The sequence below is a fragment of the Erithacus rubecula genome, assembly GCF_903797595.1.
Source record: "Erithacus rubecula genome assembly, contig: scaffold_436_arrow_ctg1, whole genome shotgun sequence".
NCBI classification, from domain to species: Eukaryota; Metazoa; Chordata; class Aves; order Passeriformes; family Muscicapidae; genus Erithacus; species Erithacus rubecula.
In genome coordinates this window covers 40-70,864 of record NW_027635902.1, presented here as the reverse complement: position 1 = coordinate 70,864, position 70,825 = coordinate 40, and the positions used below count along the sequence as shown (strand labels likewise).

General features: G+C 49.6%; 1 protein-coding gene and 2 long non-coding RNA genes across 4 annotated transcripts; 1 reads left to right on the top strand and 2 right to left on the bottom strand.

The window, feature by feature from the left end:
• Nucleotides 1-32,157: 32,157 nt before the first annotated feature.
• Nucleotides 32,158-46,854, bottom strand: LOC306816199 (inositol 1,4,5-trisphosphate receptor-interacting protein-like 1; the record flags this gene model as incomplete). Its single annotated transcript, XM_079332676.1, has 6 exons — nucleotides 32,158-32,721; nucleotides 32,806-32,904; nucleotides 32,998-33,720; nucleotides 36,454-36,526; nucleotides 46,296-46,465; nucleotides 46,783-46,854. 6 exons carry the CDS (start codon nucleotides 46,852-46,854, stop codon nucleotides 32,158-32,160), a joined length of 1,701 nt encoding a protein of 566 aa, XP_079188802.1.
• A 5,764-nt stretch (nucleotides 46,855-52,618) lies between these two features.
• Nucleotides 52,619-55,863, bottom strand: LOC306816201. Of its 2 annotated transcripts, none has more exons than XR_013777599.1 (3): nucleotides 55,294-55,863; nucleotides 54,210-54,312; nucleotides 52,619-53,111 (listed from the first exon to the last, which is right to left on the bottom strand). It is a non-coding gene; the product is annotated as an uncharacterized lncRNA (long non-coding RNA). The 2 variants fall into 2 exon arrangements; XR_013777600.1 differs by having other exon boundaries at nucleotides 52,619-53,108.
• A 647-nt stretch (nucleotides 55,864-56,510) lies between these two features.
• On the top strand, nucleotides 56,511-68,693 carry LOC306816200. Its single transcript, XR_013777598.1, has 3 exons — nucleotides 56,511-57,054; nucleotides 65,562-65,695; nucleotides 68,486-68,693. It is a non-coding gene; the product is annotated as an uncharacterized lncRNA (long non-coding RNA).
• The last annotated feature ends 2,132 nt before the right edge of the window (nucleotides 68,694-70,825 follow it).

Below are 70,825 nucleotides of genomic sequence, written 5' to 3'. Positions count from 1 at the left end.
CAATGGACATATGTATTACTTATCGACTAACTCTGCAAATTATGCTAGCTGCATTGCTTTTGCAAAAGTCTCTTAAAAACAAACACTGCTGCTCAGCAAAATCTGCTTAAGAGCAAAGCCTAGCTACTACTTAGCAGGAGCTGCTCTCCTGCAACAAGGCCTCAGCCGAGCCATATCCACAGTTGTGTCCATGGCTTTCTAACCAATTCTCAACACAGGGTGACTGAGAATGGGACCAGGTGTAGGAAGGGGACTGGAAGGAGGACAGGGACCAGGAATTTGGCTGATATAATGGGGACAGGGAGCTGGAATACAGGACTGAGAGCGTGAAGGGAACAAGGAATAAGGGACAGGGTCCGGAATTACAGGATCAAGACCAAGACTGAGAATGGGAAGGGGAATGGGGACAGGGACTGGGAATAGGGACAGAGACAGGGACTGGGACCGGCTGTGGGGATTGGTTGTGGCTTTAGATCTTCCAAGAGCAGAGCAGCTGCTGGCTGCTGTAAAGTTGTTTCTTGTGAAGGCACGTCAGGCTCCAAAGGCAAAGAGCCCAAGGCTCTCCAGTCCCTGTTCAATCTCTCTGCCATAAAGTCCCGATGGAAGCAGGAGCAGCTCTCTGCTGCAAGAGGTCGAAGCTGCGGCTGGTGCAGAGTCTCCAGAGGCAGATGCTCCCTGGCCTTTCTTCTTGTTTTTTTCTTCTTCATCTTCCTCTTCTTCTCTCCCGTGCTGGTAGTGGTGATGATGATGGTGGTGGAGGAAGGGAGAGTGACGGGACAGGAGCAAGAGAGAGCTCTGGATCCAATACATGGATTTTTATTGACAAATTACCCAATGAGCCAAAAGCAAGAACCTGAAGCATTTCTCTTAAACCTATTATAATTCTGGTTTTTTAATATGAAAGTTTACATATAACTTGTGCACATGGCCTATCTGTTTTATCTGAAGTATATAAGAAATTTTATTACTATATTTTTATTCTGTCTAGAGCTGTGTGTTTGAGCTCTCATCGCAACTTCTTTTTCACATCAGATTCTAAGGCTTTTACATTTTAAGGAAAGTAAAATATATTTTTCCTTGCTTCAAACTAAGATATATACTTCTACTTCATATCTATGCAAACTCATCTTTGTACTTTCTTAAAACTAAACCACAGACATCTATTTCATGTCTGTGTGGATTAATGTACTTCAATTTCTAAAAAAGGTTTTTAATTTAATTCTTGTCTTCTGTTCACTCTCCGAGGGACTCAGAGAAGCTTCTGTGTTACACACTCCAGAGCTGAGAATGGGGACAGAAACTGGGAAAGGGACATGGGAATGGGAATGAACACCGGAACTGGGAATGGGAATAGGACAGGGAATGTGGAAATAGCAATTGGAGAGAGAATATGGGATGGGCATGAAGATGATGGGACTGGGATTGGAAATGGGAATATGGGAACAGGATTCGGAAAGGGAATATGGGAAATGGACAGGAAATATAGAAATGCAAATATGAGAATTGAAGTGGGACTAGGAATACAAGGAAAGTAAGAGGACTGGGATTATGAGACTGGTAATATGGGAACAGCAACCGGTCATAGAATAGGGGATGGGGAGAGGGAATGAGAGCAGGAATGGAATCTGGACTTGGATGGGAGCAGGAGTAGGGTGAGATACGAATGGGCTGGGGTCAAGGGGAGTGACAGGGAGGAGAGGGGGATCCTGGACATGGGACAGCAGGGCCTGGGACACAGGGACAGTGTCAGGGCAGGGGGTCTTTGATCAGCTGCCCCAGAACCTCCATGAGGGTCTCGCAGTGTAGCCGGAGCAGTTTGGCCTGGGGTGCACAAAGACAGGAGAATACCCATGTACCTCCCAGAAACCCTCAATTCCCTTGAAACCCAGTGTCCCTCACATCCCCTCAAACATCCCGCTATGTCTCCAATCATGTCTTAGTTGACCATCTTGATTTTTACCTGGATGTGGGTGTTTGGAAAGGACAAAGATAAATGTAAAGGAAACGCAGGTCATGAGGAGCCAGGAGGATGTGAAGCCCCCCGCCAGGTGTCTTCCCAACAGGGATCAGCAGCACCAGGGCTCAGGGGGGCTCTGCCCACCGGGGGTCCCTGGGGATCATCCAGCGTGGATCCTGCCATGGGGATGGAGCTGCAGCAGGGCACGAAGCTCTTCCCACCCTCGGGGCACTCGCAGGGCTTCCCTCAGTGGAGACTCCGTTGGTATCTGGTCAAGGCAGAGCTCTGTGAGAAGCTCTTCCCACCCTCAGGACACTTGTAGGGTCTCTCCCGCGTATGGATGCGCTGGTGGCTCATGAGATGTGAGTTGCGCTTGAAGCTCTTCCTGCAGTCAGGGCAGCAGAAGGGCCTCTCATCCTTGTGTATGCGAGAGTGCTTGAGAAGATTGGAGCTAGTGTGAAACCTCTTCCTGCATTTATCACACTCGTAGGGCCTCTCCCCAGTGTGGCTCCTCTAGTGCACAGTCAGGTTTGAGCTGTCACTGAATCTCTTCCCACACTCCCCACACTCGTAGGGCCGTTCCCCTGTGTGGATTCTCTGGTGTCTGATCATGTCCCATCTCCTCCTGAAGCCCTTCCCACATTCCGAGCACTTGTGGGGCTTCTCCCCATGGTGAAGCTGCTCACGCTGCCCCAGCTCCGAGCTCCGGCCGCCTCCCCGGCCCGGGCTGGCTCTTTCCTGCTGGGATCCCCGGGCTGTGCGTTTGCAGCCCCTCCTGCTGCGGGATCTGCAGGGCTTTTCCTCCCCGTTGCATTCCTGCGCCGTGGAGCCGCTGCAAACGGCCTCTTGCCCGAGGCTGTGCCGCGGGGATTTGTCCTCCCTGCTATCCATGCTCAGCTCCTTGTCTGGGGGACAAAAGAAAAGAAGAGGATGGGATTTGCCTCCGTGCCAGAGGCAAGGGCAAGGAGATCCCCCCAGGGCTGTGCTGTGGGAGATGGAGCAGGACACAGGAGGAAAGGGGCACTGACTTCATCCTCACCTGCCTGGGGTTCCCGGCCCATCATCCTCGTTCTCACGGCCTCCTTCTCCTGAAAGCAGCCAAAGGTTTGGGAAATCCTGGTCTGGGGGGAAAACAAGGGCTGAGCGCGTTGGGTTTGATGGTGGCGCTGCCCAAGGGCAGCTGGAGCAGTCAGCGCCCCTTTCAGCCTCGGGGGCCCGGAGCCCGCTCAGCACCAACCTCCCGCACCCCTCCAGGCTGCCGGGGGTCCCCCGGCTCCGGGATCGCCCCTCTGCGCTCTCCCCGCTCCGGGGCTCCCGCCTTCCCCCCCGGCTCTGCCGGGGATCCCCAGAGTCGATATCGCCCCCTCCCCGCCGATACCGGGCCATCGCCACGGGGGAGCCGCCAGCATCCCGCCAGGGCCATTTCCGGCTCGGCTTTGGGCTCCTACAACATCCAAACATCTCCTGAAACGAAAAATAAACCCTCCCGGAGCCCCCCATGATGGATTTGGGGCGAGCTCCCCCTCCCCGCCCACCTGCGGGATTTTGGGAGGTGATGCTGCCGGACCCGGGGGAGCTGCGACCTCAGCGACCCGACAGGAGAAGCGCGTGGTTCCAAAATAGCTCCTCCTCTTCCTGCCGCTCCTCCTGTGTCCCTCCTCTTCCTCCCGCTGCTTCTCTTCCGTCTCTTCCCGCTCCTCCTCTTCCTCCCGCTCCTCCACTCTCCCAGCGCAGCCAGAGCCGCTGGAACTGGGGTGCCCAACGCCCTGAGAAACACCCAGGTCCCTCCCAGGACCCCTCAAATCCCTGGAACCGAGCGTTCCCCGCATCCCCTGGAATATGCTCCCCTCGTGTCCCAAGCAGGTCGTTATTCACCATCTCTATTTTTACCCGGGTTTGGGGTGTTTGGGAAGGACAAAGAGAAATGCAAAGAAAATCCAGGCCACGGGGAGGGTGTGCAGCCCCCAGCCAGGTGTCTTCCCAACACGGATCAGCAGCACCAGGGCTCAGGGGGGCTCTGCCCACCGGGGGTCCCTGGGGATCATCCAGCACGGATCCTGCCATGGGGATGGAGCTGCAGCAGGGCACTGTCTTGGTTTGAAAGACACGTGTCTGCTGAGGAGCTCTGGAGCTTCTCTTGAAACGGAAAATGTAAACTCCCTCCCTCTAAATTAATATGGCTTGGAGATTAAGGAGCTCCCTGGCAAAGATGTGGGATTTAGAATAGCAGTTTTTCACTGGGAAAATGAAAATAGAAGTATAGTAATATAAAGACCCAAACACTGGCAAGGTCAGAATGCAACCTGTAACCCTGTTGCTCAGGTGTTGGTTACAGTCTGAATAATGGTACCTGTAGTTTTCTTGGAGTGACAGATGTGGTTTTGTTGAAGCAATGATTTTGGAGAAGGGTGTAGTTACTTTTTTAACATCTAGTGGTGATGAAGATAGGCTTGGTCTTCTGGGAATTTAGAGGGAAAATTGCTCTGATGTTTCAAATTTCAGATTTATTTAGTCTGGAATTACTTGGCTTTTCTCCTTGGCTGGGGCATCTCCCATAAGGAATAACTCCTTGTGGGGAGGAGTTCTGAGGGATGGATCATGGCAGAGATAAGGAGCCCTGCTCCACCTGGTTTCAGCAGATGCTGATAGAATGTATACTTCTGCTTGCATCTTGCATTGCAACTTAAGACATGATCTACTCCTTATTTTATTACCATCTGCATCCTACCTTAATTAATACCTTCTTTCAACTCTGCTATATATTTTCATCCACAGTGAAACTTGACACATAGTTCTCACTTAAGATTAGGTTTTTCTGTGGTACTCAATGGGTTTCTTTATCTTTCTGCATTACCTACTAAGTGTAACTGTGTTTTTTGAGCAAAAAAGTTGTACGGATTAGTTTGCCTTTGCTTGAAGTGTGCCTAATCTAAACAGTCTTAAAATTCCTTTTATGTGCACTACAGGGACTTTATCACCATGCACTGTGTGCAAGGCTTCAGACTAGGCAGGACTTGCTTGAGTGATGGACTCTCAGGTGTTGACTATTGAGGTGGCTTTTGCTGAGTTCATTTCTGAATTTTTGGATGTTTCCCTGCCAAGTGCCTTTAGGGTAATTTTAAGTAGTCTGTTGTACAGTTCAACTTTCCTGGCAGCTGGTGTGTGATAAGGGATATGATCTATTTTTCAGTATCCTGGTTTTTGGCTGAGGTGTTTGTAAGGCTGTTCTTGAAATGGGTCCTGTTGTCTGACGTTTCTCTCAGGGGTGCTGTGTCTTTATAGGACTTGCTTTTTTGGGCTTCAGACGGTGTTTCAAGTAGTAGTGTGAGGTACAGGGTGGGTTTCTAATGATCTAGTGGTGGCTTCTACCATTGTGATCACGTAGCACTTGGGGGGTTTGAGGCAGTGTGATGTAGTTCATTTGCTCGGCTTCTTTATACTTATATTTGGAATACTGCCCCCCCATAATAGAGAGGCTTTATCAGCTTGGCTTACTTGATTTTAGGACATGTCTTACAGTTATGGATAACTTGAGAAATGCAATTTATAGTTAAATCTGCTTTTCAGTTTTGTGTCTACTTATAGGTGGCATTTTTACCTTGATGACTTGAGGCAGTGTGGGCCTATTGAGCTTGGAACAACTCTCCCTTATGTTGCTACTTTTAATTTATTTGTGACATCTCTAATTTTGCAGCTTGATCTACTTGCTCCTTGTTTTAGTGTTCTTTATTAGCCTGACTTTTGTGGACGTGGCTTTCTACATGATGGACCTTTACAGAGAGTTTGTCTGAGTGGCAATGTTTTTCCACTCATCAGCAGCCTCAATTGCTTTTCCTTTATGTTGCTAACTGGCCTTTTTTCTCCTTTCTAGCTAACTTCACAGAACATTGGTTACTATTTATGATTCAGTATAAAGTTAGAGCTTTGGCCAGTTCTCTCTTTCAGCAGTGTCCAGGGCCAGCTGAATGGCTTTGAGTTCAGCAAGTGCACTTGATTCACCTTCTCCTTCAGTAGCTTGTGTGACTCGTCATGTGGGGCTCCCTGCAGCCACTTTCCACTTCTGGTTCATCTCAACCATGAGACAGAAACTGTCAGTGACAAGAGCATAGCGTGTTTCTTGTGCTGGTAATTGGCTGTATGGTGGAGCTTTTTAGCCTTGGTTACTTGTTTCTGCTTCTTTTTGTTAGTGAGGCTCAAGTTTTTATCTTGTGGCTGGATTGAATTATTTTTAAAATTTCAGGGTGATTTGTGTTTCTAATCCGGCCGTGCTGTGTGATGAGAGCAATCCATGGGCTCCATGTGGTGTGGGTGGCGTGGTGGGTAGAGGAGCCTTTTCTTTAAACACCCACCCCAGCACCAGGAGTCAGGGTGCCAGGAGGAGTTGTGCTTTTGTGATAATTTCTTTTGAGGTGGCTTGAACTTTATTAAAGGCGGCTAAGATTTTTTTTTCCTTGTTTTTTTGGTTTTTGTTTTGGTTTTTTTTTTTTTTGTTGGTGAGTGTAATTTGCTTCAGACTTTGTGTAACTTTTGCTCTAGAATTCTAGTGCTCGGCCTTGAGTCTCCCCAGGCACCTTCTGCTAAATGCTCCAGGACAAGCCATTGTTCTTGGCTGCAGAGTAAAGCACATTCCTCACCTCTGGTCCCGTCCTGACTGGGCCAAGGGCACTGCATGAGGCATTTTCTGCTTGGTCTGGGTGAAGGTTTGTTGCTGTTCAGGGCCACAGCTGGAATTGTTCTTCTTAGGGTGAGCAGGTAGAGAGGGCTCACAATGTGGCTGCACTCAGGAATGCATTCTCTAAAAACCTATGGCCCCTAGGAAAGCTTGTGTTTTTCTTTCTTGCTGGTGGGTGGAGACACTGTGATGATCTCATTGATCATTTCAGTGGGGATCTGGCTCTGTCCATCTTGCCACTCTACTCCCAGGAACTGGATCTCTCAGGCAGGTCCCTTGACTTTGCTCTTCTTGATGGGGAAACCTCCTTCCAGCAGAATCTGGATGATTCTCTCTCCTTTCTCAAATACTTTTATTGCTATGTTCCTGCACACAATGATGTTATTGATGTATTGCAGATGTTTTGGAGCTTTACCCTTTTCCAAGTGCAGCCTGGATCAGCCCGTGGCAGATGGTGGGGCTGTGTTTCCACCCCTGGGGCAGTCGGTTCCAGGTTTACTGCACGTCCTTCCAGGTGAAAGCAAACTGAGGCCTGCACTCTGCTGCCAAAGGAATGGATAAAAATGCATTGGCAATGTCAATGGAGCCACTTTGCTGCCTTGGGCTCCAGCTCCTCCTGGAGATCCAGCGTGTCCGGCACGGCAGCGCTCAGCACTGGAGAATCAGCAACTGGGAGAGAGAGGGGGTCTACTGACTGCTGATCAGAATCCATATTTACTCTCAGCTACATGTGCTTATATACCATTTTTAAGAAAGCTGGTAATTTTTTCCCACATTGGTTGGGGTAAACATCACACAAACAAGCTTACACATTTGCACCATTTGTATTTGCTTCATTCTTCTTTCCTGTCGCCAGTCTTGATGCAATCTTCATGGAGCCCTGAAAGCTCTGTTTGCTCTTGCCAGGGCATCTTCATTACTAAGCTGCTTATGCTAATTAAATCCACAGTACTCTGTCTTAGCTCCCACAGTGGAGTCCCTTCATTCAAGGCACAATAGCCTGCAGTCAATTTCTATTGTCTGTCAGACTTGCCCACAGGCAAACTGGGGCTTCTGAAGGGTGAGTGGGTTTTACTGAGCACCCTTTGACTTTCTAGCCAAAATTATATGGATGGGGATAGTGGCATCTTGATTCATCTGATAGTGCTGGCTGTGTGCTGTTGAGGTGTGTCATGATCCACCCAACCCGAGCGGGAGTCCTATCTGGTTCTTTTATGGATCTCAGAGCGCAAAAGACATAGCAGGGGAAAACACCAATTTGCTTCTGAAGAAATGCGCTTTATTTAGTGCCAACCAAAATGCGATATTGGGACACAGAAAGAGCGAGAGAGAGAGAGAGAGAGAGAGAGAGAGAGAAAGAAAGTCACTTTTATAGTCCTTTCCCAAAGCGAGTAGCTTCTGGCCAAAAGGTGGGAAGATTTATGGACTATTGTATGTGGAGATCGTTACCCTGAGGAACAGGTGGAAACAAGGACATTTCAAGGCACACCAAACCATCTTTGTTGTTATGAACACACGCAGGGCAGCCCATACTAGACCAGTCCATTGTTCTTCCATTAGTGGGAGCTTTTTTGAGTCAGCGCCCCGTGACTAGTTGTCATGAGAGACCAGTCCTTGTAGGCATCACCTGCGGAACAGTCACTTGGCGTTCCTCCCATCCCTGGCCAGCGCAGGCCTCAGGCGAGGGTCGTTGGGCAGAAACAGACGAGAGGCTCAGATGGACTCTCACAACAGGGAATATGGAAATAGAAACTGGAGAGAGAATATGGGATGGAGATACAGAAGATGGGAGAGGGAACAGAAGACAAAGGAACATAATTTCAAAATACATATGGGAAGAATAGTTATAAGACTTTAGGAATTCATAGAAGAGAAGTATAGGAATAGCAATGGGAATAGGAATTGGAATATAAATAGGAATAGGAATAAGAATTTAGAAACCCTTTGAGAAGAGAGGAATAGTTAGAATAGGAAAGATGAAAATGTAGAATAGCAAGAAAGACTAGTTAGAAACTAGGAGAATAAGAAGAAAACTTTAAGAATAAAGAAATTAAAATAAAATTGAATTTATCAAACAACTGTCTAATTTTTTTTTCTTACATATTGTGTATTTATATGGCAGCATATGTTATTAAAACATGAGTATATAATAAGTCATAATTATGATATATAATAGTGTCCCAGTCCCATGAATTCTCTCTGCACCCTGTGCCAGGGCCAGCCCACCCTCCAGGAGTTGCCAGGGCTGCCCAGAGTGGGATTTTTGGGAGCTCTGTGCTGGGACAGGGTTTCGTTAGGAAGGGTCCCTTCAAGCTGAGGATATTTTGTGATTTCATAGAATTTAAGGAGAGTAGGCAGCAGGTGCATGGCAGAGGGTCTGATTCACCATAGATCAAATACCCAAACATTGATAATTTTCTGAGAACGTTGGTCTCATCACTTCTGGATAGTTTAAGGACTGGCTGGAGAAATACCTCCCCAGAATAACAATTTTTTAAGGTAGTTGACATTTCTATTCACCTCCACCCCTATGTTTCCATCATTTGGGGTCTTTCCTTAAATAATACTTTTGAAAACTTGGTCCAGGACATAAATTTACTGGGTTACACTAAATGCAGCAGGAATGCAGAATCCAATGGGTTCTGCTATTGTGGGTAGGAATTCATCAGCAGGAATTCAGGTGTCCCTTCCACATCCACCTTTCCACCACTGAAAGTACTTCCTAAAAAGCTTTGAGCTGAAGGGAGAAGCCAGTTTGTCATTCTTTGTTTGCTACTTCCAGAGAGAGATGAGACATTAACAGCTGAATGAGAAAACCAGCAAAAATCCTGACTGCATCATACCATCCATAAATTGAATAAAACTTTTCTTTATTTCTTTATTTTCTCTCATCTTGATTTGTTTTCTCTTCACTGAACAAGTGGCTAAAATCAGGTATTCCCTTGACTCCACTCAAAAAAAACCCACCCCCAAACTCCTCTGGCAGTACAGGCAGGAAAAAGCCTGAAGAAGTGTCTCGCAGAGACCAGAAAAATTATTTTAAAAATTTAAACTGCAAACTGCAGCCTGCTGTTAATTGGCGCCATCCAAATGCCGATGTACACGGAGGGCAGGCAGTGGTGCAGTGTGTTAAGAGATGTCTGTATCTCTCTTGGTAAATAAATTGTTTAGAGCTCTCAGATTTCCAGCTAAATGGTGATGAAGTTTATCAGAGAGTGTTGGTTCAAAAGAGGAACTGGCAATTATCACTCAATTACAGCCCTTGGAAATCAGACAATGAGGCACCATTGGCACAGCCCCAGGAAAACACTGAGGACAGAGATACTCCTCGGGCTGCTGCTGCTCGCAGAGAACAAGAAATTCATTTTAATACCGTGTACACTGAGCACTTGCATGTTGTCAGATCAATTTGCCCCTTTGATTTTGCAGGGGCCCCGTGAAGAAAGAGCGAGGCTCCGATTCATCCCGGCTATTCCATTATTTATTTATTTATTTATTCAGCTTTCATTGGCGATTTAGAGCCTGGAAGGGGGAAGGAGGGAGGGCATGGAAAAAACTGAAAGGCAGGGACTCAACCCCCCCAGTCACCTCTGGCAGCTCCACAGAGATTTTCCCAGGTCTGAAAATCTTGATGGGATTTTGGAATGGAAAAATTCAGTTTTTTAACCTGGGGAGGGGGTTGAGGGCAAACAGAGCAGTAAAAATGGGAAGTGGGAGAAATGGGATGAGTTGAATAATCTGAGAGAGTGAAAAGTTCCCTGTCCTGGGACTGGATGAGCTTCAAGTTCCTCTCCAACCCAAACCATTCCAGGATTCCATTAGATGAAAGCACAGATGTACAAATCAGAGAAATTCCCTGTGGAGGAGATGCAGGTGCTTCACCCCAGACCAGGAGGGCAGTTGAAGCCATTTAAACAAGCTGTCATGTCAAACTTGATGGTATTTGCCTGATTAGTCCCAGTCAGAGAGGTGAGACATGAAAAATGACATCAACAAAAGATAAAAATAAATTATTTCCTAGAGGGAAGATGAAACAGTTGCCACTGGTTTTCTCAGAATCTTGCAGAGGAAGAAATCTTCCATGTCAAGATCAGATCAGTGGAAACTGTGAAGCAGAAGTGGAAAACTTTCTGCAGAACTTGAATGTGCTCATCTAGAAACAATGGGTATTGTTTCTTGGAAGGCCCCAAGAAATGTCACAGAAATATGAACAAGACCTAAATTAAAATGCACACATTGATGCTCAGATAGAGTTAATTTGTGTCTTTATAAGGAATGACAGGCTTTAGGGTTTTGTAATTCATTTACAAGGTGACACAAGTGGAACAAGAAAATGGTTTAAAGTGTTCTTATCAAAAGTGGTTGGTTTGGGAAAGTGCTTCCTAGATTCTTATCTGATAGATCAAAGCTTCTTGTTTTGTAGAAAATAATCATTTTAATTCATTTTCTAAGGGAATAAAAGAGAGAATTCTATTCAGAATGAGACTTGTTTACAAGTCCCAAGACCTAAAGAAGGCTGGGAAGGAACTTTTCCCAAGGGTCTGGAGTGACAGGAAAAGGGGGAATGGCCTTGAGCTGAAGGAGGGCAGGGCTGGATGGGATATTGGGAATTAGGAATTGTTCTCTGGGAGGGGCTGGGATGGAATTGCCAGAGCAGCTGTGGCTGCCCCTGGATCCCTGCAGTGCCCAAGGCCAGGCTGGACATTGGGAGGTGTCCCTGCCATGGCAGGGGTGGCACTGGATGAGATTTAAACTCTCTTCCAACCCAAAATGATTCTCTGAACCGAGATGAGTTTGTGATGACAGCTGGCAGGGAGCAAATTGCTGGCATTGCACAAAAACCTGGAATATTCCCCTGAAACTGTCATGGGATGCGAAGGCCAGGCCTTCTTTTTGATACTACAGGAGATAAATTTGGTGTTCAGGAAGAAAATCTTTCTAAATTCCCCAGAAGTCTTTCAGCATCCAGCTGGCCCTTCCAGCTATTCCTCACCTGTGAGTACAAATGTGATCCCTGCCATGAAATTGCTGTGGAATAATCCACTCCCAAAGGGATAATTCAGCTGTTTCTCAGTGTAGAACAGCAGGAGCAGAGCCTGGCAGGCAGCAGCAGAGTTTCCTCCCTGTCCCTGTCTTACAGAAGCCAGTTCCTCATGTTTTCTGTTTTCTCAGAACCCCACGATGATATCTGAGCTATTTGCAGCTACTTCTGCTCCGAGGCACAGATGTGTGAAATGCAAGATAAACAAAGGGTGGGAAATAAATCCTCAGTGCTCTGCTCAGGATTTCTTTCCCAAAATGAAGGAATCCTCATCCCTCTGCTCTCTCATCTCCCTGCACGCCCCTGGGCAGTGATAGAGGAACACTCTGATTTTCCTGCCTTGTGGTGTTGATGTCCTGCACCTCGGTTTTGGTTCAGCTCTGGAGAAGAAGTGAGAAAAATTATTTCATACAGGCCGAGTTGCTCAGATTTCATATCCTGGCTTGGTTTTGGGTCAGTTTTATAAAGCTGAGGTGTGGAACAAAGTTGATTTTCCAGCAGCAATTTCTCCTTTGCCAGCTGTGCAAGAGGCTTCTGCCTCTCCTTTCTTGTAAGTGCAAAAAACCCAAATACAATCTGGCTCCCTGAAGGGGAATTTTAGCCTCAATTCAGGAGGTTTCTCCATGGGCCAATTGCTCTCACGCATTGGCGTGAGAAAAGAAAAGAAAAGAAAAGAAAAGAAAAGAAAAGAAAAGAAAAGAAAAAAAAAGAAAAAAAGAGAAAAGAAAAGAGAAGAAAAGAAGTGAAAGAAGAAAAGAAAGAGAGAGAAGAAAAGAGAAGAAAAAAGAAAAGAAAAGAAAAGAAGAAAGAGAAGAGAAGAGAAGAGAAGAGAAGAGAAGAGAAGAGAAAAGAAAAGAAAAGAAAAGAAAAGAAAAGAAAAGAAAAGAAAAGAAAAGAAAAGAAAAGAAAAGAAAAGAAAAGAAAAGAAAAGAAAAGAAAAGAAAAGGAAAAGAAAAACAGGAGGGGTGATTAGCTATTTATATCCAATTAGAATTACATAAGAAGTTGCAGTACAAGGACAATCATGCCTTGATTTTACATTTTACTTTTTAATGTTATGTATTGTTCTCTGATATCAATTAAACCTCCTAAAAAGGTATTATCATTTACCTGATGACATTTAGGCAAGAGGAAAAATGAAAATAGAAAAGCAGTGTCAGAAGATGACATTTTTCCTTGCTGTTTCTAGAGCCCCACCATCCCTCCTTTGCATCAAACAGAATTCAGAAAATTTTCTGGTTTTCAGCAAACACCTTCACTGCAGTGAATTTATTTTACAAGTCAGCTGCCCCCTTGGAAAACATCTGTATTTAGCAGGGAGCCAGACTTCCAAAAACCATAGCTGTAAAATTTAGCTTCTGTTTTAAGTCCCAAAGCTTTATGTTACATGAGAAATTTCCACAGGAAAAGAGAAAAAAAAACCAAAAAAAACCTCTTGTCTTCAGATGGACACAAATTTATAGTGAGATGAATCATAAATGTCACTCTGCCCAGTGAGTTCCTTTTCCTGCTCATGTCGTGCTTCTGACTTTGTGGTTCAGTGCCTGCTCTGACTGACATCCCCCCCTGAAAGTTCAGGGACATTTCAGGGAGATTTCCCCCCACCCTCTGCATGTGGCTTGTGTTTTTATTGCACGTCCAGCTGCGTTTTTAACCTTGGTGGGTGGAAAAAAATCATCTCCTCACTTGTTGTTTTGGCCTGAAATATAAATGTGTGTGTGTGCACAGATGTGAAGCCTTGAATATAGAGGATGATGTTGGGGTGTGCCTAAATATATTTATTTTATGGAGCATATTTACAGGAGGAATATGCCTAAATATATATATATATAATTCAGCATATTTACAGGGGGAATATGTCTAAATATATATTTTTATATATATTATGGAGCATATTTACAGGGGGAATTGCCTAAATATATATATTTTATGGAGCATATTTACAGGAAGGATGTATGAGGGAGGATCTTTTTCTGGCAGAGCTCAGCAGAACCCACAAAGAGTTTTTCTGAGGGAGTTTCACCACCTGCTTTAATTTGCTTTTTTTGGGAGCAAGCCCAGCAGGAATTGCTGGAGGGAAAGTGCAGATCCTGCTGGGCCCTGGGGCTGAGGCTGCGTCAGTTCGGGTTCAGTGCCCCCCGTCAGGGCTGCTCCCCCAGGAGGGACAGCCAGCCTCAGCCCTGTCATCCTGTCTCCCTCTTGGGCTCATTTATTGGGATTGCTGGCAGGAAGCAGCCATGGGGAAAGGGGGATTTTGCAGTGACAACCCCCAGGAACACAAAGCTGGTTTTTGTCAGGGCTCTTCGCCAAATTCAGCTTCTCCTCGGCGGGGGCATCGCTGTTTCCTCAGGATTTATTGGGGTGCTGGCTCTTGGAAGCTGGCTATGGGGTTGGGTTATTTAGGTTCAACGAGTCTCTGGTGGTCAAGTACCCACAGCAAAGGGCAGACCACAGAAATCAGCGTGAGGGTTATTTACCATAACCATATACAAAACCACAGGCAGCAAAGGTTCCCTCAAATGCATCAGAGACGCTGTACATCTCTTTATTAAAGCCTGGCTGCTTCACTTCAATTTGCCTTTCAGCCCAAGCAGCAATCAAAGTCAAAAGCTCCAAATCAAAGCACAAACATATCAAAGAACAAAAAATAACCAAAGCAAAACAGAAAAAAATAATTTTCTCTCCCTCCATTTTTTTTGTTTTAACTTTGAATTGATCTTACTCCGTTGCAGCATTGCAGATGGGTGATAGGCAGCTATTAAATTCTTTTATTCACTCATAAATAAAATATCTGTGCTGCTTGAGAGTTATCCACTCACTTTGACAGTAATGAGCATGCCACACATTTTAGCAATCCATTATAAGCCATCTAAAGTCCTTCAGCCAGAGGAAGCAGATACCTGCTTAGAAATTATCTCTCTCTGCCTCTGTGTGAGTGGTGCTGCTCATCAAATTATTATTTGCTCTTCCAAATTATTATTTGTGTAATTCCTGTTTCTGTCCAGACACCAAAAACTTGTTTTGAGGTGTTTCTTCTTCCTAAAGGAATTTATTTTTTCAGTTTTATGAATAATTCCATATTTTTGCATCAGGAAATTCCTAAGCTATTAAAACCCTGAAGTCTCTTCTGGGTTTAGCTTTGTTTTTTTCAGACTTTCTCAACCACAATTTTCCCTTGATTTTTCCTAATCCTTCTCCCAGATTTCTGGCCCAGGACTTGTTGTTTCCCATAATATTTCCTCAGAGCCCAGAGAGCTGCCCCTGCCGCGAGCTCTGTCCAGCTGCTGGCTCCACATTCAGCACTGAGATGCTTTTCTCACTCCAAAGGAAAAGCAGGATGAAGCAGATTGGCATTTCCAAATTATGGGAAACTCAGCAATTACCAATTCTTGTAAATGGGAATGGTTTTGCAAAAGGAGCAGCAAGATTAAAAGCTGCCAGAAGTTGGGAAAAGCTCAGGATCTTGGGAAGATCTTTAAGGTTCATTTCAACCCAAACCATTCCATGACTCCATGATTTTAAATCCATCCTTTCCAAAGGTCACTTACCCACTTGAAATATTTTTTTCTCCATCCTCTTCACTCAGACACAGACAAAGTGATTTGACCTTCTGGGCAATTCTATTGAAGTGGGATTGATGGTTGTATTTACTGCTCTTTCTCCAAAAGTTTGGTCATTATTGATTCATATCAATAAAAGGATTTATAAAAAGTCAGCATTTGAAAAGCTCTGTCTATGGGACATGTGGAACATGGATAACTTTAGGCTTCAATATTCCATACAGACCAGATGGTATTTTCAGAAAAAAAACTCCTGAACATTCTCCCTGGATCTGAATTGGTTTGGAAGTTGGGGTCAAACTCAGCAGATCATGTCAAACAAATGAAAATAAAGGGAATATCGTTGCAAAGGTGAACTTTGTTATTTTGGAGACTTTGAAGGTAACATTCCCAAGCATTTTAGACATCAGTCATCCCTTCCTGGCTGCAGGGGGAGGGAATTAAATTTCATGCCCTTCTATGAATTAGGAGCAGGGATTTCAGCTCCAGTTTACTGCAGTGTCAGAACCAGAACTTTTCTCCTCTGTCAAGAGAGCACTGATTTTTAGGGAATTTATCAACTTTTGGCCTCAAATCCTAATTTTCCCATTTTTCTTTAGCTCAGGGTCCAAATGGAACTCAGACCAGCCTGGGACAGTGGAAGGTATCCCTGCTCATGGCAGGGGTGGAATGAGATGAGCTTTAAAGTCCATTCCACCCCAAAACAATCTGGGATTAAGATTAATTTCTGCAAACAGAAAAAATCCCCTAAATCACCTCAAACTTTTGATTCTCTCCAGAAGTGATGGATTTCCAGGACCACCATCCCCTCCTTCCCTGGAACAAACATCTCAGACCCAGCCAGGTGGAACCTCACCAGCACCACTTCCAGTCCCACCTTGTGGGAAATAAGAAAAGTATAAAACTCTTAAAAAGCTGTGTGAAAGCAAATTTTAGGATGGGGTGATGTAAGAATGCTGAAGATGCAAGGATCCAAACCAAATTAAATTTGTGATTTCTCCAGCCATCCCTCAAGTCTCCAGCTGAGACCCCAACTCTCCAGTCCAGCAGGGAGCCTGTGTTCAGGCTAGGTCAGGTTTCTTCTCCAATCTAATTTTAGGCCTCCTCTGTTATTATTTATTCAACAATGTGAATGAGATATAGATCTCCTTCATTGATTGCCTCCTTTGGAATTTGCCTGTTTTTTCTTGGATGTCTCACATCCACCTTATTCCTGTGCTGTGTCTAGCCTGGAAGAGGGGAAAAAAATAACCCAAAATGAATCAGACTGCTTTTAAAAAACTTGTTCTCACAACTGTATTTACCTTAAATCCCATCATTTAGTCAGAGGCTGGAATTTAGAGTTTCCTCTGCATAGACCCAGTTGCAGCTGAGCTGTTGCAATCTACATTAATTTTCGCAGGAATTCAAAAATGTGGCCTGGAATTCATCTTGGATTGTCCTCAGCAAATGCTGACATTCCAGAGTGGAGCATTTATTTTCATTTTTGTGCAAAACTTCTGTCCCCTTTGTATTTTTGGGGTTTGCAGGGTATCATGAACTTGGCAGAAAAAGAAATGGAAATTTATATCTTATAAATTCCAGGCAATTCATCCAGGTAGGGAATAATAATACAATATTAAAATATATAAAAACTTTAATAAAGTCAGGAAGAGAACTGAGAGCTCTTTTCCTTGACTGGGAGGGTTCTGGATTCAGGATCTCACAACCTCAGGGCCTCATTTTGCAACTTGCTAAAAGAAGGATCCTCCCAGCCCAAATTCCAGGATCCTGGAAATCTGTGGAGGGATAAAACAGTTCATAATTGCTTGTTGTAATTAGTTTATTGGGACAGAAAGGTTTGATCATCTCTATTGGGTTGTGAGTCTCACATTTTAGTAGGAAAATTTTCCATCACTTGGAAATTCACTCCAGCAAAACTCAGTGTCTTGGGTTGCAGTACAGGATGTGTCCAGCAATGTGTGTTCTGTCCCATCTGCTGACCCGGCTGGGGCAGTGCCCCTGATCTCCTGGCACATATTCTCTGCTCATGGGCCATCTTTAAACCAGCTGGGCAATCATCTTTATCTCCCCACAGCCCATCCTCCCTCCAGGAGATATCTCCTGTTCATGGCCACTGAGTCCCAGGGCATGGCTGATAAAATTCCATCATCCCACTGGGAGATGCTCCAGCCAGGGCAGGAGCCAAGCCTTTCCTACCCAGAGAAAAAATGACATTTTGGACACCAAGGCACCTTCTTCCCACTGGATTCCAGAGGAAAACCAGACCCTTCCACATCATCCCTGGAGCTTCAGAGGAAACTGCACCTTCTCCAGGAGCACTGCTCCAGCTGAGCCACATCTGCCCCTGCAGGAGGATGCAGCACCATGGAATGGGACTGTGCCACCACCCTGACTGACTGACTGTGCCAGCTTGGATTCTGACTCTGGCAGGGTTAGCATTTCTATTTTAATTTTCCTAGGAAAGAACTGTTATTCCTAATTCCCATCTCTTTGCTTGAGAGCCCCTTAATTTCAAAATGATAATAATAATTTGGATGGAGGGGGTTAATAATCTCCATTTTAAAGGGAAGTTTCTGCCTTTATTGGCAGACACCTATCCTTCAAACCAGGACAATTTACTCCTCACAAACTCCTTGGTCATATTTGGGCCTGTTCCAAGCAGCACAGAGCAAAGTTTGGACTTTTTGGGATAACAGAGTGTGAGGAAGGAGAGGTTTAAGCACAGGGATGCAGCGTGGGGTTCCACCTCCCTGTGGGCCAGGTCCTTGTCCCTGTTTTATGTGATCCCAAGCCAGGCAGGCAGGATCATCTCCTACTTTGGAAAGAATCCATCCAGGGAAGGATGAGCTGCTGATCTGCTTGCATGACTGAAAGCAATCACCCTCCTCAAACAAACAAACAAACAAACAAGCAAACAAACAAACTCTTGGTAATTAAAAGAACTTTATTAAGGTTGCAAAGTCAAGGCTCAGAAATTGGACATTTTCAGACACTTGTGCAACTTTTGTTTCTGGCCTTTTTGTGCTCCTCATGACAGCTTTAACAGTTGTTTCTTTAAATTTTTTTTTCTTTTTCTTTTTCTTTTTTTTTTTTTTTTAATTTTTTTTCCCCTGAGCTGCTGTTTCCAGCACAGGATGGGGCTGCACACAAATAGCGAGGAGTTCAGCTCTGTGCTCAGCTTTGCTTGTTGCACAACCCAGAGCCTGCCCTGCAGATATGGGATATCAGTTTCCTCATTGCCTTTCCTGTGGTAAGGTGGCCTCACAGGGGCTCCAAAAAATGGATTTTTAACTCTTTGTGGCCTGCTGGAAGGAGAGGGTGCAACACCCTTGTTTTAAAACACCCCCAAGAACATCATATCCAGCCTTTGGATGAACTCCACTGTCACAGAACATTCAGAAATTTGATTTTTCCATTTCTAAGAGCCTGAGAGTTTTGTTTTTCAGCCTTCTTATTGCTGATACCAACATCCAAGAACAGGCTGAAGTCTGATTGAAGTTCTGGATTTCAACATTGTGGCAACCATGATTGGTTTGGCCTGTGGAAAATGAGGAATTCAGGACTTGGGATGAATCCTCAGAGACATCAGCAGGGACCCAGTGGCACAGGCAGGAGCAGAATTGAACTTGCCCAAGGCAGCAGTGAGGCTTTTTTGCTCTTCTGCTCTTTTCTCCTCTTGTGCTTTTCTGCTCCTCTGCTCTCCTGACTCATTGGCTTCATATTTTTCAGATGTCTTCTGACTTTATCCTACCTTACCCCCTGCCTTGGTTCATTCCCAGATTTGTTGTTATGGGAAAGATCCAGGAATGAATTTGCCAGGTCGAGACCCCAAAATAAGCTCAAACTTCTTTGTAGACCTGGAATTCCAACCTCTTGGAATTGAGCAACTTGGATTTCTAATCCAATTTCAAGCCAATGTCCTTTTAAGACCCCAAATTTGCCTTTTCACAGCCCAAATCTTTTGTGCATCCCAAATCCATCTTCCCACCCCAAAATCTCCTTTTCCCACCCCAAATCCCCTTCTACCACCCAAGGTCCTTTCCTGTCTACCCCAAATCCTTTTTCCCACCCAAAAATCCTCAATCCCCTCCCCAAATCCCCCTTTCCTCCCTCCAAATCTGCTTTTTCATCCCAAAATCTCCTTTTCCCACCCCAAACTCCCTTTCTAGGTTTCCCCAGGTGTTTTTGGGATTCCACTGGGGTTTTGGGGCTTTTTCCCAGCATCTTACCCAGGGGCTCTGCAGATATTGCACAGGAGCTGCCCCCACGCCAAATGAATCCCAAATCAACCTTAAATCAACCCTAAATGAACCCAGCTGTGTCCCTCAGGGCCGGAGTGGTTTGGGTCTGGTGGGTTTGACCCCAAAGTTTGGGGAAGGGAGAGGTTTGATCCTAAAGTTTGGGGGGGGTTGACACACCAGGGTTTGGGATCAGAGGGTTTGACCCCAGAATTTGGGGATCAGGGGCATTTAACACAAATTTTGGGATCAGAGGGGTTGGACACCCCACATACTTCAAACCCCAAAGTTTGGGGATTGGGGGGTTTTGACCCCCTCAGTTTGGGGTGAAGGTTGAGATCAAAACAATTCCCTGGAAACAGCGGGAAACAACTGGGAACACACGGACTCGGATTGTACAAATTGGGACCATATGGACCGGGATTGTACAAACTGGGAACACATGGACTGGGATTGTACAAACTGGCACCATATGGACCGGGATTGTACAAACTGGGAACATACAGACTGGGATTGTACAAACTGGGAACACATGGACTGGGATTGTACAAACTGGCACCATATGGACCGTTCTGGCTGCACCAGGACGATGTGAACCGATGGGGCCCCACTCCACTCAGGGGTCCCTCCCAGTCCCGTTCAGGAGCGCAGCCAAAACTCCCCGGAGTGAACGCGGAGGTCCCAGAGCGCTCCCAGTGTCGGTCCCAGTCTTGGAGCAGTCCTGGAGTGCTCCTGGTGCTGAATCTGATCCTGGTGTTGATCTCAATCCCAGAGCAGAGCTGGTCTTGGTCTCAGTCTCAGTCCTATATGGGTACCAGTCTCGGTGCTGGTTCTGTTTTCAGTCTTGGTCTCAGTCAGAGTCTCGGACTGATTCTGGTCCCAGTGCTGGTTCTGGTGCCGGTGCTGGTCCCAGAGTGCTCATAGTGCCAATTTCAGTCTTGGTGCTGGTTCTGGTGCCGGTGCTGGTCCCAGAGTGCTCATAGTGCCAATCTCAGTCTCCGTGCTGGTTCTGGTTCTGGTGCTGGTGCTGGTCCCAGAGTGCTCATAGTGCCAATCTCAGTCTTGGTGCTGGTTCTGGTGCCAATGCTGGTCCCAGAGTGCTCATAGTGCCAATCTCAGTCTCGGTGCTGGTGCTGGTTCTGGTGCTGGTCCCAGAGTGCTCATAGTGCCAATCTCAGTCTTGGTGCTGGTTCTGGTGCTGGTCCCAGAGTGCTCATAGTGCCAATCTCAGTCTCGGTGCTGGTTCTGGTGCCGCTCTCAGTCTCAGTCCCGGAGTTGTGCCGCTCCCAGTCCCAGAATTCTCCCGGTGCTGGTCCCAGTGTTGGTGCTGGTTTCAGTCTTGGTCCCAGTGCCAGTTCTGGAGCCCATTTTGGTCTCGGTCTCCATACCAAAGATTTTAGGCCTGTTTGAGTGATTTTAGGATAAACTGGGCAGTTTTAGGTTGGATTTTAGGCGCCATTTGGACAATGTTAAGTATTTTAGACCCCTTTGGTGTGGATTAGAGGCCCCTCTGTCTGATTTTAGGCCAAACCTGGTGGATCTAGGCTGCATTTGAGGCTGTTTCGAGTGATTTTAGGCCAAACCAGGCTCGTTTAGGACTGTGTGGCCCTTTGGCTCCGCCCCTTTCTCCTCACAGTTACCGCCCTTCCCTTGACCATCCCCTCCCTGCTTGGAACGGGGGAGGAGGAGGAGGATGAGGGAGGAAGGGGCAGCAGAAGCAGGAGGAGAGAAGGAGCGAATCAGCCGCGCTATCCCGGAGCTCCGTGAACTCGCAGCCCCTCCGGGACCATCGCCCCACATCCCAGGTGCCCGGGGAGGGGGAGCTCGTCCTAAATATGCCGGGGGGGGTCCCTGGGTTTGGGGTGTTTTGGGGGATGTTTGGAGCTTGCAGCGCTCCAGAGTCGAACCGCAGATGCCCCTCGGGGAGACATCGGGGGGTCCCCGGGAGGTGTTTTTGGGGGTCCCGGTGGCGGCAGAGCCCCGGCGGGGGCGGGGGGATGCGGGTCTCCCCACAATGGGGGTTGGGCTTCCCGGGCCGGGCCCTGCGAGCTCTGCCGGGGCCCGTGGGGACCGCGCGGGGCCGGCGGCATCGGCGGGGGGACACCGGATTGGGGGAGCCCCGGGAGAGCCGCGGCTTCCCTGAGCGGGACCCCAGAGAGAGGAGAGCCCCAGAACCCCAAAGCGGGACCCCGAGAGGGGGGAGGGACCCCTGGGATTGCCGGGACCCCGGCGGGGGTGCTGGGGCTGGAGGGGCGCGATGGCCGCAAAGGGGTTTGGGGATCCCGGTGCCAGGAATGGCTGTATGAGCCCGGTCGCTCGCTCCCAGTATGATCCTGGTCACTTCCCCTCAGTGCTGGCGGGATCCCTGTTGCTCCCAGTATGAACCCAGTCATTCCCAGTAATTCCCCACGATGATACAATTTGCCCCCAGCAGGATCCCATTTGCTGCCAGTTCCTCCAGCTTTTGCCCAGTGTGTTCCCAGTTCTCCCAGTTGCCCCTAGTAGAGTCACAATCACTCCCGGTGTAACAGAGTATGTGTAAGGCTTTGCTAATCAAACATTGCTAAATTAGGGAACACGGCCAAAAGACCACTGAAACTTGCTTAAGGAAAACGTGTAGGCGAAGGAGGCAGAGACGTAAGGAAGGGGAGAATGCTGGAAAGCCCCAGGGGTCAGCATAAACACATCCTATGGACCTCGACCACAAAATCCCCCAGCCTTTCACCTAAGGGAGGCACAGAAACCGAGGTCAAAATTACAGCATTACGGGAACCAGCAAGGGGAATTTTAATTAAGAAAAGGAATCCGCCACTTTTCTTTTACTTTATGTATTTGATAATCATTTTAGGCTGCATATAGGAAAAGGGAGCGTGGGCAGAAGGTAACCTCCATCAACCATTTAAGAGGTGCTTAATTAGATAGGAAAATCAACATGTGATACAGACTAGTACAACTCCTGGAGCACCTAGTTTCATGATCACTCTGTGCCAAATAGTGCCCATAGGCCCTTGCTCAAATCTGAAAGGATTCTATTTCTGTCCTAGCTCCAACCCCAGACGAGGGTATTGTAATAGCCCTGGACAGTATTATTGTGCACACCGGGGATGTGAAACAATTGCATCACACTGGAATCCAGGAGCAGGAAGAAATAAAGCTCTTAGTGTAGAATGCAAACCAAAAACATGTATACCTCCCAAGAGAGAATGCAGCGGGGGAATAATCCTAACAGGACAAGTGATGATTATTCCCAGAATCACATACCACCCTGAAGAATTTGTGTATGATAATCAGAATTCTCCAAAGCATCATTTAAAAAAACGAGAACCATTTATCACTTTGACTATAGCCACCCTGATGGCTGTAGGAATTGCAGGTGCAGGGACAGGGATAACCTCACTTGTGCAGCAGAACCAAAAGTTTCAATCACTCGGAATAGCTGTAGATAAGGACGTAATTCCAATTGAAAAATCAATCAGTGCATTAGAAAAATGGTTAAGATCGCTGTCAGAAGTAGTATTGCAAAACCATAGGGGACTTGACCTTATGTTTTTAAAACAAGGAGGATTATGTGCTGCACTAGGAGAACAGTGTTGTGTTTATGCAGACCATACTGGAGTTGTTAGGGATACCATGACTAAACTCTGGGAGAGCCTAGAGAAACAAAAATGAGAAAGAGAACTGCAGCAGAGCTGGTATGAGTCCTGGTTTAACCATTCTCCATGGCTAACTACCCTACTGTCCACTTCTGCAGGACCCCTAATATTGGTGATTTTAGAGTTGACCTTTGGACCATGTATTTTTAACAAAATCATTACAATAATCAAAAGAAAGCTGGAAGCCCTGCACTTAATGTTGGTAAGAGCACAGTATGAGCCTATACAGGACGAAGGGTTAGAACTGAGCCACGCAGAATTGCCAAGATTTGATCAGCAAAAATGATAAAAAGGGGAAATTGTAACAGAGTACATGTAAGACTTTGCTAGTCAAACATTGCTAAATTAGGGAACACGGCCAAAAGACCACTGAAACTTGCTTAAGCTAGCTGAAAGATTATATCTCAAATAGACAAACATCCTGTATGTGCCCAGTTTGTGGATGCTTGCAAAACAGATATGAAAAAGTCAACCAATGGCTAAGAGAAGAAGACCACAGCCTTCCTCCCCTCTACCACCAGGAGCCAGAAGAGCCCCCAGCAACTGGCTGTGCAGACACAGAAAGAACGTGAGAAGATGCTGAAAGGCACAGACACGGGAGAAGATGAAAATAACAGAGGGACTGACACGGAGTGGGGTGCGCGCCGCTGGTGGAGCGGAGACTCCCCGGACCCCAGTGGTGATTTGCTTATTGCTGCTTGCTCAATAAATTCTTTATTGATTCCATTTATTGGAGTTGATCAATTTATTACAGATAAATTTGCAACAATGCAGGCCTAGAATGGGGCATGGACCGGGAATGGGGACAGGGAATGGGAATGCGGTCAGGGACTGGGAATTCTGCACTTGTCATGGGGACAGGGACCTCGACAAGGACCAAGACCTGGAATATAAGACAGGGATAGGGAACGGAATTGGGAATGGGACTAGGAAAAGGAACAGGGACAGTGAATGTGTTCAGGGACCGGGAATGACAATGGGAATAATGCAGTGGGACTGAAAATGGGACCAGGTGTGGAAATGGAACTGAAAAGAAGATGGGGACCAGGAATTTGGCTGATAGAATGGGGACAGGGAGCTGGAATACAAGACTGAGGACGTGAAGGGAACAAGGAATAAGGGACAGGGTCTGGAACTACAGGATCTAAACCAAGACTGAGAATGGGATGGGGAGTGGGGACAAGGACTGGGAATAGGAACAGAGACAGGGACTGGGTGTCAGGATTGTTTATGGCTTTAGATCTTCCCAGAGCAGAGCAGCTGCTGGCTGCTGTAAAGTTGTTTCTTGTCAAGGCACGTCAGGCTCCAAAGGCAAAGAGCCCAAGGCTCTCCAGTCCCTGTTCAATCTCTCTGCCATAAAGTCCCGATGGAAGCAGGAGCAGCTCTCTGCTGCAAGAGGTCGAAGCTGCGGCTGGTGCAGAGTCTCCAGAGGCAGATGCTCCCTGGCCTTTCTTCTTCTGTTCTTTTCTTCTTCATCTTCCTCCTCTTCTTCTCTCACATGCTGATAGTGGTGAGGATGATGGTGGTGGATGAAGAGAGAGCGACAAGAGAGGAGTGGGAGAGAGCTCTGGCTCCAATACACAGATTTTTATTGACAAATTTCCCAATGAGCCAAAACCAGGAACCTGAAGCATTTCTCCTAAACCTATTAGAATTCTGGTTTTCTAATACAAAAGCTTGTGTCTAACTTGTGCACATTGCCTATCTATTCTATCTGAAGAATATAAAATATATTTTTAATCTATTTTTATTCTGTCTAGAACTCTTTTTAAGCTCCCACTGCAGCTTGTTTTTTACATAAGATTCTATGGCTTTTACTTTCTAGGGCATTTAAAACATATTTCTACCTATTTCACACTATGATTTATACTTCTACTTCCTATCTATGCAACTTAATATTTCTATTTCTTAAACTAAACCTTAGAGATCTATTTCATGTTGGTGTGGCTTAGTATACTTCATTTCTGAAAATGTTTTTAATTTTATTCTTGCATTCTGTTCTCTCTCGGAGGGACTCAAAGAGGCTTCTGTGTTACACATTCCAACAACTGGAAATGAGGACAGACACAGAATGGAACTGGGAATGGGGACAGGGACATGGGAACAGGAGCGAAAAGAGGAACCAGGAATATGGAAATAGTAAATGGGGAGATGGTATGGGATGGGGATTAAAAACATGGGACAGGGAATGGAAATGGGAATATGGTAACAGGATTCGCAATGGGGATATGGGAATGGAACTGGAAATAAAAAAATTGAATTATGGGAATGGGAGTAGCACTGGGAATACAAAAAGGGAAACAGAACACAGAATATGGGACTGGGAATATGTGAATGGCAACCGGGCAAAGAATACGAGACATGGACAGGGAATGAAACTAGGAATGGGATTTGCACTGGGATGGGAGCAGGACAGGAGTGACAGTGGGGTGAGATGGGAACGGGCCAGGGGCGAAGGGACTGACAGCAAGGAGAGGGGGATCCTGGACAGGGGACAGCAGGAGCTGGGAGAGGGGGACATGGGGACAGTGCCAGGGCAGGGGGTTGTTCATCAGCTGCCCCAGAACCTCCGCCAGGGTCTCCCAGCACAGCCACAGCTGCTGGGGCTGGGGTTCCTAAAGCCCTGAGCAACCCCCAAGTCCCTCCCTGAAACCCTCAAGTCTCTGGAACCCAGCATCCCCCACATCCCCTGGAATATGCTCCCATGTGCCCAACCACGTCGTTATTCAACATCTTCATTTTTACCTGGATGTCAGTATTTGGGAAGGACAAAGAGAAATGCAAAAAAAATCCAGGCCAAAGGGAGCCAGGAGGATGTGGAGCCCCCAGCCAGGTGTCTTCCCAACACGGATCAGCAGCACCAGGGCTCAGGGGGACTCTGCCCACCGGGGGTCCCTGGGGATCATCCAGCGCGGATCCTGCCATGGGGATGGAGCTGCAGCAGGGAACGAAGCTCTTCCTGCACTCGGGGCACTCGCAGGGCTTCCCTCAGTGGAGACTCCGTTGGTGTCTGGTCAAGTGGGAGCTGTGCCAGAAGCTCTTCCCACACACAGGACACTCGTAGGGTCTCTCCCCAGTGTGGATGAGCCGGTGGGTGACAAGGGCAGAGCTGTGCTTGAATCCCTTCCCACAGTCGGAGCAGCAGAAGGGTCTCTCATCCCAGTGAGTGCAATAGTGCTCAAGGACATGAGAGCTGGTCTGAAACCTCTTCCTGCATTTATCACACTCGTAGGGTCTCTCCCCAGTGTGGATTCTCTGGTGCTCCATCAGGTTTGAGCTCTCCCTGAATCTCTTCCCACACTCCCCACACTCGTAGGGCTGTTCCCCCGTGTGGACTGGAGAGAGAAGCAGTGATTCAAGTCAGGCTGAGGGTTCAAGATCAGCACTCAAGAAGAGTGCCAAGACCTTTGGATTTGCATGTAGTTTGGGAATGGAGCACTAACCTTGGATTGGTACAGTCCTCAGGAGGAAGGGACAATTCCCACCCAATTCTCCCCTCATCTTCAAAGCTTTTGTATCCCAATGACATCCCCTTGTTGTCTCTGGGGTTTTATGGACTATCAGGAGCCAGGTCATAGAATCATGGGATGGTTTGAGTTGAAAGGGACTTTAAAAATCATCTCATTCCAACCCTCTGCCATGGGCAGGGATAGTTCCCACTAGCCCAGGTTGCTCCAGCCTGGCATTTAGCATTTTCAGGGATGGGGCAGCCACAGCTTCTCTGGGCACCCTGTACTAGGTGAAAAACCACCCCCACAGGGAAGAAATTTTTCCTAATCAGGTATCACACTGAGAGATCCATACTGTTTCTGTCCCAGTGCTTTCAGAGCATTGTCCATAACCATCAACTGCCATGGATGCAGATGAACTTCAGCTTCTGGAGGTGATTCACCTTTGCAACAGAATTCATTGGCTCTGTGTGTCTTGATGTGAGACTGGTTTTGCAGCTAGGAGTTGGAATACCACCTGATGTCCCATGCAGGAGAAGGAGGGAATTAAAAAATATGAAAGTGATTTCACAGATCACATCAGGGATTGTGAACTACAGAATCTGAAAGCCAGGAAAGCTTTGAAAATTTTAAAGGAAAGAATCATAGAATCATTTAAGTTTGAAAAGCCCTCTAAGATTGAGTCCCATGGTTCCCCCAGTACTGCCAAGGCCACCACTAACCCATGTCCCCAAATACCACATCTAGAAGAAACTGAAAGGATGCACTGAGAAAAGTTAACCAACATCATCTCTTGGTCATTGCAGAGGGCAGTGTCTGCCTCCAGCAGAGCTGTTTGCAGGCTCCAGTGATGTCACTGGGAATGCCTGGCTTGCTGAGGGATGGGACACTGGAAAGGGAACAGGTCTTTGTTGTACTAGAATATACAGATCAAGTGACACTTTGGGGTGTCCCTCAGCAGCTCCTAAGCCCCCCTCCCCTGCTCAGTACAAGGCAGACCTGTTCCATCACAGCAGTGCCTGCAGGTGAGAGCTCCCAGGTGCACAGGGAGCTCCCAGCACAGCAAAACTGCTCCAGTTCTGCTCCCCCAGGATGGATGCAGTGAGAGGATCAGTGGGAAGAGATGTGGGCTGTAACGTCCCAGTTATGCCGTCTGCTAGAGAAGATCCAGTGTGAGGCTGATGGAGTGCTTCACGGAAGTGGGGTTGGGACTTGGTGATCTTTAACATCTCTTCCCACCCAAACCATTCCGATTCTTCCTGCTTTCCTGTCCAGGCAGTGTGGACAAAAACTTGGAAGATATCCTGGCTCAAGACCAGGAGCATGAAAAGAGTAGCTCCATCATTCAACCTGCTCTCTTGAGGCAGCTGAGATCTCTTCAGACACAAGCATCCATCTCTTGCTGGGATGTTGCTTCTGCAGCCTGGCTCAGGGAAGCACTTGCACAACCTGTCAGCCCATCCCTTGGCCCAGCTCACAGAACTTGGACTGCTGTGGATCCTGTCTGACCAGGGGCAGGCTCACAGCTGTGCCCCAGTTGTGTGGAGAACTTGGGATGATAAAAAGAGCTGAAAACTGGGACACCCCTGAGGGTTTGTTTCCACAGTCATCCCCAGCCATAAATACAAGGGCTGTGATTTCTAAATCCCATCTTCCAGATTTCTTTCTGGCAGATGTCTGGATCCTTTTCTTTCAGTTTTGCAGTGCCTGCTCACAAATTCCTGTGCACGGCCTGGGATGAGTTTGGAGATCCAGGGTCTGCACTGAGCAGGATTCTGTCAACCAGAAACTGCACCAGGCAATTTCTTCTCTGAAGATGTGTCCATTGATGCCACTTCCTTATCTCTTTCCATGAGCAATAAACAGAAAGATAAATCAGTGCTTTGTCTGCAGTGCCCACAGCCAGAGTGAGATTCTCAGTGTGGAAATGTCACCATTGTGACAGTCCTTCAACCTCTGGAGGAGAGTGCACTCCTGCCATCTCATGGACACCTCATGAACAGGGAGGAATTCCTCAAAAGGAAGAGGGGATTATGATGATTTTTTTCTTCAAATCTCCTTCAAGAGTTGAGAATTTAGCTAAGTATTAAACAGATTATTTTTTTTTTCTTTTGGCCTTTTTTTCAGGCTTTTGATTATGCAGTTTTCACAATGAACTCAGTGTGGTTCTTTCCGATTTGGCCCCGTAGCATCTGGCAGGGAGCCTCTGTCTGAATGTGAGACTTGCTGCATCCAGATTTGATTCCTTTTCCTTGGCAAAGCTTTGCCTCCTGCTGATGGAAGCTTTAAAGAAAAAAAAATACCATGACATACGAAACACTGCCAAAAAACATCAGCATGCTTTCTGGCTGCCATTTATTGTGCAATGCAAACGTCTTGAGATTTAATATTTCTAAAACTGCGGTGCACTTGTTTGCAAGAGAAACTACCTTGTCACATGATTTTGCCAATCATTTTAATTTTTTTTTTATTTATTAGCTTTAGAGTGTGAGTTTCCTCCCTTTCCTCCCTCTTTTTCCTCTCCACCCCAAATTTCTCAATGCAAAAATCCTTGTTCCAAAGGTTTCTATCTGTAAATATGTGATGTATTTCTGCATTTCCCACTCTCTGGCTTTGATTGATCCTTGTCTTCTACCAACAGTGAAAACTGCAATGACTGGGTGCATTTGTCTGGAAGATCCTGGTGCCTGCTGCACCCAATTTATACCAGATAAACTCCAGTTTGGCCCAACTGGGAGCTTGCCAGTGTTTGCAAGGTCACATTGGTTCAACCAGCTCTTCACTACCCCTCACTGGACTGAAGAGGGCTCTGCTGTCTGGCCAAACCTCTCTGTCTGCCACAAAAGAAAGTTTCTTCTTCAGCTTGAGTTTATTTCAGTTGTTTTTCAAGGTAGATTTTAGCTCCACAGCTGCTTGGCTGGGATGGGAATCTGAGACAGAGCTGGATGTCACAGGTGGGCTGGGGTGAGCCAGGAGAGCTTGGAGTGAGGAAATCTCCTGAAAACAAGTGGCATCACTTCATTTTGCTCCCACCTGGTAGATCAAAGTATTGCTCAGTGATAACGCCTCCAGGTGTCACAGAAATAAAGTGCTTTGCTCAGGTTACACTTGCTTGTTGCTGGTGTCGCTGTCACAAACAGAGTGTGCTGACTTCAGGAACTGTTCCTGAAGGAGCTTCTTCTAGTTTTCAGAAGAGTGGCAGCATGGTCTCACTTCCACCTCCCTTTGCCCAATTGTTTCTCTGCTCTTCAGGGAGCAGAAGGGCTGGGTGTAAATTGGCTTAAGTTCGAACCAGAACCATTTCACCACAGTAGGGCTGGTTGAGTTCAACAAGAATTTTCACAGTCTAGATTCTGGAAGAGCACATGTTATAGAAAGAGCGAGAAAGATGGTTTCCTTCCTCTTTGTGGTCTTTTTCTTGATCATTTGCCTGAAGTTTGCTGCCTTCTTCCTAATTTCTGGCCTTTACCACCCCATTTACTCTGGCTAGTTAGTCATTATTTAGCAAAATTCCTTCTGCCTCTCTTTCCTACTTCCCCCTGCAAGTCGCTGCATGAGTTCTCATATCCTCTGCTTCAGCTCCCCTGGCCTCAACTCGAGCTCTCCTGGCCTTTGCTCTTTGCTTCATTGCTTCTGTTGTGTAGATACTCCACAGCCTGGAGAGCAGGAGCAGCACTTGAGTAGCAGTCCAGAAAGGACACCCATGTGCAGGAATACAGAACATTTTCCTTCAGAAGGAATCCGCTGTGGCAAGGACTCCTCTAGTTTTCTCCTCCATGGAGCAGTTTGGATGCAGAGTGTGGGCAGATGTAACCTTGGCATTGTCCTCCTCATCAATCCTTGGGTTCCCCTTGCACAGCCCCATCCCCTGTGTTCTGTCAGGGCCCCAGGGAAGGGGGGATATTCCCAGAGGAGAGGTGTCTACTGTGTCCCCATTCCCACTGTGCCTTATGTCCCTGTGTTCAGGTGGGCACAGTGAGGATGATGCCTCCTGCCAGCCCCGTGTTCCGTGTGTCTGCCAGGACTGTCCCAGGGCAGCCGGGCAGTGACTGCTGTCCTGCGCCCTGCTGTCCGTGCTGCCCTGCTGGCAGAGCCCTGTCCCTGGGCAGAGCCGTTCCCTCCCCGGGCACAGCCCCATGGCTGCTCCCTGCTGCGGCCTGGCCTGGCCCCAGAGCAGGGTCCCCGTGCGGGTGGCCCCGGGGTGGCCGCGTGTCCCCAGCCGGCCGTGCCTGGGCAGCTGCCTCAGCCGTGAGGGCTCAGAGCTGCGGGAGCCCACGGCTCTGTGCCGCCCGCGCTGCAGAGCTCCTGCTCCAGCTGCCAGGGCCCGGGCGCCCTGTGCCCTGTGGCCTTGCGCCCCGACGGCCGTGCCAGGCCCTGCGTGCTGCCCTCACGGTGGCACTGCTGGCCCAGGGCTGTGCCAGCCTTCTCCAGGGACACCTTCCCGCAGCCTGGCAGCCCCTGCACGGGCCCAGCACAGCCCTGCACAGGGGCTGTGTGCAAGGGCCTGCAGGGACAGCGCCAGGGCCGGCGGCTCCCCAGTGCCACAGGGAGGCCTTGGGCTGGAGGCGGGCAGGACATTCTGCCCTCTGGGGCTGCTGAGCCCTGGCCCACGCTGCCCACAGCAGCTGTGGCTGCCCCGTCCCTGGCTGTGCTCCAGCCCAGCCTGGGAGGCGCTTGCAGCATCCTGGCCCAGTGCAAGGTGTCCCTGTCCTCGGCAGCAGGGCTGGGACGAGGCAATTTCTGAGGAGCCTTCCAAGCCAAGCCATTCTGTGATTCTGTCATCACAGGGGCTGGGGGCAGCTGGGCTTAATTTCTGATTAGAACCCGTTCAGCAGTGTCACTTTGGTGGAGTTCAAGCAGGCAACTCCTGATTGACAGTGTGTGACTTTTACCAACACAATCGATCTGGCTGAGATCAATAACGTCTGGCACAATCCTGATTCTGATCAATTGTATTTTATTGAAACAAGATCAAAGCAGTTTCCATCTCTCCACTCAGAAATGCACTAACTATAGAACACTACTATGGGTCTCAATAGATAGTGACCCTAGATGTGGCATTACTTGTTTATGAAAATAATATGATCATACATAATACATTATATACATACGAGATATTATATAGGTTATGCATTTATAGTAATCTATAATGACTATAGTATATCTATGTCAATGTCATATATGTTATAAATATGTCTACTTTATGGAAATCTTTCTGGATATAAATGGACTAATAGCATTAGTACATTTCACAACAGATAATTACACTTAATATGCACTCTATTTTTAGTATCTAAACATAACAAAATATTAAACTTTCCAGAATTATTTTTATCAGGATATAAAAATGGATATTTGATATTTTCAATACTACTTATATTAGTATATTTTTTGTCTTCTTCTATATATACTACATATATGATAATTTATACTATACTGCTGAGGTGGCAGGAGAGGCTGTGGGCCTCCACCAGAGCCTTTGTTTGCATTATTTTCTTCTCAAAGCACCAAAATTGTACGATGAGGTGTCTCTGGTGTCAGCTGTGAGCAGCACAAGCACAGCTCTGTGCATTGGCAGCTTCACTCACTGCTCACCACGAAGGATTCTTTTGAACTTCTTTTGCAGAACCTGGTACTCGTTTATGGCCTGGGAGTAGGCAGCCGGATCCTCTGCCAGGCGATGGAACAGATTGTATGGCGGAGCTTGTTGAACATCTGGGGGTAAACAGATGACCTGAGGCAACATCTGGTTCCCCACAATGAAGTGGTCGAGGAGTTTTTCTCGCACAGACAAGTGCAGGCCATTGATGATATCCACCAGCCGCTGCAGGAAATCTCTCCTACGCCACTGGGACACGGGCACCACAGTGAGCAGGTGCATGACAATGGTCTTCATGGAGTAGGTGGAAAAGCTGAAGCCCAGCACAAGACAGGTGAAGAACTGCAGGCATTTGAGGTGCAAACTGTCATGGGGAGCCTGCTCGGCGATGTGCTCGAAGAATTTCATCTCTGCCACAGCATAGGTCTCAGGCCAGGCTGTGCTTTGGGTGTAGGCCTCTCTAGGCTGGCTGCTCACAAAGATGTCGGAGTCTCCTCTCCGTACCCCAAACAGCATCTCAATCCTGAAGATCTCTGTGCCATTGCTCACCTGGAATTGGCAGGAGCGACTGGAGGGCAGCAGCTTTAAATGCCAATTGTGTGACTGGGGCAGAGCTGGCCAGATGGCTCTCACCAGCTGGTAGAACCAGCGGGCAGTTTTCTGCACATCCAGGTAGGAGTCAGTGCACAGGGTGTCCAGGAGGCTGGCATCCTGATTGCTCCTCAGCTCCTCCTCGGGGTGGTGCAGGAAGCACAGCATGTTCTCAGCCTGCTGCTCCTTGCTGCAGGTGCACTCCAGCTGCACACGGACACGGAAGTTCCTCACGTGCCTCTGCTCTGCAGAGTCCAGCTCCAGGTGGAAGCTGTGGCCTCGGGGAGGAGTCATGGGTATGAACACCTGGAACACAACATCCTCCTCACGGGGACTCCAACCTTCGAAGGCACTGCCCACCCCGATGGCTCGTTGCAGGCCTGGGTAGAAGCTGTTGGACAAGACGTGTCCAGAGTAAACTGTATAATTGTCCATGAGGTTTTTTGTCCAATCGCAGCCTCTCTGTAAGTTCTGTACTGGCAACTGTATGCGTTCAATTATAATTCTTCCAATGTTATCCTCAAAATCATTATCTTCTTCATGGACTGCAGGTGCAACATCATTGTCTTCTCCATTTGCCGCCTCATTGACAACTTCATTTTCCACATTGCCTTCTCCATTTGCATCTCCATTTCTGATTTCCCCTTCATTTGCATGATTGTTTTCTCCTTCATACTCTTCTCTCCTCAGGCTCCTTATGCACCCCATTAACCATAGCACCAAGACAAGGACGCCGAGCACACCAAGAGCAAAGGGCTGAAAGACCCCCATGAGCTGCACCTTCGGCAGGCTGAGCTGCTCCACCTCCTGCTCCAGCCGAATCCTCTCCCATTCCAACTGCTTTGCTCGCACTTCCATGCGAAAACGTGTTTCCTCATCCCAACCATCACCCACGAGCTGTGGGTAGTGGATGACGCTTTTCAAGAGCACGAAAAGCACTGCTATGTAATTCATGGTCTGCAGGAGGATGGAGAGAAGGCCTTGAGTGGGGCTGTGAGGGAGGCAGCTGGCAGTGGGGGCAGCAGGGACAAGAATGCTCAGGGCTCCGAGAGCAGGAAGGACAGGGCCCCAGACAGCTGGCAGGCAGCAACGCCTGTCCCTCTGTCCCAGCAGCAGCAGCAGCAGCAGCAGCAGCAGCAGCAGCAGCAGCAGCAGGGTGCCCTGCCCAAGGCTCTCCCTTCAGGGGCTGTCCCTGCATGCAGGGGGAGAACCCAGCCCCAGGTGCAGCGTTTCTGCCCCGGCCCTTGTCCCCAGCCCAGCCTCCCCAGCACGTGTGCACTCACCGCTTGCCCAAGCAACACTGGGCCAGCGTGACCTGCTGGGCCCTTTTATAGCTGCCCCCATTGTGACATGTCCCCTGTGATGTCACAGGTGTTACTGCACATCACAAGCCAGCCAGCCCTGCCCTTTGTCCCCACCCTGGCTCAGCCTCTCAGAGTGGCCCTGGTGTACTGCTTAAGGCTGCCTTGGAGTGAATCTTTTTCAAAGAGCTCCCATTGCTCTTTCTTCAGTCCCTGAAGAACACATAGTCCAATGGCAAACTTAACACTGCCTACTTCAAAAATCAGCGAGGTGCCCAGGTACCATATCCACATGACTTTTAAACCTTTGCGTTGCCAAACGTAATATGGTTCTTTGGAAAGAGTAAACCCCCAATGGCTCAACTTGAGTTCTTTTTTTCTGTTTTTTGTTTTGTTCCCTGGGTTAATGTAAGAACCCAGACATAGGTAAAACCTTCCTCCAGGGATGATCTACATTGTGTCAGGCCCTTGGGCTGAGAATCCTGCTCCTCTCTGAGGAGAGAAATGTGCTGCTTTTGCACTGAAGTTCCCATAATCTAGTGGGACAAAATGGGTTGTTGGTGGACAGAAGACATGTCCCTGGTGATGTCACGGGTGTTACTGCACATCACAACCCAGCCAACCCCACCCTTTCTTCCCACGCTGACTCAGCATATCAGAGTGCCCCTGATGTGCTGCTTAAGGCTGCCTCGGAATGAATTATTTTCAAAGATTTCCCACTGCTGCTGACTGTGCTGTTGCCAGTGAGTGCAGCCACGTGTCCCCTGTGTCTGTGTGTGTCCCTGCTGTCCGTGCTGCCCTGCTGGCAGAGCCCTGTCCCTGTGCAGAGCTGTTCCCTCCCCGGGCACAGCCCCATGGCTGCTCCCTGCTGCGGCCTGGCCTGGCCCCAGAGCAGGGTCCCCGTGCGGGTGGCCCCGGGGTGGCCGCGTGTCCCCAGCCGGCTGTGCCTGGGCAGCTGCCTCAGCCGTGAGGGCTCAGAGCTGCGGGAGCCCACGGCTCTGTGCCGCCCGCGCTGCAGAGCTCCTGCTCCAGCTGCCAGGGCCCGGGCGCCCTGTGCCCTGTGGCCTCGCGCCCCGACGGCCGTGCCAGGCCCCGCGTGCTGCCCTCACGGTGGCACTGCTGGCCCAGGGCTGTGCCAGCCTTCTCCAGGGACACCTTCCCGCAGCCTGGCAGCCCCTGCACGGGCCCAGCACAGCCCTGCACAGGGGCTGTGTGCAAGGGCCTGCAGGGACAGCGCCAGGGCCGGCGGCTCCCCAGTGCCACAGGGCCGGCTGAGATGGACTTTTGGGAAGGACGTCTTTGCTTTGAGGGCTGTGAGGCCATGGCACAAGTTGATCAGAGAAGCTCTGGTTGTCCTGTCCATGCAAATGCTGCAATCCAGGCTGGCTGGGCCTTGGAGCAACCTGGCCTGGCCATAGGATTCCCAGACCGTGGCACAGGACTGGAACTGGATGGCCTTGGATGTCACTGGACACTCACAGACACAGCGTTTATTCAAGCCCAGCCTTTATTGGAACTTTGCACAGAGTACAGCTCCCAAAGTGAACACACTCTCCCAAGACAGGAGGGCAGTCAGTGTCTTTTTGAAAAAACAATCATGTGTTTTAGACATTTTCAGTAACAAGTAATAATGAGAATCATTCTTATATCTAAATTCTTTTCTCTACTGTAATGTTATATCTATTAAATGACATAAATAAGAAGTTTACGACTGAAGATTACATAAAGTTCCTTTGTTATGATCAAAAATATAACATATTGGGGATTATTATTATAATTCAGAGGAATTATTACTGAGAATCATAATTTATATATAATAGAACATATAACTGCTCTAATGAAATTAGTATTTGTGTTATAATTGGTATTGTATTTTACAGTAGTATTACTATACATTAAAGTGATTTTTAGATAAAATAACTTAAATATTTAAAATATTTCTAAGCTAATAAAGAAGTTAAATTAATCCAGCTCTCCTGCACAATACTCCTTCAAATGGCTCCATCCTCGAGGAGAGCAAGGCCTCTGCATGGGAAAGCATTGATAGATACAGTTAATGCAGACAGAGTTAAGAGATGCAGTGAAGAGGGGCAGGAGCCCTGAGCCTCTGCCCTGGCACAGCTCTGTGCTGGCTGCTCACAGAGATGTGTGGCTCGCCTCGGCCAGCCCAAAGAGCATCTCCAGCAGGAAGCTTTTCTTCACACAGGCCGCTGTCTGTGCTCCTCCAAAAGCCTGCCCAGCTCACCTGCACCCTCCTGCCCATATTCCTATTCATTTGAACAAGCCTGGCCATTTCCCTCCCTATCATTTTTGTGGTCCTCCACATTTCCTTCAGGTCTCTGAACGCCCTCTTTGACCGAAGCCTTCTCGCTCGATTTCCATCCTGCACCTTCAGCCTCTGCCTCAGCACCAGGATGCTGCTCTCTGCCTCATGGCTGCCCTTCTGTGCCTCATCCACAGCCCTAAAGGCAGGAGCAACAGTTCAGCAGCAGCCCAAAATGGCCCCTGCTGCAAGGCAGCCACAAGAAGGGGTCTCCAGCCAGGGTCACTTGGCTCTCGGGGAGCCTGGTCCAGCTCCTCTGTGCTCAGCTGCAGATCCTCGTCCAAATCATTCATCACGGGCTGTGGCAACTGGAAGAGGAGCAGTGCAACCAGGGCAAGGACAGATTTGTGCACCATGGTCTGCAGGTGGAGAGAGACAAGGGTTTCAGTGGGGCCACCAAGGCAGCTTGTGGTGGCTGAAGTGAGGCCCGGAGGCACAGGCATGTGAAGGCAGGAAGCAGAGGGTTCCAGACAGCTGGCAGGCAGCAGGGCCTGTCCCAATGGGCCAGCAGCAGCCCCCTGCCCTGCCCGAGGTGCTGGCACCAGGGGCTGGCCCTGGATGCAGGGGGACAATGCAGCCCTGGGTGCTGCACTTGTGCCCTGGCCCTGGCCCAGCTGACCAGGCTGGGCCAGGCTGCGGGGGCCTTTTATAGCTGTCCCCATTGGGACATGTTCCCCTGATGTCACACGGGCCAAAGGCATCACAGCCAGGCTAGTCCTGCCCTTTGTCCCCAGCCCAGCTCAGCGACTGAGAGTGGACTCAGCAATGAAAGCCCCGGCACCCACCAAGTGCAGCCCCTCTGGGAGGGCATGGGCCCCCAGGGGTTCCCTTCACAAAGCAGGCAGAGACCTGCCTGACATTTTGTCAAAGAGAAACAAACATCATCAATGCTGCTGATTATAATCAATAATATTAGCTATGAAAGCACCAGAGGTGCTCTTTGGATGGTGCTGGTTTTTCTTTGACTATAGTGGGTGTGCATGGTTCAGTTTTTTATTGCTTGACTATTCCCGGATCCAGCCCCTCTAACACCTTTGTGAAACCTCCCCATTATTGAACACCATAGATAAAGATCAGGAACTGTAGCCAGACTACCTGTAGGCTCCTTTAGATCAAGAAGTGGCAGACAGGTGCTTCCAGCAGAGAATTTGAATTGCTTTGCATAACAGTAGCACCCCTGTGTTAGCTGGGACTGGCACTCGTGTTGTGCCTGAACACTGGAGCGAAGGGTAGGAATGTGGTGTTCAAGTGCACTCAGGTGCTCCTTGGGACACCCATGTGCAGGAATACAGAACACCTTTCCCTCAGTAGGGATCTGCTGTGGAAAGGATCCCTGTGGTTTTCTCCTCCATGGAGCAGTTTGGATGCACAGTGTGGTATGATGTAACCTCAGCATCAGCCGTGAGGGATGCAGAGCTGCAGGAGCCCGTGTGTCTCTGCTCTGGGGACACCAGTGCAGTGTCTGTTTCTGCTGTCCCACTGCAAGAGGACATTGATTCCAAAGAGATATTTCTTTTGGGGGTGGTAAGCAGCTGCAGGCAGCAATCTCCCTGTGGGCAACTCCCACTGCCAACAGAGAGTCTGCTGCACGTTCAACAAGTTCAGGTTTGCTGTGCCAAGGGCCTGGGCAGTGTCTGGGATGAGCAGAATCTTCATTGTGACACCAGTGAACACACTGAGGTCACAACAGCAGTGCCTGTTCCCTGCCAGCCACACCTGCCAATTCCCAGCATCACCTTTGAGTACAAAGGGATTGCAGAGCAAAAAGCATCTGTGTAGCCACCATGGTCTTCAGTGGTGGCTGCCCCATGGAGAATATTGAGAGGAGGCCACTGCTGCTCTTGTCAGAGGGCTGCTGTGCAGGGATGTCCCTTGCCTTGCTGAGTCTCATATTTTTGCCTGTGGTCTGAGGTCAGGTGGATGCCATCTTCTCCCAACAGGCCCAGATGCTCCAAGGCAGATGCAGAGATGTGGAATAAAAAACCTTGAGTATCCCCTGAGTAGCCAGGCATTCTGCTGTTCAGTTTGTCCTGACCCATGTCAGGGGTTGGAACAAGATGGTTTTTTCCTCCCAACCCAAACCATTCTAGGATTTTATGATTTCCCCATGACTGACTTTGGTCCCCTGAAAAGACCTCTTATCTCCTCTCTTCCCCCCACCTGTGGAGAGCACATTCTGGTGCTGCTGGTAGTGTTGGGACAGGTTGGTAGAATCTCTTCCTGCCATCCCATGGATGTAAGCCTGACTTCTCTCTGAAGTCTTTGTCCCTGAACCAGTGCCTTCAAATGACAGCTATCTCCCCTCCTTCCTTTTCCATTCAGCACTTGAGTAGACACAACATTTCTCATGGTTTTCCATAGAACAGCACAGGTCCCAGTTCCCATATTGTGGAGCCCTCTGCCATAAATCAGCCTGATAGGTTTATTCTCTACGTAATGGGAAATTATGACAAATGCAGCTGTACAATCTAGTTAGTAACTCACCATAATGACTGCTCTGGGGTCATTTATGGGTTTTGTCATATGTGAGCTTTCAGAACTTTAGAGATTACATTTTTCACACTTTTTTGTTGGAATCTCAGTTTATTAGACTTTACTACAGCATTAATCACTTGCAGTACAACCCTGGACTTCACAAATGTATCACATCAGCATGAAAAAGGCAGAGAAAACAAGAACTGTTGTGAATTAATGAGCCGGGTAACACATGTCTCACAACCAGTGATGAAACAACCTGTGTTCTTCTTCAAGCTGCAACAGAAAGCCCCAAAGTCTGGCTTTTTATAATTTTTTTTTTTTCTCCACAAAACATGAGCAGCAGCAAAGAACTGAAACAACACAGCCAGGCTTGAAACCTGAAAGATCTGCAAGGCTGAGTCTATCCTAGTTAATGGTGAAATGATGTGTGAATCTGTCCTAGATGTTCAAATAAAGAAGATTGATTCACAGTTACAATATGGCTTATAAGCAAAACACTGGGATTATATAGGAGAAATGCATGTGTCATGAAACAACCAATAAATCAGAGAGACAGTTCCAAGCTCTACTGTGAAGGTCTGGGAAATGTTCAGAGTTGCCATCTATGGAGTTTGGTGCAGGATAAACTGGAACAAAAGGCCATCATTACCCAAATTGCTTTGGTTTGGGCTGGTTGTTGGTTTTTTCGGGTTTTTGTTTTGTTTTGGTTTTTTTTGTTTTTTGTCAGATAATGTTTTATAATACTCCAAAAAATATGTTGAAAAGGTCACCATGATCCATCAGACACAAGCAGGGGGCTGGGATTGATGCAACACATTCCTTGCCCTGGGAGGGTGGTCAGAGGGAAGGCCTGTTTGGGGGTAAATCAGCATCAGGGAGCTGGCTCAAACCTGGGCTGGCCAAAGCTTTAGAATCACAAAATATCCTGTGCTGGAAAGGACCCACAAGGATCATCAAGTCCAACTCCTGGCTCTGCAAGAACACCTCAAGAATCCCACCCTGTGCCTTGGTGGGCAGGAGCACACAGCTGCCTGTGTTTTTGGGTGGATGGGTGAGATGATCTGCAGGTGCTGAGGAGAATCCCTGCTCCCTGAGCTCCTGGAGAGCTGCAGACACTGATAACTGGTAAGGACACCTGGGGCTGGTGACCTTTCTTTTGCTGCTTTCTGCTAAAGATAACAGCCTGTTAACAAGTTCTTGTTGCTGAGGTGATAAATAGCTGGCAAGACTCCCTCCTTTTTTGTCTGCACAACTTTTTATGCTCAGCACCAGGAAGGATTTGGCCCAAACAGAGGGATTTGGTGCTGAGAGTGCTCAGCCAGGCAGAGCAGCTCCTTCTGGCTGATGCAAAAATTAGCCCTGTGCTGGCAAGGCAAATGATCCATAGTTATGGTGGTGTTGGGTATTTACTGGGAGAAAAGAAGGTGTAAAATGAAGCTCCTGAAGCTTGTTGGTATCCTGGAAGCTGGTCAGACCCCACCTGGCCACAGAGGTTGTTTGGCCAGCTGAGGTGATGGAATTTATTGGGCTGTGCTAGGATAGTTGCCTGTGGAAACATGAAGGACCTTCAAGGGGGATGAAATATGGCCTCATAGTAGAAACAGCTGGGCTGAGCACTCATTATTCCAGCTATGAATCTTTGCTCTCAGGAGCAATAGATTCTTTCATTAAACCACAACTTGTTTTGTTCTTGTGGGTTTTTGGGTTTTTTGTTTTGTTTTTTTTTTTTTTTTTTTAAATTATTATTATTATTTTGAGAAACATAAAGGACCTTCTTGTTTATTTTATTAGCCTTTTCAAATCATCTTGTTTGAGTAGTGCAGGACACCCATTGCATGAGAAGCATGAAATATTAGATGTTACCAGAGTGTGGCACCTGCAATGAGATGTAAATGCTGAATCTCCTTTTGGAGATGAGGGAGTCACAGACTCAGGTTCTTCAGTGACCAGCAGGAGATGGGAGACAGGCATTGCACAGACACAGAAGGTGACAGAGGTCATAGCCAGAGGTTCCCTGCTGGGTAAAAGCAACTCTGCTTGTACATGTTTGGATTTTAGAAACACAAATTGATGCAAAGGCTTGGTCCTGTGTTTTCTACCTTTGGCTCGATACAGGCTAGGACAGACTGTTTCCATGAGTATGTTGCACTCATTCCAGACTTTAGGAACCAATGCTGGTTGTCAGCAGGTAAAACTCTGCTTTGTAGGAGGCATCACCCCCTCAGATGGAATTTGAAGCAGAAGTGTTTGGTTTTGAGGCCTGGGCAGAGACAGCTCTGCTGGGCAGCCCAGGGCTGGAGGCAGGGCTGGGAGAATCACCTGTGTCCTGCTGGGAAAATGTGGTGGCAAGAGGCTGAAGGCAAGTATGGAAACAAATCCAGTTTTGGGCAACACTTTGGTCATTTGGATTCAGATGTTTAATATAGAGAAAGCAGAGACTTCAGTGGATAAACCCCAGCAAGTGCCATTCTCTGCAGGTCTTGGGTGAGTGGAATTTTCGGGAAACCCAGGGATGAGGCAAGCAAGAAGAGCATCCCAGTGATTACAAAGCTGCAGGTGCTCACTCCAGTATCATCTTGACCCAGGGGACCACCAGTGACCCTCACCTGTGCCTGCTCCTGTGCACAGCCAGAGGCAGGGGCTGGACAAAATCCTGCACCAACTCAGCCTAGCTCTGCCTAACCCAGCTGTACTTGGTGTAACCCCAGGCTCAGCCTATGTGACATGTGAGAGATTTTAGCCTTGATCATTACAAACACATTCTATGCTTTGCATCCAGAAATGACTAATGGATGGAGGATGAAGAACATGGACATAGGAGAAAACTCCAAAAATCCACAATGCAGCACCAGACCTTTAGGTCGAAGCAGTGTGGCAAGCAACAAATCCAGCTCAGAGCTTCTCAATCTGTGTTGGTCTTCAGGAGGAGGGTCAGGGCGAGGAAGGGGAGTGGGAGAAGATGTTGGTGTGCTGCCCTGGTGGCTGCTGGTGCAGGAAGTGCTGGATGCTCATCCCCAGCCCTCCCTCAGTGGCAGGAGCCCTGCGGTGCTGCAGCACTCCAGCACAGGCAGGGAGGCCCTGGCTGCTTTGGGCAGCTGCCTGATCTCCCTGTGCCTTGAGCCGTCCCGGCTGGATGCTCTCAGCTCCGACATGGTCTGGAGGAGAGAAAACAAGAGACATTCCTGCTGTGTGAGGGGAGCACAGGGAGCAGAGCTGTCCCACGGCGCCGTACGTCACCTCCCGCTGACAGATCCTGGCTGCAGCAAAGAGGCTGCAGCCCAAAAATAGCCCCTTCCCTCACACATGAAATGAATGGATGGGAAAGCCTACGTGCCTCCACACCTCTGATCCTGTGCTGGGCCCCAGCAGAGCAGCTCAGTGTCAGGAAAGGGGTGCTCCCTGTGGCCTCCCAGGAATGGGGTGGATGTGGCAAGGCTGGTGCAAAGATGCCAGCCTGGCCTGGTCCTGCATCTACCCACTGCATTCCCAGCTCTTGATCTGCAGCACCATGTGCATCTCCCAGTTTCCACCACCTCTGGGGCCTGTCCCCATCACATCAGAGAGCTTCTTCTGGAAGGTGTTTCTACTAAGTCCCATGTGATGTTCTACCCATATTTTTTTGTTTCACACTGACAGAGGGCAGGATTAGATTAGATTTTAGGAAGAAATCCTTCTCTGTGAGGGTGGGGAGGCCCTGGCACAGGTTGCCCAGAGAAGCTGTGGCTGCCCCATCTCTGGAAGTGTTTCAGGCCAGGTTGGATGGGGCTTGGATAGTGGGGTAATGGAAGGTGTCCCTGCCCATGGTAAGGGCTTGGAATAAGATTGATCCTTCCAACCCAAATCATTCAGTGTATATGATCTTAAGATTTCATGATTTTCTCTTGTAGCACAGAGCAAAATGTCCCCATTAGGTTTGCTGGCATCTTCCTGTTGCTCTGCTGAAAGCCTGTTCCTGCTCTGCTTCTTCCCTTCATCTTCCTTAGAGGAAAACTGTATTTTATGTCCTGCTGGAGAAAATGGAGAGCACTTTTCATCCTCAGCCCTCAACACTGGGGAGTGAAACACAGGTGGTGGACTAATGCCATTAAAATTTCTTTGTCCCCATGCCCCTATCTCCACGTCTGCTCCCAGCCCAGGGATGCTGAGTTTCCTCATGTGTAGCAGTGCCCAGAGGGTGGAAAATTGAGGGTGAATTGTTGAAAAAGCTCAGTTTGCAGCTCAAGATGACAGTTTTGCTCTGAGGTCAAGGACCTGCTGCTTTTGCCAGCAAAAAGAGCCCAGATGTTTTTCAATTTACACAGGCGAGCTCGCCGAAGGCAGGTTAGCACTGTCATGCTGCACGTTTGGGAAGGACCCCTTCTTCTCCAAGCCTCTGGCATAAAATACACTCTGTGAAACAGGAGGTCAGAGTGCTGAAGTGATTTAAGAGCCTTTGCTCTGACTCAAGGATTTTGAAGGGGTCTTCATGTTTGTTGTGTTTCTGGATTCTAATATCAATGAGAGAATTAAATCATTATATTAAAACATCAAAACACTAATGCTTTGTTTTCATTGGCATGAACCAAAATGATCTAACTCAAAAGCCATGAAATATCAGCCTTTTTTTTTGCTGATGAATAATAAGATCTCTGGCTGCATGTGATAGTAAATTTAATAATGTCAGTGATTTGAAAGGTTTGAGTCCTAAACGTGAAGAAATGTGTTTTACCCCCTCCACCCTCTACCTTTTTTCTCCCTTCCCCCCCGCACTACTGTCAGGAAGTTTTGTGGTAAATGAGCCAAAATGTGTAGATTAGAGCCCATCTCATGTACCAGGTGAGTGCCAAACTCCACATACCCAGTGCAAACCTCCATCTCCCAGGTGGTCTGAATTTGCTTATAGCTGGGTCCTGTAAGCAGATTTAATATTTCATAAGCACTGCTCCATCTCATGCCTATATTATTGACACCACATGGAAGTCAGGAAATTGGTTCTTTCTGGGAACAGTTTGCAGAAATATGCAGCCTGTCAGCTCCTTTCTCATGGGGTGCATTAACAGAGGGGCTCGCAATTACAAGTAATGAACCTTCTCCAGATGTCTGCAGTGACTCAGCTCCAACTTTATCTTCGACGGACGAGATGGACTTGACAAGATGGATTATTTGTGGATATAATGTAACAACTTTGCAAAACGTGGAATTCCCAATTATTGCAAGGCAAGGCGAAGTATTCGGTAGGAGCGATGAACGCCGAGGTTTATCCACTGGATAAACAACAACCCAAAAGGAAAGAAGCTGTGCCATTTCCCCCCTCTTGAAACCACCAATGTTCCCATGCTGTTTTAATTCTTCCTCTTTACGATACCATTTATGTTACACACATTAAAGTTAAGTCATGTCTTTAATAAGATGGAAACTGGAAGTGAGATTTTGAAGGAAAAAGAGCTCGGAGTCCTAAATTTACTCTGCGCTTGGAGGGAACAGAAAAAACAACAGAAAGGATGGGATATACCAAAGAAAGCAATTTTAATTGTCATCTTCCATGGAAAATTGAATCCAGTCATTCCCCACCGCTGTGAGTGCCAACGTACTGTGCTATATATGGCTGGGTGCTTATTTTAGCAGCTCAGCTGCACAGAAAAAGTGCAACCAAAGTGAGATTTCTCGGGTAAAGTTCTGCCTGCAAATGATGCATGGGGGTTTTCTGGGTTGTAAATTTAAAAGCAGGTATTTCAAGGCCTGCGTCAGATAATTGGAACAAATCTCTTTTACTTTGGGTTTGACTAAGAGCGGTAATTTCATGTTAATGCCCTCTCAAGGAATACTTGTCAGGTGTGGATAAAGAGATGCTGAATTATCTTTCTTTCAAATTTGAGGTCTCCTGGTACCCGAGTTGTAAGACTGGGGTCTCCTTGGGGAAGTATTTGTAGATCTTCTCGGGCTGAGCTGCAGGTTTGTTTGATGTGGATCTTCAAGATAAAATTACTGTGCTCCAGATGTTCCAGTTTAAATGTTTGTACATAGGGATTTCCTTGGTTGTTGAAGAGAGAAGACTCAAAACAGACTTGATCATTCATGCATCTATTCCTAGCACATGTTTTGCTATGTTTGAGGAGGCAAATGTCAAGAGGAGCTTTTATAAACAGGCCTTTCTTTCTCAGAGCACAGTTTGTTTACCAGGTAACATGCAGAGCAGGCTTCTGCAGTGCTAAGAGCAAACTGTTGATTTAAACTATCATGCCTCTCCCACCAGCTCCCACCAGCTCCAAAAATCTTCCTTTCTGGTCAGGATGAGAAAATAAAAGGAGAAATTCTGCTCCCTACCTGTTGCCTGCCAAGGGTGAGATGTGCTCTGCCTGCATCCCCACTAGTGTCTGTTGAATCTTCTGCAGTGCCTTTTTCCAGATGTGGGAAAGACTGAGCTCTGAGGATGCTGGACCCAGCTCAGCTCCAGGTGGTGTTGATCCATGAAACCCTGCTGCAATCAGGTTCTTTTTTGCCCTCAGGGTCTCTTGGGGCTCACGACATTAATGCTTTCTCAACAAGAAGAACTCACTCAATATTGTTCCTGCAGGACACAAACTCTTTTGGCACTTGGGAGTTTTGTCCCAATTTAGGAAGGAGCAGAGACCTTTCCCATGTGGTTTAGTGCCAGGAAGGGGGCAGTGGGCTTGCTTCCCTACCATGACTCCTCAAGGATCCTCAGCAATTTGGGACAGTAATGTGTCTCCAGGCAGCAGCAAACATCTGTGGAGACAAATGACTTCAAAGGGTGGCTGATAATTATCAAAAGGAAGAGCCAGCTCTTTGTAAATAATAAGACAAAACAACCCACTGCAGGATAGGGGTCTATCCAAAAGCCAGTTTTGGTGGCATTACATGCAGCAATGGGGGAGCAGGGCTGGTCCCCTCTTTTGGGTGTCTGCAGAAGTCAGTGTAGGGGGCTGTGCTGTTAAGGGGGAGCCAGGGGCTGGCTCAGCAGTTCCTATTATCATCTGACCCTTTGGATTGGCCTCGACATCCCAAGTAATGGCTTTCTCAGCCTGAGATGCAGAAGAGGGGTTTAATTCTTCACTTCCATGCATCCACAAGCCCTGGTTCTGACAATTATTCAGAAACTGGGGAAGAACAGACAAATTAATTAAACAGTGTGGCAAAGCAGATGCAGGGACAGACAGGGAGATGAGCAACAGGGTGGTGGAAAGGAGCTCTGCTCTGAGGCTGGTCCAACCCTCTGTGCCCCTCGGCAAGGTGGGGAAGGGGCTGAAAAACCCCGTTCGAGTTGAAAGCTGAAAGCGACCGCAGTTCTCCCCATCTTCCGAGGGCGGAGGGAAGCGAGCACCGCACGGAATTGCAAAACACCCCAGCAGCAGCACACTGCCCTCTCCCTCCTCCTCAGCCCAGCGCTGGCCACAGGGCGAGGTGACCCTGCTGCCAGCAGCCCCCTGCACCCCGCACACGTGGCGACCTCCAGCCGGAGCATCTGGGGCTCAGGCTGCCTCTCTGCGGGCCCCTCATCGCTCTCCATCCGCGGCGGTCTGGGCTGAGCGCAGCGCAGCATCTGCCGGCCGCGGGCTGCGAGCGGGCGGCCCCGGCGGGTGCTCCCCGAGCGGCTCGGGGCCTTTGGAGTGACAAAGGAATGTTCTTCCTGCCCCGCCCCATCCCCTTTCAAAGCCCTGCGCTTCCCAGCCAGCCGGATGATTCCCTTCCCAATATATTCTTCCCCTCAGCTGTATTGCACTGTTTTAGGGGTTTCTCTAGGCTGTAGTAACATAGGCAGTCATAAAGCCAAAGCCTTTATTAAACAGCAGCTCCGTTATCGAAGAATTGGGGGGCGGTCGCCAGGGGCCGACACCTGCTGGTGTTTGCCTAGGCAACGCTGGAAGGAAGTTCCCGTGTAGTCCCGTCCGAGCACAGAAATGTGAGTTTCAACCTCACAGGCACGTCCAGACCTCGGTTGGCGCTCGTTGGTCCAGGGGTGTCACTCTTCTCAACATCTCCTTTGGTCATGGCTAGTCAGGACTTCCACTAAAGAGGTGTTTCTTGGGAACTCTGGAGACTTTGCATATGGGGCAGTGTCTTTTGATTGACAGGGAGCAGCAGCAGGCGGCCGGAAGTGAAGTGAGGGACAGGGTGGAAGTAGAAAGTGATTGAACCAGAACTGGGATTGTTTGGGAAAGTACAAACAGATGGCCAACTTGGGGATACAGAATATGCACATCAAGAACAGTAAGTTGCTTAACATTTTAACAGAGGGGACAACTCTTAAAACTATTTGTAACCCTTAATTTTATGGCTGCTGAACCTTTTTATTTACCTCAGATTTTAATGAATGAAAAATGGGAGCTAGGGACATAGAAATATTTACTATTTCTTCATTATCATCTCTCTTCTTCTTTCCCTTCTTCTTTTTCTTCTTCTTTTCCTCCTTCTTAATTGCTACTACTACTCTTTCTTCTTCATCTTATTCTTTTTATTCCTATTTTATTTTTTATTCTTATTTATTACTCCTATTTCTTCTTCATTATCATATGTGGGAATAGAACTAGAGAGCAGAACTGCAAGCACTGCTCAGCTTGTCACAACCAACATGGATGTGTTAGCCATAGCAGGCTGCAAGCCTTGGCAAGAGTAAGCGGGATTTTAAAGGAGGAATGTAAAAGATAAGAAAGTGCTTGGTACGGAGTGCTTACCATGCAGCTTCATGGGGATTTATGTGAAATACTACATGTACCTGGTTAGCTTAAATGAGGCATTGATTGAGCAATGTTATTTAGTTACAAGTAAGCAATATAGCTTAATAACATGAATATTATTGGTGCGTTATTTTTAGCAATAGCTGAAAAAGCATATAAATTTTGCTTTGTGTATCAATAAACTGCTTCATGGATGCATGGCTTAATGCAAGCATATAATGAAAACCCTGTCTCTTCATTACCACCACCATCAATCATATTCTTCTTATACTTCTAATTCTTCTATTCTTCTGATTAATCTTATTCACTTGTTATGCTTGCTGTCATTCTTATCCCTTTTTGTATTCTTATATTAATAACTATTTTCTCATTTACCACTACTACTATTTCTTCTTCACCATCATCTTCTTATTCCTATTCTCTTATTCTTTTTCTTTTTTTTTTTGTAACTACTACTATTTCTTAAACTCAACTTTCATTTGTTTTTCGAAGAATGATATGAGTCAAAGTCCTGCGGTCACATCCATGGAGTAACACCTCCCATCTGACACTTCCTGAACGGAAGTGCCCGTTCCGATTCAATATCAGAAGCAAGTTTTCTCTGACAGAGGCATGAGGCATTGGTAGAAGTTCCCCAGGGAAGTGGTGGAGTGACTGTCTCTCAAGTGTTGAAGAGTTCTACAGATGTGGCCCTTGGGGATGTGGCTTTGTGGTGATGGTGGTGCTGCCAGGGTGCCAGTGGCACTGGGTGACCATCAGGGTCTCTTCCCACCTTGATGACTCCACGGGATTCACTTCTGAGCCCCCTGGCACCCAGTGTGCCCCATGGATGCTGTTTGAGGCTGGGCACAGTGGTGACTTTGGGTGATGGGGAGATGGCCCTCGGCAGCTGAGGCTGCGGGGCCATGTCCAGGCCAAGGCCACCTGTGTGTCCCCCTGGGGCACCGTGCAGTCCCCGGGCCAGCCACCATCTGTCTGCAGCCAGCTTGGTGCTGGCACAGACACTGCTCCTGCGGCTGTGGCCTCAGGCAGGGCCAGCAGCAGAGTGACCGCAGTGCCCACAGTGACCGCAGTGACCGCAGTGACCACAGTGCCTGCAGTGACCACAGTGACCACAGTGACCACAGTGACCACAGTGACCGCAGTGACTGCAGTGACTGCAGTGCCCGCAGTGACCACAGTGACCACAGTGACCGCAGTGACCACAGTGCCCTCAGTGCCCACAGTGCCCTCAGTGACCACAGTGACCACAGTGCCCTCAGTGCCCACAGTGCCCTCAGTGACCACAGTGCCCTCAGTGACCGCAGTGCCCGCAGTGATCACAGTGCCCACAGTGACCACAGTGCCCGCAGTGTCTCTCTGAGGTGGCTGGGCTGTGCACTGGGGGCAGCTGGCTGCTGCCAGGGGCCCTGCCCAGCCGAGGGGCCAGGGGGGCTCCACGGCCCTGCCCTGGGCCCCAGCTGGGCCACGGAGCCCTGGGCGTGCAGGGAGGGAAGCGAGGCATGGAGTGTCTCTGGTGCCTGGCCCTCAACCCCAGGCCTCCCGAGGGACAGGCATGGTCAGCCTGCCAGGGCTGCTCTTTGGGCCCTGCTGCCTTCTTCATACAGCTCAAGGATGCTGAGTTTGTCCCAGTCATCCTCCTCCTGTGGCAAGGCAGTGGTCCTGAAGCTGAAGAGGTTTAGCTGTGAGTCAGAGGTGACATGTGAAAGGTGTTTGCTGCTGTTGTCTTCCTCCATGGGAACTTGGCTGATGGAGTCCCTGTTCACAGCTACTTCATGGCACAGCTCTGGATTGAAGCAGTCTTCCCAGTCAGAGAGGTCTTGGCAGCTGCTGGCCTCTCCTTGGGATAGCTCTGGTTCTGCCTCACCTTGGCACTCTTGGGAAAGCTCTGTCTGGGTGTGCTATTCCCAGTCTTGATCATCCCCAGCTGGGTTCCCCTCCTCACTCCCTTTCTCTGCCAGGAGTGGGGCTCTGTGTGGGGTTAGGGTTTGTTCCCTTACTTTTCCTCCTTTTTGGAGAATTTTCCCCATTATTATGCTAAGAAACCCTGCCGGGCTGCACCCAAGCTCTTCATGGCTCAATACAAAGGGATGGGCGGGGGCTGTCTCCCTGCTTTTCACTCGCCGGCGGGGTCTGAGGGGAGTCCGGGGACTGCACCCTTCCAGCCCTCACCATCCGAGCATCAGGAGCCGGGTTCTCTGCTGCCGGACCCTGCACTGCCATCTCTCCGCTCCAGCCTCCTGTCTCTGAGCACACAGCTGAGCACCAGGACCCGCACGGTGAGAAGGGAGGGGACCTTCCTCCACTCTTCTCCCACCTGGGACACGGAGCTGCAGCTTTGCCCCCCCCGGTCCCACCTGCAGCCTCCGCAGCTCCGTGTGTGCCCTGCCCCACTTTCCACCACCGGGATCAAACGCAGGCAGAGCGTGTCTGCGGCTGAAAAGGGACTGGAACTGAGTTATTTGTTCTGTTTTGTTGTTAATTTTCATAGCTGCTGTTGTTTCTGTTTGTCTGGCTAGATATATTAATAAAGAGCTCTTATTCCTACTCCCATATCTCTGCCTGAGAGTCCCTGATTCAAAAATTATAATAACCGGGAGGAGTTCCTGTAAGTTTGTAAGGAAAATTAATCCACAAACACCGGAGGTTTATGTCCAAAAAGGAGACAGAGGAGTCCTTTTTGCTTTATTCGAATAAAGGGAGAGGCCATAGGGCATTCCCCTGGGATCTGTCCAATTTTTGGAGGACGCAGCCTCCTTTTATCCCAATTTCCCGGCCGCTTTTCCCTCTCTCTTTCCCCATTGGCTGAGGTACTTGAGAGGAACAGACTTCCCGGAACTCCTGACACCTGACATTCCCCTCTAATGTATAACCCTTCCTTTTAATTTTTAATTCTTATACAATTCATAGTTTTTCCCCGTTGCTTCTTTCATCTTCCGATATCCAATTTCATTTACCAGCAAACCTCCAGTTTGTTTGTAAAGGCAAATCTCTTTTCCCATTCATCAATCAGTATAATCCCTCCCACTGTTTCTTTTATCTCTAGGTGCTAACTTTATCTACCATCAAATCTACAGCTTGTCTGCCCAAGATGTACCTGAAGGCCCTTCAATAAATAACAACCGCTTTTTGTTCCCTTAATTTTGTCTGGCCTCTGTATTTAGGTAGTGTCGGAAAAGGCATTAGGTTAATACAATGCTTATTTTTAAAAACTCACTGGCCTATGGAACCGCATGATGCCTTTTCCATAGGAAGAACTGGAAAGCAACCAGCCCAGTTGTGCCAACTTTTACCAGCTCAGGTGTGACTTTGGGGTTGCCAACCACCAGGGACCACCAGAGACCCCCAGGACAGAAGAACGCATGCAGAAAGGGAAGACAAAGTATATTAATGATTTTGGGAGAAATAATTATCATATGTATGCTTATTCCAGGAAAATCAGTGAATATGTATATAAAATGGAGTATAGAAACAGATGCATTTTCTATTATCAGTGAGTGAGCTTGGTGGAGTTATGCCCCACACATCCAGCCAAGTAAAGAACTTCTGCTTTCTACAGGAAATCAAAGGAGACACTTCCTCAAACATAGAGCTGAAATGCACAAAGAAGAAAATGCTCACAACATGTCACCAAACTGTTTCCAAGCCACCAAAAATCCCTGAAATGTAACCAGATAATTTTATTTAAACAGCAGAATGTGACAGACTCTTATCTTTGCTTTGCAAAGAGCAACAAGTACAGTGTGTCCACTTAAGACAATTCTTTCTAGAATAACACATTCCTCAACTTCCCCTGAAGCTGGGATTTTGTACTAAATGCAGACATGATTAAGACTTTTTTTCCCAACCTGACTTTCATGGCAGTTCACTTGTGCCCTGTGAATCCCACCTTAAAGAGCTTTTGAAGAGATTGCTTTAACTGCAATGACTTTGTGCCTGTAATCAGGAATTATTTTTAATTATTCTTTTAACTATTGCTGCCCTCAGAGTGGGTTTGCCTGAGGAGAATAGAAGCTCAGACATGCGAGTGTGAGCAGTCTGCTTCCCCTGGAGAAATCAGAGCAAACACAGAGCTCACATATGGGATTTGAGGGGTCCCAGTTGGTTGAAAGCTGGCAAATGCTGTCCTGATTGTCAAGGAGGACAAGAAGGACACCAGATACTCCAGGCCAGTCAGTCTCACTTCGATACCTGATAAAATCATGGAAAAGTTTATTCTGGGTAGTATTGAAAAACACTTGGAGGACAATACAGGCATCAGTCAGAGTCAGCATGGCTTCATGAGGGGAAGGTTCTGCTTCTGAAGTCTGATTTCTTTCTACGACAGGGTAAAACCCACTCGGTTGATGCAGGAAAACCAGCAGATGGAATCTTTCTGGATTTCAGCAGAGGTTTTGTTCCTGTGTCTCCCAGAATGCTTCTGGACAAAGTGTCCAGCACACAGCAGGATAAACACATGGCGTGAGCAACTGGCTCAGGGGTCAGGCACTGAGGGTGGCACCACACTGGCAGTGGTCACCAGTGGGTTCTGCAGGACTCCACTGTCAGCCCCAGCTCTTCAACATCTTCATTAAGGACCTGAACATGGGACTTGAAGGGATAGTCAGTAAATTAACTGATGGCACTAAATTGGGAGGAGCTGTCATCTGCCTGGAGGGCAGAGAGGCTCTGAGAGAGACCTCACAACTAGAGATGGGCAATCACCAACTGTGTGGAGTTCAACAAGGGCAGTGCCAGATTCTGCCCCTGGGATGGGGCACCCCTGCCTTGGTGTATGGACTGGGAAGGAGAGGCTGGAGAGCAGCTGCAGGGAGGCACCTGGGGGTCCTGGCCAAGGGCAAGTTGAACATGAGTCAGCAGTGCCCTGGCAGCCCAAAGTGCCACCGTGTCCTGGGGCAGCAGGCCCAGCACCAGCAGCTGGGCCAGGGAGGGGATTGTCACACTCTGCTCTGCACTGGGGTGGCCTCACCTTGAGTGACAACACAACATAGAAAAGACATGAAGCCATTGCACAGTGTCCAGAGGAGGTCACTAGGATGGGGAAGGATCTGCAGGGGCTCTGTGAGGACCAGCTTGGTTTGTTCAGCTGGAGAGGAGGAGACTCAGGTCAGACCTCACTGAGCTCTTCAACATCTTCCCAAGGGGCAGTGCAGGGACCAGCACCAATCTCTTCACTCTCATGAGCAGGGACAGGACTCAAGGAAATGGCTGGAGCTGAGTCAGGGAGGCTTAGGTTGGATATCAGGGAAAAGTTTTTCACCTAGAGGGAGCTTGAGCAATTGAACAGGGTCCCCAGGGAAGCGGTCAGTCCCAGCCCCAAGTCTGTCTTGGGACAAGAAGCATTTGGACAGTGCTCTCAGGCTCATGGTGGAATTGTGGTGTTCTGTGCAGGGACAGGAGTTGGACTCAATGATCCTGATGGAGTCCTTCCAACTCAGCAGATTCTGAGCTTCTCTGAAATTACTTCAACATCCAGCACTCAGCTTTCACTCAAGAATAAAGCTGTTCCAGCCTGGTGAACTCAGTCATTCCACTCCTCCTAAGTACAGCACCTACAATATCCCTCAACTTCTTTGGATGAACAAAAGAAATAAACTGCATTTAAGTGTCACGGTAACAATTCCCTGCCCTTCCTTACTGGCTGCTTGTAACAGAGGCCATTTACAGGGCTGCTCGGCAGGGGCCATGGTGTGCCCTGGCCATGGGAGGGGGCAGAACAGGGCAGGGGTGCCCCTGTGTGCCTGCCACCCACGAGGGGTGTGGCAGTGACAGAGGACATGTGGCCTGGCCGTGCCACCAGGGGTGCTAGGATGGGGGACAGGTGGCCATGGAGGTGCCACAAAGGATGTGGTGACACCAGGGGACAGGCATCCATGGAGGTCCAACCACGAGGGGACACATGGCCAAAGAGGTGCTACCATGACTGTGGTGACACAAGGGCACATGTGGCTATGGAGCAGCCACCATGGGTATGATGACACCAAGGTGGCCATGGAGGTGGCACCACAGGTGTCGTGATGCTCATGGAGGTGCCACCACGAGCATGGCAGGGCCAGGGGACACGTGTCCATGGGTTGCAAATGCTGGCAGGTGTGGCAGTGTGACAGTGACAGGCCAGGTGTGGGGCTAGGCTAGGGTGGCTCCATGCCCACCCCATGGGTGGCCCCACAAGTGCCAAGTCAGTTTGGCTGGGTCCTGGTGCCAGAGCCACAGGACCTGGCCCGGTGCCACTGTCCCCTGGCATGGGGACATGTGGGGACATGGGAGTGATGAGGGGGGGACAAGGCACTCCAGGTGGCTGTGCCAGGCCAGCACCTCCCACCCCATGCCCCAAAATCCATCACCTCCCAACCATCATCATCATCACCCTAAAAGTCATCACTTCCCCAAACCATGACCCCAAACCATCCCCATCACCCCCCAGCCATCCTTGTCACCCCGAAATTCATCACCCCCCACCCACCATCATCATCACCACCCACCCATCATCACTCCAAAATTCATCAACCCCACCTATCATCATCATCCCATCACCCACCACCCCCAAAATCATCCTCATCATCCCCCACCCATCATCACCCCCCACCCATTGTAATCACCCCAAAAATCATCAGCCCCCACCCATCACCCCAAAATTTCCCCCACTCTCCCACCCTTGTACCCTCTCACCTGCCCCGGGGACAGCACGTCTACTCCTCCTGCCCACGGAGTGCAGGTACTGCTGAAATTCATGTGGCCTCATCCCCTCACATCCCCGTGGCTTCTTGGGTGCCTTGGAGGGGTGGAAAATGCCCTCTGGAACAGTGACCAGCACATGCTGGCCTTGGGGACACCCCTGTCACCAGCCCTGTTGCTGTCGGTGTCAGAGTGGCTGTAGGAGCGTTTCCAGCCCTGCAGCCGCACCCAGCCCGGCTCCCCGGGGATCCCCCATCCCTTTCAGAGTCCTTCTGGGTGTGGCAGTGGTCACGGTGTGCCATTTGCAGGTCTTCGGTAGGGCAGGGGGCTCGGGAGTGTCCGGCGGGGCTTCCACCTCCATGTGTGGTGGGGGGGAGTCCATTTTAGGAGGTCCAGGGCCTGCATTACATGGCGGTGGGATGGAGGGAGTAATTTTGGAAGGTCCAGGGGTTGGATTTGGGGGTGGTGGGATGGGGAGAAGAATTTTGGGCTTGGATTTGGGGTCAATGGAACAGGGGAGGCATTTGAGGGGGCTGAATTTGGAATGATGAGATAGAGAAAATAATTTGGAGAGGTCCATGGGGTGGATTCGGGGGTGGTGGGGGTGCACTCCCAGCCTGGCATCCCCACCTTGAAGGGTCCCAATTTGTGGAGTCCCAAATTCTCGAGATGTCCCTGCCCACCCAGGGAAGAGGTCCCCACCCAGTGAGTGCCCACACCAGCCCCCCTGAGGCCCCACCCCTTCTGGTGACAGAGGAACAGAGTGACAGGGGGACAGGGTGATGGGTGCCCCCCAACCCATGCCGCGGGCACAGGGGGACTCTCCTCAGGAACGCCACTGATCCCCCTTTGTCACCCTCAGGGGCGGGGGCTTGGTGCACAGGACCCCCTCGCTGTGCCATCTCCGAGGTGGCACCTGCGCTTTTTGTCACCGCCACCCACCAGTTTGTCACCAGTGCCCCAAAGCAGGGCATGGCCCACATCCTACAGGACGGCTGGTGACAGCATTTTTGGGGTCAGCCCTGGCCACTTCCACCCCCATCATCCCCCTGAGGATTCTGCGCAACCCCGCACCCACCACGTTGCAGATTCATGGCTCTGGTGTCCATCTGGATCAGTGTCCATCCAGAATGGGATCCATGGCTCTGATATCTATCCAGACCAGTGTCCATCCAGAGTGGGATCCATGGCTCTGGTGTCCATCTGGACCAGTGTCCAACCTCTCCTGTACCCATCCATCCCAGGCTCCCTGGCCCTGGCTGCTCTTCACTGCAGAGTGGACAAGACCCACATTCAGTCCGAAGATGACACCAAACCCCCTCCCACCAACATCACCAGGCCACCCAACCGGAGTGCCAGTGTCCCCTGGCAGCCGGGCCAGCTCTGAATCTCTTGGAAGTGGAGATCCACAGGCCCGGGGCAGGGACACGAGGGCATCCAGGATGGCGAGCACCGAGTCCATGTAGTACGGGGGGACAGTTGAGGACACACTGCTGCGGGGATTTGTCCTCCCTAGTCTCCATCCTCTGCTCCTTGTCTGGGCGAGGAAGGACAAGGAGAGGATGGGATTTGCCTTCGTACCAGAGGGAAGGAGATTCCCCCATTGCGTCCCCGTCAGGACAGCGCACACAGCGGGGCTGTCCTGCAGCCGGGGGCCGTGCTGGGCTGGGAGATGGAGCAGGACAGAGGGGGAAAGAGGCAGTGACTTTCTGCTCACCTGCCTCGGGTTCCCGGACCATCTTCCTCACGGCTTCATCTTCCTCCTTCGGCCAAGGTTTGGGAATGGGAAATCCTGGTTTGGGGGGGAAAACAAGGGCTGAGCACGTTGGGTTTGATGGTGGCGCTGCCCAAGGGCAGCTGGAGCAGTCAGCGCCCCTTTCAGCCTCGGGGGCCCGGAGCCCGCTCAGCACCAACCTCCCGCACCCCTCCAGGCTGCCGGGGGTCCCCCGGCTCCGGGATCGCCCCTCTGCGCTCTCCCCGCTCCGGGGCTCCCGCCTTCCCCCCCCGGCTCTCCCGGGGAGCCCCACAGCCGATATTGCCCCCCTCCCCGCCGGTAAAAAGTGACCGCCACATGGGACCCGGCACGATCCATTCAGGGGCATTTCCAGCTCAGCTGTTGGCTCCAAAGATCCAAACATCCCCTGCCCTGGAAAAAGCCGTCCCCTAGAGTCCCGCGATGGATTTGTGGCCAGCGCCCCTCCCCGCTAACCTCCTCTCCCAGGGGAGGGCCGATGCTGCCGTACCCGCTGAGCTGCCGCCTGAGGGGGCGGCCGGGCTACGCGCGAGGTTCTGCGGCTCCTCCTTTTCCCCCCACTCCCCCTCTTTCTGTTCCTGCTCCTGCTCTTGCTTCTCCTGGGTCCCTGCTTTTCCTCCCTCTCCTCCTCTTCCTCCCGCTCCCCCTCCGTTCCCCGCTCGGCCCGGGCAGGTGTCGACACCCAAAAGCAGCCGCGCTCTGCTCTGGGAGGTTCCAAAGCGGCCTCGCCCCGCGCGGCGATGGGAATGATAGTGGGAGCACTGGGAGCGGTACTGGGAGCACCGCAGGCGATCCTGAGAGCCCTGGGAAGGAATTGGGAGCGCTTTCCCCCCCAGTACCGCTCTTACTGGGAGCATTGAGAGCAAGGAGCGCCGGGACGCGGCTACAGGCGGCGGTGGGCGGGGCCAAGCACAAGGGCGTGGTTATGCAAATAAAGGAGCGATCGCGCGCTGTGATTGGTGGGCTCGAGCAGCGCGCGGTTTTCCCGGTCATGTGAGAGCCGAGGGGAGCCAGAGCGATGGCGGCGGCGTCTGGTAGGAGGGAACAGGGACCGGGAGTAGGGACAGGGCCGAGAATACGGCAGAGGTACCGGGAACGGGGCCTGGAATGGGGATAGAGACCGGGAATGGGAGCTGGGATGGGAATATGGGAACAGGACAGGGAGTGTGCAGCCAGCAAGCGGAGAGAGAATCTGGGATGGGGATCAGTGTTCAGCAGTGTTCTAGTGGAACCCATCGGGGCTGGGAGCTCTGCAGCTGGGCCTGCCCTGGGCTGCTGCGGCCCAGGGCACAAAGGCTGGAGCTGCAGCCTTGCTCCTGGGGCAGAACAGGAGCCTGGGGCAGGCCCGTGGCCCCTGCACGGCCCCAGCAGGAGGGAGGGCTCTGAGCCCAGGGCTGCTGGCAGGATGGGCTGCTGGGGCCAGCTGGGGGCCCTGAGCAATGCCCAAAGGAACATGGAATGGGACGGTGAATGTGAAAACAGCAACCAGAGAGAGAATATGGGATGAGGATTAGGAAGATGGGACCAGGATTGGAAATGGGAATACGGGAGTAGAACTGGGAGTGGGAACTATGAAATGGGACAGGGATTATAGAAATGGAAGTATGGGAATGAGAGCAGGAATATGAGAATAGGAACAGGACAAGGAATATGGACCTGGAAATATGGGAAAGGCAACCAAACAGAATATGGGACAGGGACAGGGAATGAAAGTGGGAATGGGATCCAGACTGGAATGGGAGCAGGATGGGACTGGGAGTGAGGTGACAGGGGAATGGGCAGGGGGACATGGGGACAGTTCCAGGGCAGGGGGTCCTTGATCAACTGTCCCAGAACATCCACCAGGATCTCCCAGTGCAGCTGGAGCTGCTGGGACTGGGGTGCCCAAAGCCCTGTGCAACCCCCCAGTCCCTCCCAGGAACCCTCAACTCCCTCGGACCCAGCATCTCTCTTATCCCTGGGAAGATCCCCCCATGTCCCCTTCCACATCTTAGTTCAACTTATTTATTTTTACCCCAGTTTTGTGTGTTTGGGAAGGGCAAAGAAAATCCAGAAAGAAAAGGCCACGGGGAGCCAGGAGGATGTGGAGCCCCAGCCAGGTGTCTTCCCAACATGGATCACCTGGGACCACTGGGGCTCTGCCCACTGGGGGTCACTGGGGATCATCCTGCCGTGGGGGATGGAGATGGAGCAGTGCAGTGTCTTGGTTTGAAAGACAGGTGTCTGCTAAGGAGGGCAGGAGCCTCTCTTGAAACAGAAAATGTAAACTCCCTCCCTCTAAATTAATGTAACTTCGAAATTAATGAGCTCTCAGGCAAAGATGGGAATTGGAATAACAGTTCTTTATTGGGAAAATAAAAATAAAAATATAGTAATATAACAAGCAAAACACTGACAGAGTTGTAATACAACCTAACGCCCTGTTGGTCAGGGTGTTGCTAGCAGTGTGATTAAATGCTGACTACAGCTTTCCTGGAGTGACAGATGTGGTTTGTTGAAACAATGATTTCGGAGAAGGGTGTAGTTTCTTTTTTAAGGTCTAGTGGTGATGAAGATGGGCCTGGTCTTCCACTGGGAATTTAGTGGGAAAAGGTTGCTCTGATGCTTCAAATTTTGGATTTTATTTAGGTAGGATATGCTTGATTTTTCCCCTTGGGAAGAATTACATCATCTCACAGTGGGATAATGTAATTTGATCAGTCCTGCAGTGAGATTTTGTGGCTTATTAACAGAAGATATCTTCATGGACAAAGGGTGGGTCCTGGAAGAGATAAAGAAAACAGCTCCACCTGGCTTTAACAGCTGGCCTGTTAACAGAGGATATTCCCCCCCTCCCCCACATCCCATCCCCCCCACAGTTATGAGGGATGAGTCATGGAAAAGATAAGGAACACTGCTCTGCCTGGTTTTAACAGATGGTGATACAATATATACTTCTGGTTACATCTTGCATTGCAACCTAAGACATTATCTACTCCTTATTCTATTACCATCTGCATCATACCTAAATTAATACCTTCTTTAAACTGTACTCTATATATATATACACAATGAGACTTTACACACAGTTCTTGCTTAAGATTAGGTTTTTCTGTACTCAACAGGTTTCTTTGTCTTTCTGCATTACCTACCAAGTGTAACCAGGTTCTTGAGCAAAAACAATTGTAGGGATTGATTTGCCTTTGCTTGAGGTGGGCCTAATCTAAACAGTCTAAAATACCTTTTATGTGCACTACAGGGACTTTATCCCCATGCACTGTGTGCAAGGCTTCAGACTGGGCAGGACTTGCTTGAGTGATGGACTCTCAGGTGTTGACTATTTAGGTGGCTTTTGTTAAGTTCATTTCTCAATTTTTGGATGTTTCCCTGCCAAGTGCCTTTAGGGTAATTTTAAGTAGTCTGTTGTACAGTTCAACTTTCCTGGCAGCTGGTGTGTGATAAGGGATATGATCTATTTATTCAATATCCTGGTTTTTGGCTGAGGTGTTTCTAAGGCTGTTCTTGAAATGGGTCCTGTTGTCTGACGATTCTCTCAGGGGTGCTGTGTCTTTATAGGACTTGCTTTTTTGGGCTTCAGACGGTGTTTTGAGTAGTAGTGTGAGGTACAGGGTGGGTTTCTAATGATCTAGTGGTGGCTTCTACAATTGTGCTCACGTAGCACTTGCCTTGGGGGGTTTGAGGCAGTGTGATGTAGTTCATTTGCTGGGCTTCTTTATACTTATATTTGGAATACTGCCCCCCATATTAGAGAGGCTTTATCGGCTTGGCTTGCTTGATTTTAGCACATGTCTTACAGTTATGGGTAACTTGAGAAATGCTATTTATGGTTAAATCTACTTTTCAGTTTTGTGCCTACTTAGAGGTGGCATTTTTGCCTTGATGGCTTGAGGTATTATGGGCCTATTGAGTTAGGAACAACTCTCCCCTATGTTTGTAATTTAAATTTATTTGTGACATCTCTATTTTTGCAGCTTGATCTACTTGCTTGTTCTTTTGGTGTTTTTTATTACCTGACTTTTGGGGACATGCCTATCTACAAAATGGACTTTTACAGAGAGTTTGTCTGAGTGGCAATGTTTTTGCACTCATCAGCAGCCTCAATTGGTTTTCCTTTATGTTGCTAGCTGGCCTTTTTTACCTTTCTAGCTAACTCCACAGAGCATTGGTTACTATTTATGATTCAGTATAAAGGTAGAGCTTTGGCCAGTTCTCTCTTTCAGCAGTGTCCAGGGCCAGCTGAATGGCTTTGAGTTCAGCAAGTGCACTTGATTCACCTTCTCCTTCAGTAGCTTGTGTGACTCGTCGTGTGGGGCTCCCTGCGGCCACTTTCCACTTCTGGTTCATCTCAACCATGAGACAGAAACTGTCAGTGACAAGAGCACAGCGTGTTTCTTGTGCTGGTAGTTGGTTGTATGGTGGAGCTTTTTAGCCTGGGTTACTTGTTTCTGCTCCTTTTTGTTAGTGAGACTAAAGTTTTAATCTTGTGGCCAGTTTGTAATTATTTTTAAAATTTCAGGGCAATTCAGATTTCCAATACAGGCTCACTGTGTGATGAAGGCAATCCATTTATTCTATGTAGTGTTGGTGGTGTGGTGGGTAGAGGGATCCTTTTCTTTAAACATCCACTCCAGAACCGGGGTAGTTGGGGTGCCAAGAGGAGTTGTGCTTTTGTACTAATTACTTCTGAGGTGGGTTGAACTTTCTTATTTTTGTGGGAGTGTAGTTGGCTTCGGTCTTTCCGTAACTTTGACTCTAGAATTCTTGTGTTTGGCCTCGAGTCTCCCCAGGCACCTTCTGCTAAAGGCTCCAGGACAAGCCATTGTTCCTGGCTGCAGTGTAAAGCACATTCCTCACTTTTGGTCCTGTCCTGACTGGGCTAAAGGCTACTGTATGAGCGATTTTCTGCTTAATGTGGGCAAAGGCTTGTTACTGTTCAGGGCTGGAGTTGGAATTGTTCTTCTTGAAGGTAACCAGGCAGAGAAGGCTCACAGTCTGGCTGTACTCAGGAATGTGCATTCTCTAAAAACCTATGGTGCCTAGGAAAGCTTGTGTTTCCTTCTTGCTGGTTGGTGGAGATATTGCAGTGATCTTATTGATAACTTCAGAGGGAATCTGACGCTGTCAATCTACCACTTCACTCCCAGGAACTGGATCTCTCAGGCAGGTCCCTTGGCTTTGCTCTTCTTGATGGTGAAGCCAGCTTCCTGCAGAATCTGGATGATCTTCTCTCCTTTCTCACACACTTTTATTGCTGTGTTTGTCCACACAATGATGTTACTGGTATACTGTAGATGTTTTGGAGCTTTTCCCCTTTCTAGTGCAGTTTGGGTTAGTTTATGGCAGATGGTGGGGCTGTGTTTCCAGCCCTGGGGCAGTGGGTTCCAGGTGTGCTGGACACCCCTCCAGGTGAAAGCAAACTGAGGCCTGCACTCTGCTGCCAAAGGAATGGAGAAAAATGCATTGAAAAATTGCAATGTCAGTGGTGCCACTTTGCTGCCTTGGACTCCAGCTCGTACTGGAGTTCCAGCATGTCTGGCACAGCAGCACTCAGCAACTATTGAGAGAGAGACAGGAACTACTGACTGGTGATCAGAATCCAAATTTACTGTGAGCTACATATGCTTATATACTATTTTTAGGAAGGCTAGTATTTTTTTTTAGTGCATTGATTGGGTTAACCATCACACATATTGCAACTTTTCTACTTAATTCAGTCTTCTTTCCTGTCACCAGTCTTGATCCAATCTTCATGCAATCTTCAAAGCTCTCTGTGTTCTTACCAAGGCCTCTTGGTTATCCAGCTGCTTATGCTAATTAAATCCATGGTACTCTCTGTCTTTGCTCCCACAGTGGAGTCACTCCATTCAAGGCACAATAGTCTACAGTCAATTTCTATTTTCTGTCAGACTTGCCCACAGGCAAACTGGGGCTGTTGAAGGATGAGTGGGTTTTACTGACCACCCTTTGGGTTTCTAGCCAAAATTTTATGGATGGGGATCATGGCATCTTGATTCATCTGATACTGCTGGCAGTGCACCATCGTGATGGCAATTGGCACTTGTTGCTCTCCTACCTTCAAGAGTCCTACTGCAGAGGGGTTTTCTGATCGTCCAGGCAAGGTGTTCAATTGCTTAATGCCCTCTGCCTCTACAGCAGCTATTCCAAAAGCCCACCTGAGTCCCTTTGGATCTTTGTAATAGCTGTTCCTGAGAAAGTCTGTGCCTAGAATACACGGAGCATCTGGGCTGTGGAGACCAAAGGCATTCCCAATTAGGGAAAGCAACCCCTGTTTTATTCCCTGGGTCAACCCTGTGCCCCTCTCCCTGTCTGTCAGCCTTTTGGTCACTCCCACTCTGTTCCCCTGTTGGCCTTTTTGCCCTAACCCCACCCTTGGACACCCCCTGTCCCCTGGTAATTGGCCCCTAAAGTTTTCCCCGCCTGCTGATCCCATGTACCAAACCTGAAGCCCCCACAAGCCCCATTGCCTTTGTTCCCTGAACTCTGGATGATGCAGATCTGTGGCTGAAATAAACATCTCTATAAAACCCTTGCAAAGGCCTTTCCTGCTCCTTTATTAGCTACCACCCTAATTAACAACCAGATGCAACACTGGGCCAGTCACAATTGGATGTTTCTGCCACTCCTTCCCAGTCAGGCTCACCTCAGCCTCCAGCAAAGTCATTTCCTGTGATCCTCTTGTCACCCCAACAATGGCAACAGGTTCTTCCCCCACATGTCCTGATGCCATTAGGGTACACTGTGAACCAGTATCAACTAACGCCTCATGTTTCTGTGGCTCTGATGTGCCAGGGCATTGGATCTACTCCATCCAAAAGACCTGGCTTTCCCATGCCTCTCCCTGGCTCGAGGCAGAGCCCCTCTAGCCCTGGTTATTATTTCTTTTTTGGGCATACATACTAGAGGTTCTTTTAAGGGGATCTCACAGGTTATCCTCCTTTCTGTAATACCTGGCAGCTTGGTCATGGGAGGCTCCCTTCACTTTAGTGGAGCTCCCTCTGTTAACATTTCCCTCCCTGAGTTGACACACCCGTGCTGCCAGGACAGAGGTGGGTTTCTCATCTCACCTTTTCCTGATTTCCCCATGGTTGTGCAAAAAGAACCACTGGTCAGCTTGTGGGGTGTACCCTCTCTCCCTAGCTGGGGGGTGTTGGGCTCTGACTTTGGGGCCTGTGACTCGTACTCATGCTGCATTGATCTTCCTCATCTCTTCCCTTGTCTCCCTCGTCTCTTAAACTCCTCTTTGAGTTCCTTAACCAGAGCAGAGACATGAGTCTGCATCGGGCTGTTGATCATACTCTTGTAATTTCTGAGCTTGTTGGTGACAGAACCCAGTCTCTTGGTTGTTACCAGCATTAATCATTGCAATGAAGGTGGTATATTGAGATGGTCCTAGATTTGTGAAATTCCACATCTGCCCTGTGCACCTGACTTTGTCATGGCCATTGTCCTGCTGTCCACCCCTCCCAAAGAGCACCTCCAGTGCTGCCACTTCTCTCAGCTGCTGGATCCCTTCCTCAAGGCTCTTCCAGTGCATTCTATGGTGGTGCTCCTGCATTCTCTCTGTGGAAAAACCTCTCTCTTACACTCATTAAAAACTACTCCCAGAGGGAAAGGGGGTCTGGCTCCCTTACGACTACCTGATCCACACCTGAGTCCTGGGTCAAGGATCCCAAATTCCTTGCCTCAGAACCATCCAGTTGTACACCTGTACCCAAAAGGTCCCAGACCTGAAGTAATCAGATTGTATAAACCTTATGCTCCCATCATACAATGTCTTTTTGCAAATTACAGAGACTTTTATACTACAGGGAATCAGTGATAATCTCAACCTCTGACTCCCCTACAGGTTGTGAGGACCCTCCTTTCTTATCTTTATTAACTGGGTGCTCTCATTTCATCTTAGACTTTTTAGTTTTTACAAGGGTGACTGCTGCTGGCTGTGCCTGCCCCTGCAGCTCAGCTGGAGCCTGGAGGGTTGTAACGTTGTGTGTTCCACTGCTGCATCATCAGACTGTCCCTCTGTGAGGCAGGGGAGGGTTTCTCACTAGCTGAAGCAGTGCTTTCCTTCAGCATATGGGAATAGGAATAACAGTGTTTTCTAGGAAAATTAAAATAAAAATATAGTAGTATAGAAACCAGAACCCTGATAGAGTCAGAATACAGCCTGACGCCCTGTTGGTCAGGGTGTTGTTAGCAGTGTGATTAAATGCTGACTATAGTTTTCTTGGAGTGACAGATGTGGTTTTGTTGAAACAATGATTTTGGAGAAAGGTGTAGTTTCTTTTTTAAGTCTAGTGGTGATGAAGATGGACTTGGTCTTCCTCTGGGAATTTAATGGAAAAAGGCTTCTCTGATGTTTCAAATTTTCAGACTTTTTTTGGCTCTTCCTCATGGATGAGGGTGGCATCTCAAATTGAGGATGTAATTTGATCAGTCCTGCAGTGAGATTTAGTGGCTTATTAACCGAAGATATCTTCCTGGACAAAGGGTGGGTCCTGGAAGAGATAAAGAAAACAGCTGCACCTGGCTTTAACAGCTGGCCTATTAACAGAGGATATTCCCCCCCTCCCCCACATCCCATCCCCCCCACAGTTATGAGGGATGAGTCATGGAAAAGATAAGGAACACTGCTCTACCTGGTTTTAACAGATGGTGATAGAATATATACTTCTGGTTACATCTGGCATTGCAGCCTAAGACTGGCACAAAGCTCTTCCCACACTCAGGGCACTCCCAGGGCTTCCCTCAGTGGTGCCTCCGTTGGTATCTGGTGCAATGAGAGCTCTGTGAGAAGCTCTTCCCACACTTGGGACACTCACAGGGGCTGAGCCATCCCAAGGAGCGGGGCTGTGCTGTGCTCTGGTGCCTGTGCCATCCCAAGGAGGGGGCTGGCTGTGGTTTGTTTGGTGCCTGTGCCATCCCCAGGGCAGTGTCCCAGGGCAGCTCTCAGTGTCCCCAGCAGGTCACGCTGTCCAGTGCAGCCGTGCCAGCGGTCACTGCGCACTCGGGGCAGGCTGGGCTGGACGGGGCTCGGGGCAGAAACGCCGCCCCCGGGACTGGGGTCTCCCCCTGCCTCTGGGCCCAGCCCCTGGTGGCAGCGCCTTGGGCAGGGCACGGGGCTGCTGCTGGCCCAGGGGGACAGGCCTTGCCCCCTGCCAGCTGCCTGGGCCCCTCTCATGCCTGTCCCACATCCCTGGGGCTCCTGTCCCTGCTGCTCCCCAACACCTTCACTGCCCCCATCAAAGCCCCACTCAACCTCTGCACTGTGACCTCTGGAAAGAAAGAAAGGATGAGAGAAAGGAAGTGTTGTCAGATGACCCTGGCTGGATGCCAGGCACCCACCAAAGCTGCTCTCATTCCCCTCCAGAGATGGACAGGAGACAAAATAGAATGAAGGCTTCATGGGTTGAGATAAGGACTGGAACTGATCACGCAGCAAATGCCATAATGGGAAAAACAGGTTTGAAATTAGAGATATTAATTGAATTTAAATGAATTGAATCAGAGCAGCATAGTGAGAAGTAAAATGAAGCTTTAAAAACACCTTCTGCCCATCTCTCCCTCCTTCCCAGCTCTACCTCCTGCCTCAGTGGGTGCAGGGTCAGTTCATGACGTGTTGTTTCTCCTGCTGCTCGGGGAGAGGAGTGGTTGCTCTGCTGCACCATGAGGTTCCTTCTGGAGATGCTTCTCCATGAACTTCCCCAAGGTGAGTTCATCTCATGGACAGCAGTTCTTCACTAACTGCTCCATCGTGGGTCACACTTGCATGGGCTCACAAGTCCTGCCAGGACCCTGCTCCAGCGTGGGCTCCTCTCTGCACGGGTTTGCAGGTCCCTGCCAGGTCCCTGCTCCAGCACAGGTTTCTCATGGGGTCCCAGTCTCCTCTCAGGCATCCCCCTGCTCCGGCACGGGCTCCTCCAGGCGCTGCAGGTGCATCTCTGCACTCCGTGCCCTCCATGGGCTGCAGGGGCCCGGCTGCCTCAGCACAGACTGCACCATGGAATGTCAGGGCAATCAGCTCCAGCCCCTGGAGCAGCTCCTGCCCCTCCTCCTGCCCTGCCCTGGCTGTGCACAATTGTTCCTCTCACATGTTCTCACCCTGCTCTTCCCTGGCCACAGTTACAACTCCACTATAACCCAATCCTGGTGTCACCCCCTTTTCCCTCCCCACAGGGCTCCTGCCCCAGCTCCTGCAGCCCCCGGGAGGGAATTTGGAGAGGGGGCAGAGGGGGTGTGCAGCCCCCACCATGGGATGACCCCAGCCCAGCCCCTTTGTTCAACACCAAGCTGGGCTTGTGGCCACAGGAGGAAGAGGCCGAGGGGAAGCAGATACTGCAGGTGGGACAGTGCTAAGGCTCAGGGCAAGGTCCTGCCCTGCACACCTGGCTCAGGTGTGACCCTGCCCCGGGAAAGGAGCAGGACATTCCCATTCCCACAGATCCTGTCCCCAAAATCCCACTCTTGGGATCCCTCACCCATCTCTGCAGTCCCTGCTCCAGCATCTCCAGGTGTCTGGGAAGAGTCCAAAGGGATGGAATTTCCCACCCAGGGTCCCCAGCAAGCCCCACTTTGGATCTGCTGTCCCCCAGTTTTCCCAGTTTCCCTCTCCTTTTCCCCAGGCCGGGTTTCCCCCACCCCCAGTGGGTGGCAGCAGCCGAGAGCTCCGCGCTGCCCATCCCGACCTGTCCCGGCTCCATCCCTGCTCCTGCCACGGGCTGCAAGGGCTCGGGAACGGGGCAGGAGCAGTGGGGATGGGGGAGCGGTGATGGAGAAACAGCGGGAGAAGAGGTGGAGGGATTAAGATGAGGAGGAAGAGGAGGAGGAGTGGGAGGAAGAGCTGGGATAGAGGATGAGGAGCAGGAACTGGAAGCAGAGGGACCACGCAGTCCAGCCCTCGCTGTGTCCGCAGCCCTCCCGCCCCTGGGACATTGTCCCCCCATCTCACAGTGACCGCAGAGGGGCAGCTCGCCCCTGGGGTCTCTGTCGGAGGGAGTTTTTGAGGGTGTAGGGGAAGATTTTTGGAGCTTGAAGGACTCCAAAGCTAAGCCACAAATGCCCTTTGGGGAGATTTGGGGGGGTGTCCCAGGAGGTTGTTTATTCCCGGAGGAGGGCAGAACACTGGGACACCAACAGCTGGGCAGCTGTCGGGGGCCAGCACCGCCCCCAGTTCCGGGGTCACCGGGTCGTGGCGGAGGAGCTCGGCCAGGAGCTGCCACTGGTCTGCAGTGAGAGCCGGGGGGCGTTCACCCAGCACCGCTCAGCACCCCGGGGTGCTGCAGACCCCCAACCCCCTCCCCAAGGCCGTGGCGGTGCTGGGGGAGTTGCCCCAGGCCTGAGTCTCAAGTGTGTCCAGGATGGTGAGCACCGAGTCCATGTGGTGTGGGGCAACAACTGGGGGGCAACCAGTGGGGGGGTGAGGAGGACTAAGGGGTGGGGAGAGGACTGGAGGAGGGGAAAGGCATCCACAAAAGTACCAGAAGCAGGAAGGTGCCTGAATATGGGGGAAAGGGTGGAAAAGGGAGGAAATGATCCAAAAAAAGAGGAAGGGAACCAAAATAAGGGGAAAGGAAACAAAATAAGTGGGAAAGACCCAAAAGAGGGGAAGACACAAAATAGGGGAGCAAGTATCCAGAATAGGGGGAAAAGACCCAAAATCAGAGGAGAAAGGTTTTCATGGGGTGTCACAGGGTGTCACGGCTTGTCCCTACCTGTGCTGGGGCAAGTGCAGACACTCAGTGCCAGGAGCAGCCACAGAAACATCCTGAGGGACATGGGGACACCCTGAAGGACACGGGCCTGGGACCTCAGGTACTTAGGCCACGCTGGGGGTGGGGGACAGGAACACAGGACGAGAGACAGGGGCACATGGAAGGGGACTGAGACACACAGAGGGGTGACAGGGAACCATGGTGGAGGATGGGGACAGAGGGGAGGGGACACAATGCTACCAGGACACACAGCAGGGGACAATGTCGCCACACCTGTGGGGACACTGCCACTAGGACACCTCTAGTGACACCCCGCGTGGCACTGATCCTTGCCCTGTCCCCCAGGGGTCCCCTGAACGTGGTGGCCCTGGGACACCCTGGTGGCTGTCACTTGCTTCCACACTGCTTTTCACCAGCTGAACAAGCCCTGACAACAACTTGTCAACAACCCTCCCACCCTGGTGGGTGGTGACATTTGGCTGGGATATTGCAGTAGTGACAGTGGGGATGTGGTGCATTGGGCAACCATCTTAGCCATGGCTGAGATGAGGTGCAGGTGACACTGTGGTGGCACAGGTTGTGGCATTGATGCTGTTGCAGTTCATGTCCCCACCCATGTCCACGTCCCCTTATGTCCACAGCTAGGCCTGTGTCTCCATCCATGTCTATGTCCCCATGAAAGGCTGTGTCCCCTCATGTCCCCATCCATGACCTCACCTGTGTCATTGTCTACCACATCTCCCCATCCATGCATTACTTCAACATCTTTATTTTTACTCTAATTTCAGGACTTTCAAAGGGATGAACAGAAACCTTTTTGTTTCAAGGCCAAAACAAAAAGATTTACGTGTCCCTGCTGGCAGAGCATCCACATGCTTGGCTGGGTGGGAAGAACCCTTTTTGGAGGGGTTTCCACCCCACTGTCTCCAAAATCGTGGGATTTGCCCCAGTCTGTTCCCATTTGGATGTGGAAGATGTGCATTGGCCAGAGAGGATTAAAACAATGGTTTTTTATTGTAGAAGACCTCCAAGGCCACCCAGTGTTGCTTGATGCCACCAGAAGATGCAACAAATGATATTTTTCTGGGGTCAGAAGTCGACAAATGTGCTCTCCACAATGGATTTGTGATGTTGGTCTGTGGATGTATCCAGGTACCCAAGGGAAGCCAGGAGAATGTGGAGCCCCCCCAGCCAGGTGTCTTCCCAACACAGATCACTGGGGCTCTGCCCACTGGGAGACACTGGGATCATCCAGCACGGATCCTGTAACGGAGAACGGAGCTGGAGCGGCACATGAAGCTCTTCCCACATTCAAGGCACTCACAGGGCTTCCCTTAGTGGTACCTCCGTTGGTGCGTGGTCAAGTGTGAGCTCTGTGAGAAGCTCTTCCCACACTCAGAACACTCATAAGGCCTCTCCCTGGTGTGGATGCGCCGGTGGGTGACGAGGTTGGACTTGTACCTGAAGCCCTTCCCACATTCGGGACAACAGAAGGGCTTCTCCTCTATGTGAATGTGCTGGTGCTGGAGGAGACTGGAGCTGGTTGGAAACCTCTTGCTGCATTTATCACACTCGTAGGGCTGTTCAGCCGTGTGGCTCCTTTGGTGGACAATCAGATCAGAGCTGGTCCTGAAGCACTTGCCACACTGGGAGCACTCATAGGGCCTCTCCCCAGTGTGGATACGCAGGTGGGAGACAAGGCAGCAGTTGTATTTGAAGCCCTTCCCACAGCTGGGGCAGCGGAAGGGCCTCTCCTCTGTGTGAATGCGCTGATGCCTGAGGAGATTGGAGCTGGTCTGAAACCTCATCCTGCATTTGTCACACTCGTAGGGCCTCTCCCCAGTGTGGATCATCTGGTGGTGGATCAGTTTGTATCTCGTACTGAAGCCCTTCCCACACGCTCCACACTCGTAGGGCCGTTCCCCCACATGGACTCTGCAGTGGCAGATCAGGGAGGATCTCTTGCTGAAGCTCTTCCCACAATTCGAACACTCGTGGGGCTTCTTCTCATCATGATGCTGCTCATGGACCCCAAACTCTGAGCTCTGGCTGCAGCTCTGCGCACTTCTCTGGCCCAGGCTGGATCTTTCCTCCTCAGATACCCAAGATCTGTGTTTGCAGCCCACCCTCGTGAGGGATCTCCAGGGCTTTTCCTCCTCATTGGTTTCCTGTGCTGTGGAGCCACTCCAAATGGCCTCTTCCACGGTGTTCTGGAAACAGCGATTTTTGGAGGAGTTTCTACCCACTGTCTCCAAAGTCATGGGATTTCCCCCAATCTCTTCCCAATTGGGTGTGGAAGATGCACATGGGCCAGAGAGCATTAAAACAATGGATTTATGTTGGAGAAGACCTCCAAGGCAGGTGCCTGTGCAGGCGCTGCCGCAGCAGGGCGGCCGGCAGGTAGGGCGTGAGGAACAGCACCTGGCTCAGGGCCCTCTGTGGGGACAAGAGAGCACCTGGGACACGCCCAGCCCCTCCCAAAACAGCCTGGGAGCCCTTCAGGTACTTCCACCAAGCCTGGTAGCACCTGAAGGGTTCCAGGGATGGGGAAATCCCTCTCCCACCTGCTGCCTTCACACCTGCACAGGTGGAAATTGCTGCCCCAAACCCTCCCTGGGGTCATTCACACCCTCCAGGTGTTGGGGGGTCACAGCTGGAGGCAGCACTGCAGGTGGGGTCTTACCTGAGCCCCCCTCAGCTGCTGCCACAGTGTGGGGATGGGCCCAGGGCTTCTCTGCAGCTTTTTACCTGCACCTGGGCTGGTTTGGGGCTCACCTGGGCTGAGCTGAACTCACCACGTGATCCACACGGAGCCTGTTGAGCGCCAGCACAGAGCCAGAGAACAAAGCCCTGAGAGCCAAGAGCTGGGCCAGCTGGGGCTGGGCACCCCCCTGCACCTGGGGACAGCCAGCAGGGCAGGTGACAGCCCTGGCAGGGGACAGCAGCTCCCACTGCCCCCAGGGGTGGGGAGGGGCACAGAGCTGAGGGGGGGTGATGCTGGGGGGCACACACCTGGGCACACACCTGGGCAGGGCAGGGGGGAATTCAGGGCAGGGCAGGGGGCTCCAGGGGGACTCAGGCAAGGCTGGAGAGGGGTGGGCAAGGACAGCAGAATCGATGAACGAGCA